The sequence below is a fragment of the Pinus tabuliformis genome, chromosome 8 (assembly GCF_031772625.1).
Source record: "Pinus tabuliformis cultivar Carrire ecotype Pingquan chromosome 8, CPIR1, whole genome shotgun sequence".
In the NCBI taxonomy this organism is placed as follows: domain Eukaryota; kingdom Viridiplantae; phylum Streptophyta; class Pinopsida; order Pinales; family Pinaceae; genus Pinus; species Pinus tabuliformis.
The window spans coordinates 676,617,580-676,689,668 of NC_142294.1; the positions used below are offsets into that span (position 1 = coordinate 676,617,580).

The following is a 72,089-nucleotide window of genomic DNA, read 5'->3' on the forward strand; positions in this document are numbered from 1 at the left end:
TTTCTAAACTTTTAAATTATGAATCAAAATTCAATATTCTGATTTATGATGGTTTGGGTTTTGAGCTAACTTGGTTTTGCTATGATATGAATTAAAGTAGAATTCCATTTTCACCCCAAGAATAAACTATAGCACGGTTTGACCTACCCACGAGAAGGGTACTTCTATGACATTATCGAGCAAAGGGAGGCAACTAGTAGTGGAGGAGAAACTAGAGGTTATTCAACCCATGGATACATGTGCTCTCAGGGGGGAATCAAAGAGGAATACACACACAGAATACACAGAGGGAGGAAATAACTTCCTAGCACATAGAAGCTACAAAAGATACAGAGACATTGGCATTTTATAATTTTCGTAGAAGAAGCGAAAATGTAGCAACTTGAGTTGAATTATTGAGCTCTGAAGAGACCTATAAACCAACTAACATGCCTATTGAAACTTGTTGGGCAGAAAATTAAAAAAGAGAAATGGCTTGACTTGGGGATCAAGGCAGGGTGGCCTCGTGGTGTTCTAATTTAGTTATCCATTCATTGAAGGCTTCTCTCTGAAAGAACTCCACCTTAAGCTCTGGAATATGGCTTGGGGGTGATAGATACGAGTAATAGTTGTTGTAGCTTGTTTACGGTATTGAAAAATGAAATTAACTCAAACAGATTACAGAAAACACACATAAAAACTAGACACAAAATATTGGCAGAAAAGGCTTCAGCCTTATGGCTTCCTCAGGTATTCTCTCTCACATTCATTCATTAAAATAATTGAATATAGTGTTACAAATAAATAGATGAGAGATAGTGTTCTCAATATAGTGTGTGTTATCTTAGACACCTTTGGTTGAGATAATTTCTCCTTTGGTTGAGATCATTTCTCACCAGACACACACCAATATAGGAGTTACCTAAACTAACTCCTATCTTAGAGGAACAACCCAAGAGTTAGGCACAAATTCCTAAATTGGAATATTTAATTTATTTATTTATTTTTGGATTTATTATTGTTTTATGAGAAAGGATAACATTCCCTCCTTCAATGATAAATCCAAAATAAGAACGAGGAACCATCTTCCAAGTTCTCATGTTGATCCTCAAAAACATTGCCTGAAAAAACTGCCAAATATGGATGCTGAAGAAACTGCAATATGAAGAGACTGAGTCAGCTGCATGACTGATTCATCTCAGAAGGACGCTTGACAACTCCATCATGTGCCAAGCCGCAAAAGGATCCAACTGTCCTTTGCTTGAAAACAGCATCCGGTGTCCATTGACAAAATTTGATGAATGCCAACTAGCGTATTTGCTAATGATGATCGCCCTCTGGCTGAAGATGTCAAAAAACAACTCAATGTTGCTTTTTCTATGATGAAAGCTATGCACTGCTGCTTTGGTTGTCGATTGCTCATTGGTGAATTTGTTGATGCTCACTGCTGATGAAAAATGCCCACTGGCTGATGAAGAAGACCATTGGCTGTTTCGCTAATGTTGTCGAGACTTTCAATTTGACAACCACTTGTCAATTTCATTGACATTTCCCCCTTTTGTCAGCTGAAAGGAGAGACAATCTTCTTCAAATTATATCTGAATTCTGATCTCCCCCCCTTCAGGTGTAGGAGAGTTTCATTGTTGTACTCCCTCATTCAACTGCATGAGAGTACCATCATCGGTTCACTACTGGCTGCACTATGTGTGATTGTAGTCAGTTGTAGAACTGAGACAATCTTTTGACTGTGGATGACCATTCCCAAGGATCGATCCATTCATAATGTATCTTCAATTTGGTTGATTTTTGTTGGTTGCGACATTTTTCTGAGGAATGATTAGGCTTGCCACAATGGTAACAAGGATGGAGATCAAAACACTGATCTTCCATATGATCGGTTCTTTGACAATGAGAACACTTCGGTTGGACTTCAACTTTAGGTTGCGTGCAATTCTGTTTGTCTGCAACTTTCTCAGAACTTGCTAAGGGGAGTTGTGCAAGAAATCCTGCACTGACGAACTTAATTGGCTTGGAATAATCTAGGATATGTAAGTTGGTGTCATTAGTGACATATCCTAAGTCTCGTCAATTCTTGTTACTTTGAATTTCTTCCCAAGGCTTGATGATGGGTTTGGAAGAAATTTTAACTAGAACAACTTCGACACTTGAAGTTGTTGGGATGAATGACTTATCATCTAGATGGTTCAAAGACTGGAAAGTATCACTCTTTTCTTGCAATTCATTCCTTTGAAGTTGCAATTCGAGTTGAAGAAACTCAATGGTTTCATGTGTTTGTCGTAGATGCCGTGAAAGATCAGAAAGAGTTTCTTTGCTGATGTGCACCATGTCTTCATCATTGGAGATGATCAAACTGCGAAGAATTTTTAGCAACTGAATATGTTGCGCCATCTGAACTTGCTCACTTGAAATCAGCATCCCTTGTCGTAGATGTTGTGCTTTGAACTGTTTCACTTGATTTTGTTACTTGAATGATAGGCTCGCTTGCTATGGGACTTGAATGGCACGCTCGCTTGATTTTTTGCTTATTGCACTTGCTGGGAACACTTGCTAGAGTTGTAGAACTTTCTTGCTTAAACTCCGGAATTCATGCTCGCTTGATGACGATCGTGTTTGCATGAATGTTGACTTGCCTTACTTGATGATTTTACGCTCATTTGAAGGAATAGCCACGCTCGCTTGATGACGATCTCAACTTGCTTGATTGGTGTTAGAGTTGAACTTGTTTGGTTGCTTTGATGGTTTCTGCAATGAACTTCACTCTGGCTCACTTGAAGATTTTAACTTTGTACTGTTTTGATGCAAATTTCTTGAATGAATACTCACGCTCGCTTGTAGGAGATGTGAACTTGTTGCTTGTTTTCTTTAGAGTTAAAATTCATGCATTCACTTGATTCTGCTTAAAGGAACAGTGTCGAACACTGTCGAAAATGCAGCCAAAAAAAGCTTAATGATTTAATGACTCGCTACAATGAATTCAATTTGACTCAATTCAGGACTTGGGTGTCGGTTTCAACCGAGAATGCACCCTTACAATTCAATGTAATTTGAGTTTGATTACAAGTTCAATAATGCTGATGTAGACTATGCTCTGAAACGTTGAATTTTACAGATTCATTAACTTGATTATAGTGATGTAGACTTTGCTTTGAAATGCTGGAGTTTGCAGATTCATGAACTTGATTGTATTGAGTGAATTTGTTTGTTGAGGTAGAATGTCGATGTTGAAAACTTTGATTATTTGTTGTAGTGACGCAAATGCATGTGTTGAGCTTAATTATCCTTCCTTGCAGCTATTTCATTACAGGTGTTGTGCTTGCTGGCATTGTATTTTATGTGTGCATGAAATGAGATCATTTACGTGTCAAAAATAGACACAAATCATAAGCAAAAACATGAAGCAATAGAAATACTCGCCATCACAAACATACACATGTTGTACCTAAGATCCCCTTATTCAATTTCGGGTGGATCTAGGACACATCAACACCGCAAATAATATGTCTTTATTAAGTATTAAGGTCATCAATCTTATATCATTTACAACATTTCCACTGAAGCTTTCTCAAACAATGAGAATCTGACGCTCACAAATTTCGGAAGCAAATGCATTAAAAAACTGACTCAACCTCCTACAACAATGAGCTTTCTTTTGAAAAACCAATCACTTCAAACTTATAGAGAAAGAAAAATCAATCCTTATCACTCCACAAAATCACTTATCACTCCACACTCAAAAAATGCACACTTATTGCTCCAAAATTACAAAATAAATTTACCTTATCTCTCCATTACAAATAAATGATTTTATCCGCTCCTTATCTCTCCTAAAATTCACACTTTATAACCTTATTACTCCATTACATAAATAATACTCATCTTAAAATTACAAAATTTAAAATAAAGAACACATCTTCTTACGTAGCTTTTAAATCCTTTTCATTTTAAAACACTTTATGAAATCACTTGAAAAGTGATATAAAGTTAAGTTGAAATAGGTGAATAAATTTTAGATTTTGATTTAAAACATGCACCATTCCCTTTATAAAAAATATACGTACCATAGCCATACTTATTTTTTCCAAAGCTTGTTCACCGTAAACTTCAATTTGAACTTTCTTCATGTGCTTTCTGAGTTCCACATTCTGTATATTATATTTCCAGGGACGAGATCATCGTGTTGTAGAATAGATGCTTCGCCTTGCTCAAATCACACGCAATTAGGCATGAGATTCTTCACTACACTGTTCCAACTTCACCACGTATCCGCATATTATGATGGATTGCTACAGCCTTACAGGGGATTTAAAGTCTACCCGTGCATTGATGTCCATAATGCTGCAGGATGGATTCACATTTCATACTTGTACTTACTCAATACCGATGAAGATAGTGTTGGCAAATGAGGATTTTGAAGCAGCAATTAATTTTTTCAATGAAATGAAAGATGAGAGAGTTCATTCGGATGTTCAATCCTATAACACCGTTCTTAGGCTAGCTTCTGTAAGAGGACATATTGACATAATTGATTTACTAGTCGAGCATATGCATCGTGAAAATATTCAACCAGTTCAGAGTCCATAGGCCATTCAACTTTGCTTACAGTCGGATCAAATAGTCAGCTAGGAAAATGCATAAGCTTGCAAAGGATTCACAGAATATTTTTGAAGCATTGGAAAGTAAATACCGTATTTTTTAGCTTCAAATTGTTTTTCATCATAGTTCAAGGTCGAATTGTCCACAGGTTGATTGACTGCGCTCAATGAGCTGCAACGATTCATCAAAAACCTCCACAACACATTGACATTATGGGAGGAGACATTGTTGACAGTATTCGCAGATGGAGGTTGTAGCTGAGTCTTTTGTCAAAACTAGCTCTAATGGAGAAGAACAGATGGAGCATAGAGAGATCCAAGATGAAGCTCTGAGTCATTCTGAATAAACACTATAGCTGTTAAGTACTCGCAGGACGGAGCTTCATCAGTTGTGGAGCTTGCTGAAGCATTCTCTAGATCAACATTTCAATTTATATGTAATGGTGAAATTAAAAAATCCATTATATAAATGAAGCATTGGATTTAAAAATCCATTTAATATCAAATGCACAGACGAAAGTAATCAACATAACTCTGCATTATGTTTGACTGATTCACCATAAGACTTCTGCGTTATATAAAACAAGAAAACTTTAAGAATCGATTGATATCAATCTCAAACTCAACGCAGACTTAACTTGGTTTGATAGACTGTAATTTCATTGAATATACGGGTTGAATGCAGATCGAATCTGCGCTATTGCTCCACCTCTATGCTACTTGAACTCATGTTGCGTTGATTCTCATGGAAGGCTATCACCACTGCTGCTCTGCGCTCAACCTTTGTGCTCTCTTCGTCCGTTGAACCAACTCTCACAGATACAATACTCACGTTGCACTCTGGATCACAACCCACGAACTATACTCTTCTGCACTTGCACCAGTCGGCAGGGTCGGTCTCCACATAGACAGGATTTAACCTAGAACAGCGCCGATACCACATATTGAAAAATGAAATTAACTCAAACAGATTACAGAAAACACACATAAAAACCAAACACAAAATATTGGCGGAAAAGGCTTCAGCCTCATGGCATCCTCACATATTATCTCTCACATTCATTCCTTAAAATAATTGAATATAGTGTTACAAATAAATAGATGAGAGATAGTGTTCTCAAGATAGTGTGTGCTATCTTAGACACCTTTGGTTGAGATAATTTCTCACCAGACACACACCAATATAGGAGTTACCTAAACTAACTCCTATCTTAGAGGAACAACCCAAGAGTTAGGCACAAATTCCTAACTTGGAATATTTAATTAATTTATTTATTTTTGGATTTATTATTTTTTTATGAGAGAGGCTAACATACAGTTGGATGGAGAGTTAGATTTCCACTCTAAGTTAAAACACTTCTGCATTTTTTAAGATAAGTGTTCTTATGTTCTTTATTCATAATAAAATATGTTTGCATTCCTCGTTGAGATGGCGATATCACTACGAGAGGCATGTCTACATTATTACTATTTATAAAATTGACTGATGTGATGTGTTAATGTTTGAAGGCACTGGAATAACGTGCAATAATATTAACTATATTACATATAGAAATGTTTATTATGGGATTCCTTCTTATTGTAGAATGTTGGCTTCGCTAGTAACAAGCTTTCATTAGTGTTTCTTATGTTGGGATGTGATGACATTGAGGATTTCCTCCTCTTCTATCCTTATCAAACTGTAACTTTATATGGTGGTCTCCTCCATGTCTTCAGTAATGTATACCTTGTTTTTTGGATTATATTTCCATGCTAACAAAGAGCTCAATATAGGGTGAATATTTCATTCAGTGTTATGGGTGGCATTGCTTCAGGAGCTTGGATGATGTGACTTATGTTCCTAAACTTCACAAAAAGTTGCATCTCTACTATGCATATGACGATGTTGAATTCCTCCATGCTGGGGGTCACCATCTATGTGTTTTCATGGTGATGGAGAAATGTGATAAACCCCCATTTTAATGGCTAGTCATGGTCATGGTGTTCAATTAGATTCATACTCTATTATCATGAATATATATCTATATATATATATATATATATATATATATATATATATATATAGATAAGCTCCTTCCTGAGTGGTAGAAACTGAACATGTTTTGATAATAAGGTTGATCTTCGCTACATATAGTTTGGGGTAGTGTATTAGAGATCCCTCTATCCTCGCTGGCCTGTTAACTTGTTCATTTTATATATATGTTTCTCTAGAACTTATCCTAATGTAGACCTCTGATTTTGGATTAGTGTATTCACTCTTTTCAAGCATAGGGATGAAAGAGCCTTGTTCTCCTTGTTGACGATAATATTACCTCAAGAGTTGGAGGATTTGGTTTTGTATTTCTTGGATGGGCATGAAACTACCTTCAAGCCACGGGCATTACTGAGATTTGTTCCTCATGGGTTTGTATACCTTTGCATGATTCTAATCACATGCAAAGGTTTTGGTATGTTGATTTGATCATTTGGGAGGTGTCCTCTGGTTTCCTTAGCAATTAAGAACATGAAAAAATATTAAAGTAGCATGGGTTGCCTTGCCCACGAGAAGCGTACTTATATGACAATATCAAGCAGAGGGGGGCAACTAGTCGTGGAGGACGAACTAGAGGTTATTCAACCCATGGATACATGTGCTCTCAGGGGGGAATTAGAGAGCAATATACACACATAATACACAGAGGGAGGAAATAACTTCCTAGCATGTAGAAGGTACAAAATATACAAAGACAGTGGCATTTTATAACTTTCGTAGAAGAAGCAAAAAGGTAGCAACTTGAGTTGTATTGTTGGGCTCTGAAGAGACCTACAAACCAACTAACGTTCCTTATTGAAACTTGTTGGGCACAAAATTACAAAAGATAAATGGCTTGACTTGGGGATGAAGGTAGGGTGGCCTTGTGGTGTTTTAATTTAGTTATCCATTCATCGAAGGCTTCTCTCTGAAAGCACTCCACCTCAAGCTCTAGAATCTAGCTTGGGGGTGATAGATACAAGTAATAGTGGTTGTAGCTTGTTTACGGTTGGATGGAGAGTTAGAGTCCCACTCTAAGTTAAAACACTTCTGCATTGTTTAAGATAAGTGTTCTTATGTTCTTTATTCATAATAAAATATGTTTACATTCCTGGTTGAGATGGTGATATCACTACCAAAGGCATGTCCACATTATTATTATTTATAAAATTGACTGATGTGATGTGTTAATGTTTGAAGGCACTGGGATAACGTGCAATAATATTAACTATATTACATATAGCAATGTTTAGTATGGGATTCCTTCTTATTGTAGAATGTTGATTTCGCTAGTAACAAGCTTTCATTAGTGTTTCTTATTGCGATGTGATGACATTGAGGATTTCCTCCTCTTCTATCCTTATCAACCTATAACTTTATATGGTGGTCTCCTCCATGTCTTCAGTAATGTATACCTTCGTTTTTGGATTATATTTCCATGCTAACAAAGAACTCGATATAGAGTGAATCTTGCATTCAGTGTTATGGGTGGCATTGCTTTAGGAGCTTGGATGATTTGACTTAAGCTCCTACACTTCACAAAAATTTGCACCTCTACTATGCACATGGCAATGTTGAATTCCTCCATGCTGGGGGTCACATTCTATGTGTTGTCATGGTGATGGAGAAATGTGATAAACCCCTGCTTTAATGGCTAGTCATGGTCATGGTGTTCAATTAGATTCATACTCTATTAGCATGAATATATGTATATATATATATATATAGATAACCCCTGCTTTAATGGCTAGTCATGGTCATGGTGTTCAATTAGATTCATACTCTATTAGCGTGAATATATGTATATATATATATATAGAGATATATATATATATAAGCTCCTTCCTTATTGGTAGAACATGAACGTGTTTTGATAATAAGGTCGATCTTCGCTGCATACAATTTGGGTTAGCGTATTAGAGATCCCTCTATCCTCGCTAGCTTGTTAACCTATTCATTTTATAATTATGTTTCTCTAGATATTCTCCTAATGCAGACCCTTGGTTTTGGATTAGTGTATTCACTCTTTTCAAGCATATGGCTGAAAGAGCCTTGTTCTCCTTGTTGACGATAAGATTACCTCAAGAGTTGGAGGATTTGGTTTTATATTTCTTGGATGGGCATGAAACTACCTTCAAACCACAGGCATTACTGAGATTTTTTCCTCATGGGTTTGTATACCTTTTCATGATTCTAATCACGTACAAAGGTTTTGGTATGTAGATTTGATCATTTGGGAGGTCATATACCTCTGCAAGTCTAAATGGAAAAAGTTTATGGCCTGGAGGGATAGCACCTATGCGTGCTCCATAAAACCCTAACAGTAGGAGTCACACTTTGGTGCAGGCCAAGCTCCCAAAGAACCACCATGATTGAGCCATGGTTGAACCCTACGCAAAGGGCCTTAAGAGGCTTATATGACCCAATCGTTGGGAAAAACCACCATGGCTTTGACCAGGAATATTCACTTGCGTGAATGGGATGGTTTCCCTTATCCTATTGACAACTAAGCTCATCATATTACTGTGAATATCTAGCTCCTTGTCATTAGTGATCCCTTCCTCTAGTCCCCGTGACCAAGTGCATATTTGTGGTTTATGCCCAAGGTTAAGTGGGGAAATCGACGACTCAGAAGAGATCCAAGGTGACATAAGCCCATAGGGTTTCTTCCCGGAAGCCACAAAAGGTCACATAAGGGGGGAACTTGGGCTAACGAGGACTCGTGTAATGTATTTAGTGAAAGACTCTAGAAACTTTATGATTTAAGACTGGAATCTTAAATAGACCTAGATAAATTAAATGGTAGGAGATACATACATATTTTGATTGACTAATTTAGAATATTTGAATGAATATGTTTGTTTACTGTATATAGAAATTATTATACAAGTAAAATATGTATAAATATTTTATGTCAACAAAGATAAAATATTTTATTTTCGAAAATGTGAAAAAGGCCACTCAGGGAGTTAAGAATTCCCTTTTTAGTTAGGAAAAAGGTTACGAAGAGTTAGTTATGTCCCAAATAAGAGAAAAGGGGTAGTTCCTCATTTTCCCGAGGGTTTGTTTTTGGGGAACCTGATAAAAAAAGGGGTGGGGAGATAGAAGGGCACCAAAGAGATGGCTGGAGAGAAATTCCATTGATTGGTTAAGCAAGAATTACCTCAAAGAGTCTAAAAGATTAAATTGGATGGAGATAAATATCGTTATTCCAACTCCTGATTGGGATTATTGTGGGAGAGAAATACATTGATCGCCAATACACCATTTGGAGATAGGGACTGATGAAATCCCTTGGCTGAGCAGAGTACTACTCGGGGGTGGAAGTATAAACTTCTTTGATCTATGAAAGTACTTCTATTTGATTGAAAAGGAAACACTGCTTGGGGGTAGTCAGATAAGCATATAACTTAAAGTTGGGAGGCCCAAGAAGGTATTTGAAATTTAACATAAAATTTAAGATAAGTTTATAAACCTTATAACTGAAAGGAAGAGAAGTATGAGTTCTTGTGTATGTTTTATCTAGATATTGTAGTTTATGTGTAAGATTATCAGTTGATGAATTGTGAAGATATATGCATTGTATGTCTTGTATTTTTTTTGGTGAAGTAAATTGCAGATACTATACAAGTACCAAAAATAAAGGTAAAAGATTAAAACAAGGGCACCAATGAAAAATGCCCAGAGAAGTTGTAATAGATAGTTTATATGACATTTTAAAAGGAAATTGTGGTTAAACTAAAGGTTGTTTTTACAGACCTTTTATAATTTTAAATGCTCATGGGTGACTTGTTACCCTATATTCTTTAGTTTTTCTTCTTTTAAAAAAAATTCTCAAGGAAAATTATATGTGCAATACATAATTGGTTAGAAAGGAAAGGGTTTGCACCTCGCTATCATACCACAAGTCCAAATGCTTGCCATAGTCCCTAGAATAAGGGTACAAAGAAAAGAAAATATCTAGCTATTGACTAAAAGAAAATAATTTATTTCATCATTTTATAACTACAGATAACCAAAGAGAATGTGTTACTAACAAAATGTTTTGTTGGATAGAAACTACATCAAAGTAGAAATATCCCTTCTTGATATTATTAGCATAGCAAAACATAGAATAAAATATAACATTTCTTACTATAAGAGAAGGAAAGATTGTACAAAATATTTTTTTCCTCGTAAGAGAAAACATTAACCAAATTATAATATTGCATAACCAACTCATGTTACAATCCATAGAATAGTCTCATCTTCTAAAATAAAAAATCAAGAACTCATAGTCAATATTTAATATAACAGTCAAACATTTTTTTTCCTTTTAACAAAAATTATCAATTGCAAGTCTTGGCTGAAAGGGCCATAATGTCATTTCTAAATGAAAATGGAATTCAAACAAAAATAAAGAGGAAACCCTAGATGGTTTATCATGGTTCTAGTAAAACAACTAACAATAGAATTTGTGCCCAGAGAGGCTATAAATTTCTTTAAGTAAATTTATAACAGGACTGGTAAAAAACCCTAAAGGAAATTTTCCTACCAAAATATTCAAATAAAAAAAGTGAAAAATATATTGCTTGGTAACAAAGTTATATTCACTTAAATTTCCATTTGAACCTGAATAGAGAAAATAACGTGTATGTTAAAATATAACCCGAGAACCTAGATGGATCCATCGACAAGCTAAGGGAACCAAACCCTGGTCTTATGGGTGAAAACGCTCAGGCAATCTTGTGGGTTAAGTAAGTAATAGAATAACTTTGTGATGATCAATCAATAGGAAGAAAATGAAACCCTATGAAATGATATTGCAAGCAAAGGGATTTAAAAAAAAAATATAGGTCTGTTGAAAAACTCACTGTAAAATAGAATTTATAGATGTACTTATGAGGGACATGAGGAAATCACTTCTATTGTAGGAGAAACCCGTGGCACTCATAGAAAAGTTAAAATAATAGTTAATTCTCTGTATAAAATGAAACCCCTTTGCCAAAATAATAATAGTGTACAGCAGGAGAGATGGTGGTAATACTTGTAACCTTGTTGATCAAATATGCCCTCGCCATGGAAGTGCAACATTTGACACTATAGAGGGAAAGACATTTCCTATTAGATGCAATGATGGTAAAGCCCTGCAAAACAACCAAAAAATTGTTAAGAGAGTTAAGGGTAAAACAACTTTGAATAAGGGGTAATGTTAAATAATGGTAGAGGCTTACCTTGCCATAGTGAGTGGCAATTGCAAACCATATTCTTCAATAAGACTATTGTGGTGTAACTATTAACCTTACCCTGGAAATGTTGAGGAGGGGAAACCTTAGCGGGAGTCAAGAGTAGAGCTCCTCTCCTCGAGTAAATGATTCACAATGAGAGAATCTCACCAAAAACCCCTGAAGTGGTTACCCTAGTAGCGAGTTGGTGGAATCCAACTGTAGATATGGCCACGATCAAACCAAAATAGAATAATGTTAAATGGCATTTCGAGAATCCAAATTAGTGTGCACTGAAATTTTCTAGAGAATTTGATTGAAGGTGGCATATCAAACCTTAGCCCAAGTGGCATAACCTTGTAGTGATATAGACATTACCATGGTTGCAATATATTTAAAGCAATTCGATGAGCATCAGGGTAAACATAAGGAAAATAGAAATAAGTCCCACATGTAGTCACTAGTGTGAGGACCTTGAGCTGCGATGCGTTTGGGTGAGGTCGCACGACAAAGAGCGCGGGCGAGTCGGGTAGGACAAACGCAACCACAGACGAAAACATGAGTCCATGGGAGAAAATGGTTAAGTGTTGGGTTGGACGACAGTATATAGGATGAGGCGGTCCCGGGTGGGGGCGCCCAACCAAAAGGCCGACGTGCAGGAATGTTAAACGAAAGGACGAATGGGTGGGTCAGTCAGGCAAGCCGACGTGTTAAACCATGGCAGTGAATGCATATAAATAAGGCAAATGGGAGAGCTCATTCATCAATCATTCGAACTCAAGCAAACAAGCCAACGAGCGAGCTAAGGCGAGGTGCGAGGTTGAGTGGTCTGAAATCCAGGTGGACGTGCAGGCGAACATTGGGGCCGAAGAACCCGAGCCGCAGGTCGAGCTGTGGGTGTCGTAGAGGTGCATGCAAGCCACAGGGCACGGGGCGAACAATGGACAATTTTGCAGGCACGGGTCGGGTAACATGAGGGCAGGCACACACAATGGGTGTTCGACTGAATGGTTCGGCAGTTCAACGGGTGCAATGCACAGCGAAGGGCGAGTTGGGCAAGGTGAGCTCGTGTGCGAGCGCTCAGTGGAAGGAATATCGAGTGAGGCTGAACGGTGACCTAGCAAGTGTAAACGAGAGCATGTGGAAGTGCTAACGGGCGAGTCATGTGGGGGCGCCAGGCACGATGGCATGACGACACGGTGAAATGTTGGGCGGTAGGTGAACAAGTCGGAGGGTGAGTTGGTGAACGAACCCGGGTGAGTTTGAACGTGCGATGGTGCACGGGTGAATGATGGAACATTGGGTGAACATGGCGGGCTCACCCAAACCTTGGAACGAAGACAAACTTTCTGTGACAGTGGAACGACAAGTCGTGCATGGTGAAATGGCGACAGGTGGCACAAATGACATGAAGGTGCGACAAGCACACGAGCTGAACGGCAGCTCTAGTGAATTTGCTCGGTGGCTGGGCAAGGCTACATGGCGAGTGCAAGAAGGTGAATTATATAAGTGTGAAGGTGAAACTTGGGGTCTCCCTCCATTGTAAGCTTATATGTAAATTCTGAATATTATCATTATTAATACGAGGAGACTCATAATTACAGGGAGTTTCCCCTCCCATGATATTCCGTTGTGCACTTGAATGTTAATGGTGATAATATGTTAATGTGAAAGTTTCCGCTATGTATGTTTAATGAAAGATATGCTTAGCTGTTGAAAAATAAACTAAGTATAGACGTAAGGTGTAGTCCATGATCATTAGTATTGTTAGAAAGAAAAGGGTCGGTGGTGCCGCACCTCCTATAGTGTGGTTGGAATATTACCGCCAATGTAGGGACGTGACAGGTGGTATCATAGCTCTGTATTCCACGGGCTTTGGTCGTTCAAGATTGAAAAATCTAATGCCACTATCACTTCATGACAGTTGGTATCGAAGGTTTGCAGAATCCACGACGAGGAGCTGATCCCACTACATTTCGTGAAAGGTGGTATTGAAGGTCTATATTTTGCAGGCCTTGGTGATTCAGAAAGGCTAATGATAGTTGGTGTCGAGGCATGATTCAGTTAAAGTTTCAGGGTTGGAGGTCGATGACTGTTAAAGGTGAAGCAGGTAACGAATACTTGCCAAACAAGATGAGGGCGATCAAAGGAGCACTTCAATGGCTGAAAATCATGGGTGTTTATTAGAAAGATGAATCACAGAAACGCTATGAACCTATAATTCAAGTGTGTGAAACCTTGATGCAGAAAAGGAGCAACATGGCAGATTTGCGGGAAGACTTGAATAACCTTCATGTGGAAGCTGATGAGCTCAAAGAGCTTGATGAGGAGATCCAGCGGAATGGTCTTAGTCTTTAAGAACTCTTGGAAGAGAGAGTTCAACTAAGGTATAAAAGTGCCATGGTGGAGATTGAAGTCAAGCAGCTTGAAGATGCGATGAAGAGGGACTTTCTTGATAGAAAGACTGTTGTGATAGAGCAGGATGAGCTCAATTACATTGACAGACTTGGGGACTACCACGAAAACAATCAAATGGATGTTGGGAGGCTTAGTTCAATGTAGATAGAAGGAGTCAATGGACACTTGGTTGGCACTTGAGCAGCTCACAATGGAGGGCAAGCTTGAAGGAAGTCAAGCCGAACCAGGGTCGAGTTGCTTAAAGGAGCCAAGTAAGGAAGTGAAGTACCTTAAGAAGGAAGTCAGGTTGAAGCATAAGCCGAAAGACTCTTCTGAGTTCAAGTTGCTGAAAAAGGTTGCTGATGTAAGGTGCAAGATCAAGCCAAAGGAAGATGGTAATTCCTTGAAGTTGAGTTTTCTGCAGGTGACCATATGTGGCAAGAGATTTGTGGCTTTGGTGGACACGCGAACTACTCATAGTTTCCTGAGTAAGAAAGCAGCAAAGTTTTTTGGAAAGAAATTTAAAATGAGAAGAGAGTGGAGTGCTTTCAAAGTACTCAACTCTACCATGAAAGTTGTTACTGGTGTGATGGAGAACACTCAGGTGAGAGTGGGCTCATGGTTTGGAAAGTTGGACTTGAGGATCGTGGACTTGGATGATCATTCTATGGTGCTGGGGCAGGATTTTCTAAGGCTTGCACAAGCCATACCAGTGGTGGATGAGACATTCTCTTGATCATAGCTGAAGGGAGAACCATGTTGGTTCCAATGAATAGAAGAAGTTGCTTGGGATATAGACCAAGGATGGCTTCTATGACTTTGTATCCCAAAGACCCGAATGTGAAGCATGAGGATGTGGAGCAAAGAGGACTTGGGAGTATGACTCAAACAACGAAGGAAGAGAAGTTAGTTGACTTCATTACGAGAGTAAAAAAGAAAGAAGGAAGTGGGAGATCAATCTCCTGAATCTTGGATGCTTGGCAGGAGCATCTTCTACCAAAGATCTTCACGATGGAGTTGCAGATAAAGGAAGTTCGAATACTTCTTCAGTTGCAGTGGTTGGGAAGGATTATGCGGGTAGGGATCCAACTGGCATAGTGGAATTTTGCAGGTATGCCATGGGCATATATGACTTTCAGTTGACGAAAGACAAGCTTGAGAAGCTTGGGTGTACATGTGAGGAGGTTGAGGTTGTGCATAGATACTTGAGGACACAACATCAATCTGATACATGGGTGGATGAGAGTCAGGGAGGAAACTTCCTAGCCCTCCTTTCTTGATAGACAACATTGGAGATGCGTTGGTGCAGGGACCTTGTTTGGAAGGGGCTGCACCACCTTGACAAGGGGCCTTGGAGGAGGCTTCTTTATGTTGACAGATGAATGATGCAAGAATGAATGCAACTGCGTGGCAGCACATTGGCATTAGCATCATGAACAACATGTTGCAGATGGGATGGACACACCATGGACCTGAGCATGGCTTTTGAACGGATTCTTGATTGAGTTTGAGATTGTGACAGGATGTTGAAGAAACAACCAATGGTGGCATGGAGAAGGTACATTCTCATGGGTTGAGCGTTATGGTTGGATTAGCTACCCAACTAGTTCGATGACATGGGGACATGTAGTGCACTGATTTTGTGTCAGTTAGATGTCTTGGTTTCAACTGAGATGTTGTGTTGGCTGGAGTATTATGCAGAAGTTCACATGATGAAACGACACATGATGGAGACTGTCGTACTATATATGTTTCAGGGATGTTTGCAATATATGGACTAGTTGAAGTTATGGATCGAGAAGGTTGTTGTTCATGGAGGACACATACCGGTGGATATGTGGCATTGGTATTTATATCTTGGTGACAGGTGGTCGTTGGGATGAAACATTGTCGAGGACGATAATGAATTCCAGTGGAGGAGGATGTGATGACCTTGATCTGCGATGCGTTTGGGTGAGGTCACACGACGAAGAGCGCAGGCGAGCCGGGTAGGAAAAACGCGACCGTAGACGAAAATGCAAGCCCATGGGAGAAAATGGCTAAGTGTTGGACTAGACGACGATATATAGGATGAGGCAGTCCTGGTGGGGGTACCCAACCAAAAGGCTGACATTCAAGAATGTTAAACGAAAGGTTGAATGGGTGGGTTGGTCGGGCGAGCCGACGTGTTAAACCATGGCGGTGAATGCATATAAATAAGGTGAATGGGAGAGCTCATTCATCAATCATTCAAAGTCAAGCAAACAAGCTAGCGAGTGAGTTAAGGCGAGGTGTGAAGTTGAGTGGTCTGAAATTCAAGCGGAGGTGCAGGCGGACATCGGGGCCGATGCACCTGAGCCGCAGGTCGAGCTGTGGGTGCCGCAAAGGTGCGTGCAGGCCGCAGGGCGCAAGGCGAAAGGTAGAAAGTTCGGTGGGTGCGGGTCAGGTAGCACGACGACGGGTGCACATGGTGGGCGTTCCGGTGAACGGTTCGGCGGGTGCGACGCACGAAGAAGGGCGAGTCGGGCGAGGTGAGCTCATGTGCGAGTGCTCGGTGGAAGGAATGTTGGGTGAGACTGAACAATGAGCCGGTGAGTGTGAACGAAGGTGTGCCGAAGTGCCGACGGGCAAATCGTGCGGGCGCGCCCAGCATGACAACACGACGACACAGTGAAGTGTTGGGCGATCGGTGAACGAGTCAGAGGGCAAGTTGGTGAACGCGCCTAGGTGAGTTTGAATGTGCGACGGTGCACGGGCAAACGACAGAACGTTGGGTGAAAGCGATGGGCATGCCCAAACGTTGGAACGAAGACAGGTTTTGTGCGACGATGGAAGGCGCTGGTGGAATGACAAGTCATGCACGGTGAAACGATGACAGGTGGCACAAACGACACGAAGGTGCGACGAGTGCACGAGCTGAACGACAACTCAGGTGACTTTGCCCGGTGGCTCGGTAAGGCTGCACGACGAGTGCAGGAAAGTGAATTATATATGTGTGAAGGTGAAACTTGGGGTTTCCCTCCATTGTAAGCTTATATGTAAATTCTGAATAGTATCATTATTAATATGGGCAGACTCATAATTACAGGGATTTTCCCCTCCCAGGATATTTTGTTGTGCACTTGAATGTTAATGGTGATAATATGTTAATGTGAAAGTTTCCACTATGTATGTTTAATGAAAGATATGCTTAGCTGTTGAAAAATAAACTAAGTATAGACATAAGGTGTAGTCCACGATCGTTAGTATTGTTAAAAAGAAAAGGGTTGGTGGTGTCGCACCTCCTATAGTGCGGTTGGAAGATTACCGCCAGTGTAGGGGCGTGACAACTAGTGTGATGCTTGCAACATTCAAAATAGGATAAAATCGTGTCCATTACAAACATTACCCCTTGAGAAAGGAACATAGAATAATAGCATGGTCAGAGCTTCAAGGGTTCAAACTTATAAGGAACAAGAGCTTATACAATACATAAAGGTGCAAACTAAATTTCTTATACATACTTTAGTCAATAACATAGTCAAAACAAAATAGAGTCTTGTTAGACTTCAAGTTTAGGAACATTATTAGTTATAGAAAAAACCAATAGCCAAAAGGGTAGATATTGTTTACAAGTACTAGTGCTATTACAATTATGCAAACACAATTATTGAATGATGCTTGAATTATAACCCTTACAAAAACAAAAAGTTACAAATGAACATAGAGAAATATTGATGTTATGTGTACATGGATGCGGGTGCTTACCAAATTAGACATGTGTTTGCTAGATGTTGAATAACCCACAAATAATTGAAAAACTAATCTATATTTTGGCTCAACCTTCCTTGTGATGGTCTTTAAAATTGGGATGAAACTTCTCTCCTATAAAACCTATATTCCATGAAGTAGGCTAAATTTTACCATAAAAAATTACATGTAAACAAATTTGGGGCATGAAAAATTAGAATAGAGTGAAAATGGATTCTATAATGTAAAATAACTCTAAATAATTTATATTATTGTAAAATTAGGGTGAAGTATTCGCTAAATTTTACCATAAATAACTACATTTAAACAAATCTAGGGCATGAAAAAATAGAATAGAGTGAAATTGAATTATATAATGGGAAATAACTCTAAATAATCAATATTCTAGTAAAATCTTGGCTAAATTTACCATAAATAACTACATTCAATTCTATAATGTGAATTAATTTTAAATAATTTATATTCTCTTAAAATTATGGTGAAGTCTTGGCAAAATTTTACCATAAATAACTACATTTAAATAAATCTTAGGCATGAGAAAGAAGAATAGAGTGAAAATGATTTCCATAATGTGAAATAAATCTAAATAATCTATATTCTCATAAAATTAGGGCAAAATATATCATGATAATTACCATTACCAAAACAATAGGGCAAATGGGGGCGTCTCCTTTGAATTTTACAAGGCGAATTAAAATTTCCAACTCTCCCATATCAAATTTCCATGGGCTATTGGTTTTAAAACTAATTTTTTTAAATAAATATTGGGTGATCCATAGTCAAACCTCTCTTTATAAAATATTCACCTAACCAAAATAAATAAATAAAACCCTTAATTTTTCCCATGGGCGAAATTTTGCCCCTAAAATTTTCTATGGTTGGTGCCTCGATGAGGTTGGAGCCTACAACAAGGTGAAGCTTGCATATCTTTGATGTTGGTGCCTCAATCAAGTTGTAGTCGATAGTGATTATCTACTTGCACATTTTCAAGGTTGGTGCCTCAATTAGGTTGTATCCTTTCCACAGGTAGTTGCTTTAATATCTTGGGGGTGGGTGCCTCCATCAGGTCTATGCCTGAAAATCTATGTAATGAATTGAAGAAGAAGAAGAATTTGTGATTTTCTCTTGTAAAAATTTCCACATAAAAACTCTTGTCCTTCAATGTTAATGGGATGACTTGTTGATACATTGTGATATTTATTTATATTGCAAATAATTATAGTACATTGTTATATAAATACTTATTGATAAAATGTATCTAAATAATAAAATTGCCACACCACTAGTTCACCCCCTTTCAGTGTAATGTAATGTTTGTTCTAACGCAATCCAATTTCGAGCCTCGGAGTCATTATTTGCATATGAGGTAATAAATTTGGTCTCTCTATGTTTCCATTTTTTCATCATCAAAGAAGCACAATATTTGTTTATTCCATCACCAAAGAAGCACAATATAGTTAAACAAGGCCAAATTGGTTTAAGAAAAAGTTAATAAGATATTTTGTCTTTTTACTAATTCCAACCCTACGCATGACCAATAGGAATTGTTCCTAAGATACTCAATCATTCAATGTGATAATTCATATTAATGCTTAAGTTATACTTAATTATACATGTGCTATGTTGGGCAGTTGGTTATTAACATTATTAAATTAAATCATATATTTGTTTTTCAAGTTCTCCTATTTGTTTTAAAATTATCTAAGTAACTTGTTTACATAATTTAATGATATCTTTTTTTTTTTTTTTTTGTATAAAATGTCATGTGTATATTTTGATCAATTTAATAGTAAAAAAATGTATTTTTCTAATGATGGTACCTTATTGAAAATTAACATTACATTGAATCAAAAACATCATTCAATTCAATCATATCCCACTTTAAACTCTTTGAATAAGAATACTTATTTTACTAAAATTATCATTTCCTCACTCTAGAAGGTAAATCAACATTACATTGAATCAAAAACATCATTCAATTCAATCATATCCCACTTTAAACTTTTTGAATAAGAATACTTATTTTACTAAAATTATCATTTCCTCACTCTAGAAGGTAAATCACTTTCTAGGCACCAAGAAGACCTAAAGCATATCTAACACATTCTCATTAACAAAATGAGCTTCATTGGCCCGACACATTTTAAAGACATGGACGAGATAAATATATCAAATGTTGAGTGATGCAACACCATGTTACCTTTATGTTTGATGAGACCTTGTGATTTCTATTAGGATCAAGGCATTACATTTTCAACATGTCGATGATAAGGAGGCATGTAGAAAAACCATGAGAGAATGGTTTCAATGACAAAACAACCATGCATTTTGACTTAATGTAAAATGGTTTTGTGTTTGTTACCAAACCAGGTGCACCTTAAAATAGCTTAGGTTAATGGGTTTGTGTTTGTTACCAAACTAGGTGCACTTTAAAATAGGTTAGGTTATGTTTTCCATATAAAAGATTGTTACCCAAGTTAATTTGTTGAAATTATGATTATAGAGTATAAAAGTTAAAATCTCATTTGAGTTCCCTTTACATCATGCAATCAAGTTGTAATAGATAAAACTTTTTAGTGTACATCATTGCATTGCACAGAACACAGACAATTCCATCAAAATTATAGCTTCACACTATTTTATATTTCACTGAATTTTCACCAAACATAATAAATCATTGCATTGCACAGAACACAGACAATTCCATCAAAATTATAGCTTCACACTATTTTATATTTCACTGAATTTTCACCAAACATAATAAAAAAGATTAAAATATTTTTATTGTCACTTTAAAACAATTGCTTATTTATCTTCTTAAGAAAACCTTTTATGTAATTCTTGTTTTACGACTAGGGTTCTATTTTTAACCAAGTATTACTGCAACTCAACCATTTTAAAATTTATGTGTAGGCCTTCTAATCTCTTTTAACAACTCATTCTTATAATTCTATCAAAAGTGTGTTGAATTTTTCTAATAATTTCAATTGAAAGTATTTTGACATCACACATGATTGCTAAGTTGCATACTACTGCACTCAAAGTAATTTGCTTCGACAAACAAATTGTTTGCTCCATTATAAAAACAATTCCTTCTCTAGGAGGAAGAAATAGAACAGTTTACATGCCTTCGAGGACCAATCCCTTTAGTTCACCCTAGCCACCCGTAAGTCACAGATGGTATGATATGGAACAAACATTTAAAATCTGAGAAATGAAAAATTTCTACCGTCAGCGACTTTTTACTGTGGGGATTTTTTTTGTAGTTACTTTGTTCCCAGCGTGTCAGTGATCAAAACAGATTCACTGGGCTGCCCAGGATATTGAGAACATGCAACAATTTCCAGATTTGACGTTGCTACAGGATTTGAAATGGGATTTTTGTTTGTAGATTGTAAATTATCCAGGGCATCCATTTCTACATGTGATGCTTCATATTGTGAGTAGTAACATCCTGCTGAGATTTCTGGAGTTTCAATGTCTTCTGTATTATCGTCTCTTTGAAGCAAATACAATGGAGGAGATCCATGGCTTGCAGTTGTTGACCCCCTTTGAAATGCAGAATATGAATTTCTCCGTATTTTCTGGTTTTTCTTGGCTTTTTGTTGCCATCTCTTCAATGCATCCGCTATCTGTTGTTGAGATTTGGCCTTTTTCATGTGAGACCCCATCTGCATAGTTCATCCAATCAGTTTTGACAGAACAATTCTCTGTACTTCCGGTTTAATAATAGTATCATTAATTTCACCAAAAAGAACTAGCTTAATTTAAATTTCGGTGTATATAAAGTAGAAAATATTATACCAAAAGTAACCACGTTTCAAGGTATCTATTGTCTCCCCAATTAAGCTAGGGTGACAACAGAGTGATCATAATTGCTGTCTATTGCAAAATCTTACCGAATAATCCAAACAAATAAGTACCGTAGGCACGAAATTTAGCATAAAAAGTGATATGGATTATTTAGATATATTTTTTTGGAGAAAGAAAGAAAGTATTACAGCCGTAGAATATATTTCAGTAATATCACTGGGCCATTAGGTATAGTTTTTAGCATGTTTCAGTTTTAATTTGTATTCTGGAACAGCTAAATTTGACTTTATTTTAAATTTAGGATGGAAAAACTTGCCTGTGTCACAAGTGCATAAAGTGGCAGGGTGACATAACTACATACCAACTGCACAACAATCCTGAACATAAAACACAACTAACCCATGTAATCATTGCTCAATTCAAAATAGGACTGACATCAATATTCTCCTTACCTAATAGTCATAGCACTATGCCAAATCAAAATGAAAACAGGATTGGATCATCTGCTCTTAAGTAATAGTCCACGGACTTACCCAATGACGATTCTGATTATGATGCCATAAAACCTCTCGTGGAAACATGTTCCAAAGCCAAACTGCCACTGCAAGCATAAAGTGTGCTGATTGATACCATTGTAAACGTAATGATTCTACACAGTAGATTTTATTATTTGCTAGCATAATGCTTACCCATATCCACAATAAGAAAGCAAGCTGAAAAGCGTTCTGCAATAACCATCAAGTCATCGTTAAGATAATGAATACTCATTCTCCCAGATTCCAGAAGTACAAATTGACAATGAAAAACCGCCTGATACCTGAAACAAAGTGAAATGGATCAAGGAAAGGACAAGTTGAGGGCGATCGAACCAAAACAACTTATTCGTTGGCTGCACTATTGGAGTTCCTTTGACTACAATTTGACTTCCTTCAATTTCTGAAGCCATATCTGATATAATAAGTTGCAGCTTCATTCCAACGATCAAAACTATCTGCAGAATGAAGCATGTAAACGCTGTAAGTCTCAAGAAGTCAACCAGACAACTTTCCAAGATATTTCAGATTAGTTTAAGATTTTCACACACTTACAATCAAGGGAACAAAAGAGAGCCATAAGTATGCATGCCACTCTGCTCACACAACACATTCCATCAAACCAGAAACGTTAGGGGCAGAAACAAAATCAAACTTTGGGAAGACATCAAGTTGTGAAGACTTACTATGTACATTGATAAGCAAAAAGATCATAACAAAAACCCACATAGGAGCGCTGCAGATAATGCAATAAACAAAGTGTATTAGGTAAAAAAGCGATGTTTGGTTGGCAACGACAACCAAGAGAGAAAAAACCACATTATCGTGGGGAAGACCAGAGGTTTTCTGCAGACCAACCTGATTCCAATAACCCTCTTGAAGTCATTAGCCATTGACCTCTTGATATATTTATGAAAGTCAAATTTGTCCTTGTCTGACAAATGAGCCTGTGTACAGTTCAACCAAAGAAAATTTGCAAGCCTTAATCAGATGAATGAAATTGGTGCTCACATAACCAAGATGAGTTACAAAAAGATAATTTGAAGATATCCAGACATACAATAATGAAGCCGTGGCGCAAGGTCTGGTAATCAACTTTCCTTATTGACCGAAAGAATTGTCTAAAGAAGCAAATCTGCAAATCCAAGAAAATTCAAATACTAAACCGGAAATAGATATCCATCAGATTGCATCCAAAAGGGAAACTAAGTTATATTCCTGTAAGATCTGGTCATCACTTACCACCCATTTAAGAATTGGTGTTCTGCTCCAGAAATTCATATGACGCTTTACAAATGGAGTTTCATGGGCAAATTTGAACCTTGCAGGATCTGCTTGCACCAAAAAACAAAAAGGTAGCTGCTTGCAATTAGAAACAATTTTCTTAACACTGCTCAAAGCGTTTCCCAATTCCCAATTATTCTTGATGTGCGCTCTAATATTTCAACCCTAAATCGTTTTCCAGAATGCCCCAGTTAAGATTTGTAAATTACTCAAACTACTCAACCTGGTTTGAGTAATCACTTTTCAACATAGCATACGTAAGGAAGATTGGAAACAACTTACCATGTGAAAACTGATAATCCAATGTTTCTATCTCCCTCTCCCATGCTTTCCAACGCCTCATCTGGAGACGAGAACGACTTGAATGTTTCAGCAAAACATGATTCGAGTACATGAAGATACCCAAGCCATAATTGAAACTGAATCATATTGGAGAAAATCATGACTTACTTTTGCTCTTGCTAGGGCGATTGTTAGGATACTAAATAACACATGGAGAACCGCCAATGTAAAGATGAAGATGTGGAGCTGGGTCATACCGGTTAGGGAGACCAGAGGATACTTACCCTTGAATTAAGAGGGCAAGGAAAAATTTATCAATGTAACATAAATATCTGGAATTCATATCAAATGGACAACACGATCCCTAATTGCAGCGTTTACCTTTTTGGAACAATTATCGCTACCACTAGAACCTGAGACATTCTTCTCACAGGGAAGCATCGTATAGGCTATTTCTTCTGGTACACAAATCTTAGAAATGGGACTCTGTCCAGCTGTCAGTAGAAGCGAGATGACGCCCATAAGCATCAGTTCTGTCGTACAAAAATGTAAATTTCAGATGCATAATGTCAGCCAATGTGCCGAGATGGAATCTCATAAAAATGGTAAAAGGTAAACTTGCTACATCTTTTTATAAATTCAACATTTCAATGCTCTGCGAGCCCCAGTACAATCAATACAAATTAATGTGAGACTTATTTTATGAACCCAACGTATTGCATGAAGCTTAGACTTGAACAATCTACCTTAAATATCCAGACAAACGACAACAAGCATACCTGCTTTCAGCTTTTCAAGTGCTTCATATAGGGCATTCTTGTGTCTTGTATATAGCCACTGAAATTATAGTCACAGAAAACTTTGTTATTGCGGAACAAAATTTCAATTCAAAACTTGAAGTCCTGCCAGAATATCAAATCCAAAATCGAGGTAGGATAATGAATCGAAGTGTGTGTTGGAAAAAGCTTACAGTTCCAACACGATGAATAGCGTGCTCAATAATTAGGGAGATGAGCACAAAGGCAGAACAAACAACGACTACTGCCCAAGTAGGAGTTTGCTCGAGAGAACGCTCATTACTACCTCCACCTACTGCTATATTCTTCTCCCACACTTCTCAGAGATTTCAGTGTTTTAAAACGAATCCATTAATGATAGATCTCGAATATCGTCTTCCTAAGTACGGAAATCTCCTATGTCAATATTTTCGTTGCATATGAAATTAAATAAAAACGGTAGATGGAAGGCAGAATACTTGGTCAAGATCGTACGAAATTTGCATCTAGGTTAATCAAAATCGTACGAAACTTGCATCCAGCATAATCACTAAACGACACACAAGTTGCTGGACATCTATTAATTTTTGAAGAGAGGAACGCTCGTCACCACGGACCACGGTATATTAAATTGATCGATAAATTGACTTGCAAGCACAATAGCCATCACACAACCATACCAGAATGGAAATGCGCACCTGGACCTCAAAATGAAAACGTTGACCTCCGTAGGAGATGGAATTGTAACACAAGTTATATGAATGAACTCTATCTCACAATGAATTTGGAATTTCATACATAAATTGTAAACAAACATTCTTCGAAGAAATTTCGTTTTGTCGCCCATGGAACGGTGGGTGTCCGGGTTTCACGCCCCTACACCTGCGGTAGTCTTTGAACCGCTTATAGCGAGGTGTGGCACTACCAATCGTTTTCTTTTCACCAATACTTACGATTGTAGACTATGCCTAATATTTCACTTTTCCTACTTAATGTGTGTTTCGCAACCAAGTATTATTAATGTGTTCCTTTATACCAATGAATACCCATACACATTCATTATCAACAGCATTATACAAGAGAAATTCACAACAGTATAAAGGGAGGGGCAACTCCTTGCAATATGAGTCTGCCCGAATCAATATATTATACAATCTTCACTTTTACAATGTACAAATTAAATCTTGGGAAACCCCAAATTTACACTTAGTTAATTTTCACAATTTCGGCAAACTCGGTTGCCCAGCCCGTCGACACCTCCGCACGGTCGCCACATGGCTCACCAACCCTTCGTTCACGTCGTCGCACAATCGTGTTGTTTTCCCAACTTGGGTGCGTCTCCAAGTCGCCACACACGGGCGCCTCCAACCGAGACACACTTCCATTCACAACCCAACACACCAACAAGTCTTCGTGCGCACTTGCACGATGGGCGGGCGCTCACCCGATTCACCAAGACACCCACGCCAAGCCTTCGCACAAACCAGGCGCCACACATCCACCGTGGATGCCTCACCCAACCACCGGGCGCACCTTCACCCACAACCAAGTTCAACGCCTTCTTTCGTGCGACTAGCCCAAGAATGGGCACATGTGTACACTGCGCCTTGCCTCCTTGAATCTGCGCACTTAGATCTGCGCTCAACTCCCCTTAGCGAAGATGTATGAGTGATCGAATGATTGATCCAAATGCCTTAACGCATCTGCAACTTATACCCATGGCAGGGCGTGTTGGCTTGCCCAGCCGACTCGTCCTCCATGCCAAACGAGCCCCTACTTCACCATGAATGCACCGTCGGCCTTTCATCCAAGCAAGGGTCGGCTCCATGTGTTTTGTCCCACGCTCCATGCGTATATATACTCGCTCTCTCCTCCATATATGCGCATTATATTGTCGCACCTCCAAGAGAACTCGCATAATACTCCAACCGCAGCTTCGCACTTCAACCGAACGTTCGCACTTCGTCTAAAACGCGCGCTCACCCACGGTCGCACTTCGGGTGGACGCGCCTAGGACAGCAGGTCCTTACATCCTCCTCCACCTAAAGTCGTTGTCGTCCTCGACAACATACCATCCTAGTAGCCATCCACAAGATCATCAATATCCATGATGTCAACTCCTCCACATACTGCAAACATATCTGCAACATATGTAGAACCACCGTTTCCATCATGCCTCATCCCGGCAACCCTATGTCACCAAGATCACCATACCAAGGTATACACCCTATCGGTATGTCATACATCAGAGATCATCTCAATCCATGATCATCGATCACCCTGTCACAATCTCCACATGTTGCTCCCCATCGTGGAAGGCTGATCCTCCCATCTCAAGCTACATGCTTCCTGCGACATCTCGTGTCGACCTCATCATGTGTCATCATGTGAACTGCTGCCATGATACTCCAACCCAATGCTAACACATCTCTGCACATGCCAGCCCCCATGTCTGAACTAGTCGGATGGCCAGTCCAACTGTCACGCTCAATCATGAGAATGCACATCCTCATGCCACCATCAGCTGTTTCTCAAAACATCCCGTCACATCCTCAACTCGATCAAGAATCCATCTCCATACAAGTGTAAGCCATGCTCAGGTCCATTAAGTAGTCCTCATCTCATCTGCAATGTGTCATCTCTAAAGTCTGCCATAGAAACAAGTATACACCTGTCTCATTTATCCATGTGCCGCCCATGATCATAGATCAATCAGCTCCCATGTGTCAAAAGTGGTTGAGTCTCGGCTCAACCCATGCCCAAGTGTTGCCACCAAGGCATCATCATCGTTGTAACTCCATCACTCCAAAGTGTCTCATATCGATCCTCCACATCAAGTCACTCTTCCAAGCCATTCCCATACATGTACTTGAAAGTATAAACCCCATCTTGCATCAAAGTCTCTGACCTCAGTTCCTCAATGCATCAGATCCTCCAAGTCCACCATATATGAAGTCCCCAAAAGTCACAACAATCTCATGTCATCATGAGCTCCATGAGTCATCTCCAACCAACATTTCAGCAAGCATACAAGTCTCGGCCCAAAGGTCTCTGCAAGATGCCTGAGCTCCCCATGTAGTAGGAATGCTCCATAGCCTGCTCACAACTCCATCCAAGTCCACGGCCTTGTTGTACAAGAGTGCACAACCTCTCCATTGGCTCATAAGTAAAACATCTTCATGTTACATCAGCAAAATCATCTGAACAACATCCCTGCCTTGGCACTCCTCATTGGATGCCCATAAATGGCACCTCTACAAGTGCTCCTACATAATGTCCCTGCATAACACTGCCATGCTCCATGTCTCCAACCTGATGTCCATGACTAAGTTGCCCATGTAGTCCAACCAAGTAGACCCATCACAACAATTGGTCATCCTCATCCAAGCTGCAATCTTCGGTCTAGTGAACTCGGTCACCCAACCATAGCATCATCATATCATGAGTCCCTTTCATCATAGCTCCCTCACTAAAGGTTCCACCAAGACTTGCTCTTGGTCTCGACCATGAGAAGTCCACCCAAATATCATCGTACCTCAAGTGTGTGCCCTTCAATCTGTCCATGAGTCATGCCGGGCACTTAGCCAATGTGGCTAAAGCATGACCCATTCATCCACAACGATCATCATGTTCCTCCCTTGTCACGGGCCTTTGTACCTTCTACCATAAGGTCACAAACAACCCCAACAAGTCCTGCAACAGTCAACAATCCTTGCTTCTCCATACAAGGTCTCAGCATAGACATCCATGGTAAGATGCTCCCCAACATTGACAAACTTAATTTTCCCTTCCCTGCATACGGTCCATCTACCAAATGCCTAAGTGAAACACAAGTATCAATAGTACTTACATCATCCACATGAGGTTCCTCCATGAGAGTATCCTCATCCATCCATGTCTGCAAACTGCATGATCTTGGTCCAACTTGATCGATCTCAAGTTCATCCTCCATTGTTGTCACATCTGCAACATCCTCAATCATCACGGCTTCCTCTTCCTTGTTCATCTTGCTCCATTGTCCAACCAAGTTAAAGAAGTTTGTCTTCAACATTCATTTCCAAGACTTCAAGTTCCTTTCGAATCCGGGGATTCTCTTCTTTCATCCGCTTCAACCTGTATAAGGTAAGCAAGAGCTTCCCTTCGCAATCTTCCAAACCTGCCATGCCTTGTCGTTTAACTTGGCCCAAGCACTAAGCTTCACTACTGCCAAACCTGTTTCACCATTCACTAGCTTCACCAAGTTCCCTGCAACCATGAATCGGCCCTTGTTCCACTTGTATGTGAAACTAGCTTCCTTCACCTACAAGTACCTACTTCCACTATCATCAGCTATCAAGCTTCCAAGTGTACCCACACCTCCACTTTGTCACGAGCAACCCTGCTCTAACACCAGCTCCAACCGAGCTCTCATACCAACTGTCAAGATAGTGCAGTGGGATCAGCACTTCATCGTCAACCCGGTCATCAGCCTGCTCTGATACCAACTGTCACGATAGTGTAGTGGGATCAGCACTTCATCGTCAACCCGGTCATCAGCCAGCTCTGATACCAACTGTCACGCCCCTACACCTGCGGTAGTCTTTCAACCGCTTATAGCGAGGTGTGGCACTACCAATCGTTTTCTTTTCACCAATACTTACGATTGTAGACTACGCCTAACATTCCACTTTTCCTACTTAATTTGTGTTTCGCAACCAAGTATTATTAATGTGTTCCTTTATACCAATTAATACCCATACACATTCATTATCAACAGCATTATACAAGAGAAATGCACAACAGTATAAAGGGAGGGGCAACTCCCTGCAATATGAGTCTGCCCGAATCAATATATTATACAATCTTCACTTTTACAATGTACAAGTTAAATCTTGGGAAACCCCAAATTTACACTTAGTCAATTTTCACAATTTCGGCAAACTCGATTGCCCAACTCGTCGGCACCTCTGCACGGTCGCCGCACGGCTCACCAACCCTTCGTTCACCTCGTCGCACAATCGTGTTGTTTTCCCAAATTGGGCGCGCCTCCAAGTCGCCACACATGGGCGCCTCCAACTGAGACACACTTCTGTTCACAACCCAACACACCAACAAGTCTTCGTGCACACTTGCATGATGGGCGGGCGCTCACCTGATTTGCCAAGACACCCACGCCAAGCCTTCGCACAAACCGGGCGCCACACATCCACCGTGCATGCCTCACCCAACCACCGGGCGCACCTTCACCCACAACCAAGTTCAACGCCTTCTTCCGTGCGACTAGCCCAAGAATGGGCGCATGTGTAAACTGCGCCTTACCTCCTTGAATCTGCGCACTTAGATCTGCACTCAACTCCCCTTAGCGAAGATGTATGAGTGATCGAATGATTGATCCAAATTCCTTAACACATCTGCAACTTATACCCATGGCAGGGTGTGTTGGCTTGCCTAGCTGACTCGTCCTCCATGCCAAACGAGCCCCTACTTCACCATGAATGCACCGTCGACCTTTCATCCAAGTAAGGGTCAGCTCCATGTGTTTTGTACCATGCTCCATGTGTATATATACTCGTTCTCTCCTCCATATATGCGCATTATATTGTCGCACCTCCAAGAGAACTCGCATAATACTCCAACCGCAGCTTCGCACTTCAACCGAACGTTCGCACTTCGTCTAAAACGCGTGCTCACCCACGGTCACACTTCGAGCGGACGTGCCTAGGACAATAGCTCCTTACATCGGGCCTTGAGTTCGCGAGCGCTTTCGTGAGTTGAAAAACTGACAACCACAGTTAAAGACATCCGGACGCCCCCAAGATGTGCAATGGGTGCCCATGTTTGGTTAAAAGCGACTCAAATTGGAGCGTTTGGTTAAAGGCGACTCGGAGGTAGATGCTCGATTATGTGCGACAAGTCGTGAGTTAAAGGTGACCGGGAGGAGCACACGTTGTATTGGGCACAGTGGACAAGTGCAGGCGAGTCACCGTAGATGCACGTCGAGCGACCCAAGTTGGGCACCCAGGTGGGTGAGTGGTCGGGCAAGCGAATCGCCCAAGTGTGCGACGTGCTAGGCAAGTCGAGTTGCGATGTTGGACGATGGGCGAGTCGTGTGGTAGTGCGATGGGAAAAAGCGGCGGACAACACGGCATGGGCGCAAGCAACTCAGCGGGTAGCACGGGCGAGCTAACCCACGACCCACCCAAGCGACACGACAGAAACATACGACAAACATTGATGGAGAAATTACAATGGCAATTCAACTGCAGTCATACAGAAGAGCCGAACCATGGAGACAAATGAAGGGACGCGTCGGTTCGTATGTAGGGACCACACATTAGCGTATAAGTAAGGGTGGCCGAGTTGTGAAGAAAGCAAAGAAACACAAGATTTCAAAGCAAGGACGAGCGAGCAAGCGCCCGAGGCATACATGTGGGGTGCACGAAGCAAGACCGGAAGTATTGCTGGTGCCAAAGTTTGGGGTTTCATTGGGCGCACATATTGCAGGTCGAGGGGACAGAAACTTGGGCACGGGTCGCTATAAAAGACCCGCGGGTCACCCAAACCCAAGACTACTACAAAAGTGGTGCGGTTGGACTGGCAGACCCGAAGTGAGTGTGAAGGGCACTACAGCCAACTGAGTGTTGTTTTGTTATTCGACACACGGTGGTGAAGCGGTCGAGTAGTAGGTGGGCACAGGTGACCCGAGGGGCATTGCGACCCAACCGAAGAGCATGGGCGGTGTGACACAACGATGTGTGCAAGTCGACACAGTAGGCTGGGTGGTGCAACACAACAGTTAGGCAAAAGTGTGAAAAACGCTACATGACAACGGTGGCAGTTCAGATAAGGTGTGTCAGGATGCACAATAAGCTGGCAGGTGTGCAAGGTGGGTGCACAGTTCGGGGTAGAAGTGTGCAGGTCAAGATTTTGAAGGTTGCACGACTTGTAAAATTATTTGTACAATTGAATTACAGGATTTATTTATATTGGGAAGACTCAAGTTATATGGGAGTTTCCCGTCCAACATATGGTACATGTGTTTATGATTGTTATGTTTTATTTCCGCTGAATATAAACTGATGAAAGACAATTGAATATTTTCCGCTGCATAATAAATATTTGTGATAAAATTGGTTAAGTGTTGAATTAGGCATAGTTCGAGTACTTGAGTATTGATGAAAAGAAAAAGTACGGTGGTGCTACACCCACCTATGCGTGGTTGAAAGACTACCACAAGGGTAGGGGCGTAACAGTTGGTATCATAACCCGTTTTACAGAAAGTGGGCTTTGGTTGGAACAGAAGTAGGAATAGGACAGGTAGTGGTTGCAATTGGTATTGAAGCTTAGGCACTGTGTAGTTGGTCACAGTGCGACATTAAGGAATTTGTAATGGGTAAGGCTATAGTTCAGGGATGAAAATGAGCAAGGAAGTGTATGGTCTTAACAAGTTCTAAGGCAAAGTTGATGGCGGACAACATAGAGGAACCACAAGTTGCAGGTGAGTCAAGCATGAGTCTCGAGACAATTTTCATGAACAAGATATTGGATCATTTGGATGAGATAACTTCAAAGATGAGTGCATTGGAAGCCGAGAATGTTGAACTTAGAGATAAGTTCACGAAGCAGGAAGAGGCTCATGAGAACCTTAAGGTACGATATGAGTATCTTGAGTGGGAGTATGGGAAAACTGCGAGTGAAGTCAAGAACTTTGAAGCAGCGAAGGATCAAGGATTAGAAAAGATCACGAAGCTGCGGGAGAGTCTTGATTAGGCTTTCAATAAGATAGCCATTTTGAAGAAAGTAATTGGGCAGGGACTAGTTGGAGGAGCTTCCCACATCAAAGTCAAGGAACTCGACTCATATAATGGGGTAAGGAGCGCAAAGACACTTAGTAATTTCTTATGGGATATGGAGCAATACTTGGAACGCTTGGGACTTACTAATGAGGAGGCCAAGGTGAAGGTTGCTGCTTAATTCCTTACAAAGGATGCCAAGATGTGGTGGAGAAGGAAAGTAGACCAAATTGCACATGGTGAAGCTGAGGACATATCTACTTAGGAAGAAATGAAGGAAGATTTGCAAACTCACCTTAGTCCACAAAATGAGACTTGGGATGCAAGGACGAAGATTAAATACATTAAGCAAACAGGGAGTATGTAAGCATATCAACGGGAATTTGCGTGTGTGGTCTTGGAACTACCTGATATGGTAGAGAAAGACAAGGTGTTCAATTTCATCAATGGATTGAAACCTTGGGCACACAATGAGGTGAAGAGGCAAAAGATCAAGACACTTGAGGAGGCATTTGTTTCGGTTGATAAGCTGGGGGACCATTATGATGAAGGGACTAAAGAAAATAAGAATAAGTATGATAAACCGAAGGAGAAAACCACAAAGAAGTATCATTCAAAAGTAGGTGGAAAACTGAAGATGAAGAAACCTCTGAAGTGTTGGTTGTGCAGAGAAGAGTATACGGTGAAAAATTTTCCTTGAAGATGAACTATGGAAGCTTTAGCACAATCCGATGGAAATAATAAGGAGGAACCGATGGCTGGGATGATGCAGATATTGGGTGTTGCAGCAACAACAGATGTTATCCCAGGGAGCGATCCTGAGAGGAACAAATTGGAGTATGTGGACATGAAGGTTGGGTAAGGCACTTTACTCACTATGGTGGACAGTGGTGTGAACCATAACTTTATCAGGGAGGAAGCTACGAGGAAATTTGGGTTGAAGTTTACACCAACCTAAGCTCGTTGCAATGAACTCTCCACTGGACAAGGTCATTAGCATAGTAGAGAATGTGGATGTGCGCATTGGTGAGTGGTTTGGGAATATCAACTTCACGATAGTGCAAATGGATGACTACGAGGATGTTTTAGAGATGGAATTTATGAATAAATATGAGGTTATGATGGTGCCACATATGAAGAAGCTATATACTTACGATGGACGGGAGGATGAACCATTGGGGTACCTACCGTGGCAACTGTGACAGCTGGGTGTAAATTGAAAGCAATGAATGTGGAAGACATCAAGCAAGATGAGGAGGTCTATGAGAGGTTGAACCGTGAGGAGGAAAAACTCATGGAATAGGGACAAATTATGACATTGTCTAATAGTATTCTGGATTTGACAGGCTGGCTAGAGGCAATGGAGGATAGAAGAGATGCGAAACTGGAGGCTCGGGAGGAGAGTCGGGAAGTATACATGAAAATATTGGAAGAGGAAGATCCTGACAGATGGATTGAGTTGTTAGAGAAGGAGGATGGAGATCATTCGGCCTTCCCATCCCCTCCCTCTTTCTAGACTAGCATGGGGATAAGGCTCATTGTCTTCTTCTCATGGCAGTGAGTCCTCTCTTTAACATGATGAGCAAACACTTTGAGGCAAGATGGATGTGATTGACAGTAGGATGCGATGATAGTCATGATGATGTGAGATGAATGCATTTTTGTGAAGGAGATGTTATGGTTGGATTAGCTACCCAACTAATCACCATCACAGGGGGATCCATCACATGATGTTCTTGCAGAGTTGGACAAGATTTGAGCATGGAGTAGGTCAGGGACAAAGCTATCTAGGTGTCGATATATGGATATATGTCTTAGAGATGGAGGTTGTTGAGATGGTGTTGTTGAGGACGACAACATTTTTAGAGTGGTCGAGGATATCAGGGCTTCGAGTTGGCGATCGTCCAAGAGAATCGAAAAATCAATGACCACAGTTAGAGGTGTGCGACAAGAGCCCGTTTTTGGTTCAAGGCGACTCGGGTTGGATCATTTAGTTAAAGGTGACTCGGAGGTGGATGTTCGATTATGTGCGACAAGTCATCAATTAAAGGCGACAAGTGGGCACGCATGTCGTAGCGGGCATGATGGGTAAGTCATTTGGTAGAGGCATGCAGGGCGACCCGAGTTGGGCGGGGCAAGCGAAGGGCCAAAGTTTGTGACGAGTTGGGCAAGTCGAGTTGTGATAGTGGACAATGGGTGAGTCGTGTGGTAGTGCGACAAAAAAATGCGATGGATGAAATGGCATGGGCGCGGGTGAGTCGACAGGAAGCATGGACGAGTCGATGTTGGACCCACCTAAGCGACACGGTGACAACATATGACGGGAAACGATGGACAAATTACAATAGCAGGTCAACTACACTCATATAGTAGAGGTGACCCATGGAGGAAAATGAAGGGACGCGTCGGTTCATATGTAGAGACTGCACGTTAGCGTATAAGTAAATATGGCCGAGTTGTGGAGAAGGCATCATCAAGAATTCGACCAAGCAAAGAAACACAATATTTCAGAGCGAGGACGAGCGAGAAAGGGTTTGAGGCATACACGCAGGGTGCAAGACGTGGGACCGGAAGTATTATTGGCGCCAAAGTTTGAGGTTTCGTTGGGTGCACGTATTGCAGGTCGGGTGGACAGAAACTTGAGCGCGAGTCATTATAATAGACCCGTCGGTCACCCAGACCCAAGGTCACTGCAGAAGTGGCGTGGTTGGACTAGAAGACACGAAGTGAGTGTGAAGGGCACAGTAGATGGCCAAGTGATGTTTTTTGTTTGGCACATGGTGGTGAAGCAGTCGTGTAGCAGGTGGGCATAGGCGACCCAAGGGGCATTGTGACCTGACCACAAAGCATGGGTGTTGTGACATGCCAGTGTGGGCAGGTCGACATGGCCGGCTGGGCAGTGTGACACGATATTGAGGCAGAAGTGTGCAGAACGTTGCACAACAATAGTGGCAGTTCAGGTAATGTGTGTCGGGATGCACGATAAGCTGGAAAGTGTGCACGGTGGGTGCACGATTCGGGGAAGAAGTGTGCAGGCCGATATTTTGAAGGTTGCATGGCTTGTAAAATTACTTGTAAAATTGAATTACAGGACTTATTTATATTCGGAAGACTCAAGTTATATGGGAGTTTCCCCTTCCACATATGGTATATGTGTTTATGATTGTTATGTTTTATTTCCGCTGAAGATAAACTGATGGAAAATAATTGAATGTTTCTGCATAATAAACACTTGTGATAAAATTGGTTGAGTGCTAAAGTAGGCATAGCTCGAGTACTTGAGTATTGATGAAAATAAAAAGTATGGCGGTGTTGCACCCGCCTATGTGTGGTTGAAAGACTACCATAACGGTAGGGGCGTGACAGTGGGGGTGCCATATGAACAAGTGGAAGTCGACATGGAAGCCCAAGACATGGGCGTTAATGTTAATTCCACACATCATTAATGACTACGAAGCATGTTAGGCAAGCCTCATTAGGCACGTCATGGGTGAACGTTCTGGAGAAGGTCTTGTGTATAACCGAGTTGGTCTTGGCAGTAGAGCGCATTTGAAAGTGCTGTGAGATGGGGGATAGGAGTGAAGGGGGTGTATTTTGTTCAGGTGAGCATGGAGGATTTCCACTCAAGCCACTCTTGTTTTGTGGTCGATCATTGTGTAAAGCAAGCAATGGATGGGGGAAGATTGGTGTGGTGTTGGCTCCTAAAATAATGTAGATCGTTATATGGGACCCTGGTTTACGACGGCTTATGGGGCACAGAACCAATTTCATATTGGTTAAGTGGTTTGCGAAGCACGAAGTTGGGTTCTTATTCTGCTTGGGTACTAGGCTATCAACCCTCGCCTTCTCGCAGGTATATCTGTTTTGTTTGCTCTTTGTTGGTTTCAGTTGTCAATATGTTCTGTATGTTATGTTTGGATTGGGCCCTATTGTATTTTTTGGTGTGGATAAGAGGGTCTATGTAACTCGGTCACCTTGGCAGCATTGTTCAAGTAGTAGTTTCTTTCACTTGATTTTGTTGGTTTTGATTTTCTGGTGTTTTATTTTTATAGTGTGGTTTATGTCATTTTGGGGCCTTAGAGAGGAGGGTGGGCAGATAAAGGAGCCATGTGAGAAGGTCAAGGTGGTCAATTGTATCATTCAACGTTATTAAGAAGAGAATGCGTTATTAGGTGGTGTTTTTTTGTTCATGGAGGGGCATTGTTTTGACAGCTTGGAGGGAGGAGATACTTGTGCCCGTGAGGTGATAGACAACAATGTTTGGCTTTGTCAGAGAGCCTATGGTGGAAAAATAAAGTGGGGGATGGGTGTTGCAGGGGTTGTATATTTCTGGACCAGAGGGCACATTTGTGCAGTTAGTCCAGATTTTGGTTGGAAGAGGAGGTGGGGGCCCAAGGATATCCTCAACAGGAAGGCCATGCTTCGTCAAAGAGGATGACCCTAGAGAGGGGCGGGCCCAAGGGGACAGGGAGTTGTGCATCATGTTGCACCGCAAGATGATGGGGAGGAGTTGGAGTAGTGACAATATGCCTCCCTTGGGCATGTGGACCTCCCTCCACCCTTTGATTCCTTGGAGGCCCAAATTCATCAAGTGATAGTAGAAGTTGTAAAAATGGCTAGAGATAGACACAATGACCATAATGAGGTCATTAGTTTCATGAACGATATGCAACATAATTAGTGGCATATTCTAAATCGCCTTGTCTCCCTTCATAGAGGTCATAAGTGGCTCCAAGAGTGGCTGGACAACTTTGAAGGGAGAATGGCACATATGGAGTCCCATGTACATGAATCATTTCACCACCCTGGCGATGGTGAGCCTGATAACCTAGCTCTGGGTACTATGGACATCAAAACAAATAGGAGTATGGCATATTTTGATTTGAAGTTGTGAGTCACCACAATGTAAATTTTCCATGAATTAATAGAAGTGGTCTATCTATAAAAGCAAAACAAAACAAAAACACTTTTTGAAATTATTACCTTGGAAATTCCTATTCTAAACTCAGTGTTCCAATTTTGAAATTTCTACATTGAACTCCAGTATTGCGTAAATATTGCTTCCATTTTCAAATAATATTAAATCCTAATTTTTATAATTTAATAAGGTTTCATATAAATGTTTAATTTGATAATTTACTTGTGTTGAATTCTTTACTATGCATTGTTTCTTAGAATAATATTTAAAGGCTTTCCTAACTATTTTATGTTTTTGGAGATGTTTTAAAATTTTTAGTTGAAATTTTGTGAAATAATTTTCAATTAGATTGTATTTTTTTTAATACATAAATGGATATAGTCTACTAAGAAAAGAAAATAGAACATTTGGATTGTACAGAGTTCACTAATCAAACTTGTGATTTCAATGCATTCCCCTCTCAAATTTTAGGCAAATTTAACCAAAAAATATGTTGGGAAAACCTCCAAAACATAGAACAATTAGACTGTAGAAATATGTAATCTAAATTTTAGTTATTTAATAATCTATGGATACTGTATAGGTTTTAACAATTTTTTAAAAATAATTACACCATGTAATGTTGAGTGACAACAACGCCTAATAACTAACACATCCATGTAAATTAAATAGTCGGTAGATGTGCTTAGACATTATAAAATTGACCTCATAATACATCTCACATTGCCAAAATTTAACTAAATTATAAATTTATTTAAATTATTATTATTATTGTGAATTGAACATATATACATTTTAAAAAACATGTAACAAGAATTTTAAGAAAATTCTTAAATTTCATACAATATTTTAAACTAATACTTTAGATTACTAATACCACATACCCAAATAATCATACCTTATATTCATATGACATTTTTTTAATTAATAATTTATTTAATTTAAAAAACCAAAAAAAACACTATTTTCAAAATAATTCTCAATATTTAATTTATAATTATTATTAAAAAAATATGAAAATTAATTTTTTTCATTCAATAAAAATTATTAATAATTAAATTTAAAATTTAAAAACTTTATTTAAAAACATAATTTAAAAAAAAATACCTTTATTTTATAAATTAAATAACAATCTCGTCTCCTATATAAAAACAACATCATAGAAAAAAAGAAATATTAACATTGCCTACAGATAAATTTAAATTTGTAAATAATATTAATTTATAATAATAAATGCAAAGATAATTTTGCAAACCCTAGAGTATCAGCATAAGAAGCGAGATTCCCGTTTAAATTACATCACATATAATATGATTGAGATCTCCGTTTAAAGTCATCATAATGCAAGTGGACATTATAAAACTAATATTCCTATTATATTGATATCTTTTGTAGGGATAAATTAAAATTTAAACTTAATTCCTACAAATTTATTTTTAACATGCCATAATAAAGTTTGATGTTATCTCTTCTGTATAATAAAATATATTATTAACCACTACACTAAATAAAAAACAAACATGAAAAATAATTAATATACGAGAGTACAATACTCTATTTTCACCACCAAACCCCATGCTTGAAAGGAAAATTGAAGATACATGTGTTCCGTCAAGTTCCTGTATTCTAACATTTGGAATAAGGAAAAAGAAAATTTAAAAAATGCATGGCCCTTGCGTACACTTTGCCCTGTACATTGAATCGCTACACAGAAGATGACATTTGAGAATAAGAAAAAAAATTGAGAAATTCAATGTCCACGCAAAGAAGTTAAGAGCTGGTGGATTGCTGACGACGAGCAGTGGGAATAGGTCGTCGGGATTGGGATGCCTACACAATGCCTCTAATGGCGTTTTGCTGGACAATGACTTGCCAACGTGATTTGGAAGGCGTCTAACTGAGACGGCGGCAAATCCGAAGGATAGTTTATTTACAACGTCATCAATATTCTAAAACATGTCATCATTATAATATAAGAATGAACTATTTTCATCCTGTTTGCGACTTCTAAAACTAAGTGAATTGTGATTCCTTGTTATTTAAACTGGGTTTTTAATTATATAAATTAAGGAGTTGTTTTTAATGGGATTTTTGGAGTTTTAGGTGCTGGAATCCAGCGGAAAAATTTGAGGTGAAATCTTAATTTGTGTTATTTAAACTAGTTTTTTGACTGTATATATGGATTTAGCACCCTGAAAATCCCCTAAGACACTTCGATTGTGCAGGGCTTACCCATCAACCTTGTGATTTCAATGAATTCTGGCCGGATTTCAGAGAAATTACACCGGAAAAATCCACCAAAAAAACTTCCAAAATGTGCCACTAAAGACAACTCATATAAACTAATGACATAAAAAATAAAACTCTGTTTCTACGGATTACATAGTCTAAACTTCTTACATTTGTTAGTTATTATAAAATGATGTGAGAAAAAAAAATTAATATATAATTATAAAGTATTTAATTATTTAATTTATAATTTTTTCATACATTATGATAAAATATTGGCAAACTTGTAATTTAAAATAGATTTTTAACTATATAAACTAATTACCTAAAAACAACACTATGTTTCTACAAATTACATAATCTAAACTTCTTACTTTTAAAAAAAACATACAAAATTTTAAACAAAATTAACTAAATATATATAGATATATAAAACAATATTTACACCAAATATCTTTATTCAAATTACAAATTCTAAACATCCCATAAATATAAAACAAAGTGAACTGTTAATTTACTTACCCAAATTTACCATCGACTTAAACTCTGACACAGTTTCTCAGATCATGCTCACTATATAGAATGTACAAGATGTATCATATCCTTTTCAAAGATAAGAATCGATAAGCTGTATCATATCCTTTTCACAGAAAAGTAAACAGTATGGTATGGACAATATATCTCATATCAACCTCACTGTATAATATCGACCAGATGTGTCATATAGTGTAGACAAGATGTGTCATATCTTTTTCACATGTAAGATTGATTAGCATGTAGTCTAGCTTTTATTTCATTATTATATATATATTAAATGAATTCTAGTTTTTATTTCATTATTTTTTTAATGAATTCTGCAGAAAATTCAACGATCCTAAGATCAATCACAGGTTAAAATAAAAAAATCTAAATATATTTAATTTAATATATTTAAGTGTTTTTAAAACTTTATAGTAACATATATCATGGCTATTTATGAGAATTTGCTTATAGATATGTTCATGATAATTAATATTTATAAGGTTGTATATATTTATTATTAAATTTAAGCATATGCATATACAACCGGACACATTAATGAATCAATATCACTATGGGTGGCCCATGTTCATTGTCACAGCCAGCAGCAATATTCCACGGAAATTTATTAAACAATATGAACATGTGAGACAACTCGTGCTCGTACGAATAAAGTACCATGGAGGTGTAATAACGGTTTTTTGGAAGACAAGTAGGACCTCACGCTATCTTTTTATCATACACTTTTCCTGCCTTATTATTTTTGGCAGTATTCTTATTTTCAGGAGTTTTTCGAAGTATTTGAATTGTTACACGCTGGTTTCAAAGTAAGCTCTAATTACCATAAATATGGCATGCTTAATAATTTAAGAATATATTTATAAATTAAGTTCAAACCATAAAAGTAGAGTAAAAACTCAAAAAAGGAAAATTCCCAATATTTAGGAATAGGGAAGTTATTATTAAGGATAGAGACAAAAAAAAAATAATAATAAATAAGAATTTGGGACATTATATATTTCTCTTGCAAGTAGTGTCGCTTTTCATGGACAAAAAGGTCTATCTTAAGTTGCATCCCCATTATTCTCATTGAAACTTGGGAGCATGAAGAATCTAAGGTCCCTAACATAAAAATATTTGTATATTTGTCAACATGGAACAAAAAATCCTCCCATACTGCTTGTTGCATAAACAAAAAAGTCTATCTTAAGTTACATCCCCGTTATTGTCATTGAAACTTGGGAGCATGAAGAATCTAAGGTCCCTAACATAAAAATATTTGTATTTTCGTCAACATGGAAAAAGAAAGCCTTCCATACTGCTTGTTGCATAAAAATGAATATTTCTCCTCGCATTCGACTTCATAAGAAAGACCCTCTCAATCAATACATATGTGTGGACATTTCAAATATAAATGCTAAAAAGGGTTATGTAACAATCTATTATTTTGCACCTATTAATTCTACCTTATGTAAAAAAAACAATCAAAATAAAAAATTGTCCCTATAATAGCTTAGAACAAGATATTTACGGTATGAGAAATGAAGGTAGTATCCTCTTGCTAGGAGACTCTAATGCTAGAATTGTAACTAATGATTGTATTCTTTTAAGCAATGATTCCAACCATAATCCTCTATGGCTAGATCAAGACCTTCTTTTATATAATAAATACAAAGTAACTCCAAAGACTTGATCAAGAATTTGTTTGGTACCAAGCTAATCATGCTCTATAGTCTTCAAGGTCTAATAATATACAATGGTCTAATGAAGTAGCCAAAATCTAACTAGATGAATTGCATCCATGAGTTATGCAATAACGTTATGGATTAAGTGATATCAAATATCCATGTATGCAACCAAATAGTGAATTTTGATCTTATTGGAATAGAACACATATTTCATTAAATATGGAAGTATTCAGTGGATCTAGAATTTAGAACTTTAACTAAATTAAGTTTTTTCAAAATGAGGAATTAGAAAGTCACTTAATTCACTAGTTTTAATGTAGATATTCACCATTTTTGTGTAAAAATTATCATGATAAACTTTATAAAACGAATTTATATAAACTTGCTAAAAAAAATATTTCACATTTTAATCTTGGATTCCTTACATTATCTATTTTAATATTTTTTATGGTTTATAGTAAAAAATAAGTTTGTTAAGGTTATTTTATGAAAATAATGATGCATATGTTACTATTATTAATCCATTTAATTATAATCTGATATAGTAAATATCATGTATGTGTTAAGTCATGATTATTACTAAGGGAGCGTTGGCACAATTTAAAAGTCTATCACCTTTGCAACACTAGTTATATTATGGTTGAAGATTAAAAAACCCTCAAAGATCATCGAGGTTATACTCGTATTAGAATTAAATTTCAAAATATTTGTGACGCTACCAACCTTTTTGATTGTTTAACTAAACAAAATTATGATGATATTGAAACACTTCTTTTAATGCTTTTTCAACATAACAATAAAATTCGAAATAACTTTTAATAATATCTTTTTATCTCCTTATTTACCATAGTTGGTCTTAGTGGATGATAATCATCATTATCACCATCATAATTACATACTATTGTAGAAAGTTTGCACCATTTTAGAGTTGAGGAGAAAAATAAATTTAGGATCAAATTAAATGTTGAATGTGAGTAGTAGCATAATTTATTTGTATTTATTAGTTGTACGCTTATGTTAATAAAGAAGTTGATTGAGTCTCACTTTATGAATAATAGATTAATATGCAAGATATATATTAAGTATAAAGTTATTTAATGACAGATGAAATTTTTGGTAATGTGTCCAATATATACCATTATTTAGAACTTTAACTAGATTATATTTTTTCGAAATGAGGAATTAGAAAGTCACTTAGTTCACTAATTTTTATATAGATATTCACCATTTTTTGTGTAAAAATTATCATGATAAACTTTATAAAACAAATTTATATAAACTTGAAAAAGAAAAAATTTCACATATTAATCTTGGATTCCTTACATTATCTATTTTAATATTTTTATGGTTTATATTAAAAAGATAAGTTTGTTAAGGTTATTTTATGAAAATAGCGATGTGTGTGTAACTATTATTAACCAATAATCCGATATAGTAAATATCATGTATATGTTAAGTTACGATTATTACTAAAACAATGTTGGCACAATTTAAAATTCAAAATAACTTTTAGTAATATCTTTTTACCTTCTTATATACCATATTTGGTCTTAGTGGATGATAATCATTATTATCACCATCATCATTACATACTATTGTAGGAAGTTTGCACCAGTTTAGAGTTAAGGAGAAAATATTTTTTTAGGATCAAATTAAATGTTGAATATAATTTATTTTTATTTATTATTTGTACTTTTATGTAAGAAACGAAATTGGTTGAGGTTTACTTAATGAATAATATATTAATATGCAAGCTATATATTAAGTATAAAGTTATTCAATGACAAATGATCATAGTAATGTGTCCAATATATACCATCATAGATCCATTTTAAGTGCAGATGTAGGGATCAAATTTCTTCAAGTGCAAACACTTTTAGACTGAAAGATACAATGTGTTATTTTTAATTGTTGAAACTATATTTTTGAATGCTAAATAGAGTATATATACGAACAAATAATAATTTTAACCATAAGAAACTTATATATATATATATATATATATATATATATATATATATATATATATATGAAGTTGATATTGACATAAATTAGTTAAAATAAATCTTCAAATAGTTACTTTTGAAAAGTATAAGATTTAAACCTCTGATTCACACATTTTTTTTTACTTCTAATTACTTTACAAAATATTCTTTTTTTTTATATTTTTCTATTTAGAACATAACTTTTATTTTAAACGGGCACAGACGGATAGACAAACTTATACATCCCCCCCATATTGGGCTGTAAAATGAGCCTCTCGTCTCAATTACTAATCATTTTAATGATCAAAATCAATCATGAATTAGAATAGTAACAAAGTAGTACAATTTGATTATTTTCAAATACAACAAGAAAGAGAGAAAAATGATTAAGATATTTATTACACATGTTTAGTTTTTATCCCTGTAATGTTTAAGGATACTATATTGAAAAGAACATATTAACATTCATCTAAAACTTAAATTCCTTACATTATTTCTATTACCATTAACATTTATATTTATGTATTAAATTTGACCGTGAATACTAGATTGTGTAAAAAAAATCTTACCTATAAAGTTATTTAACAATATATTAATATTGTTTTTCTTACTATTATTGACCATTTTAAATTGACACTAACTACTTTTCCTAAGTTGAGTACAAATTAATTATACTAGTATAATGTTGGCACCACATCAAAATCTATAAGTAGAAATATTTTATAATTCTAGTTGTGTTGTTCAATGATCAAAATATTTTTTTTATAAATTAAAGTGCAACAAAATAGGGAATTTGATTATATCAATTATAATAAGGAAAATTAAGGAAAACTCACCTCAAACATTATATCAAGCGTCTAGCATTTATTCATTAAGTGTTTAAATGGTTTATATTAAATAGAATACTAATTAGGTACTCCATTGTTGTTTTAATATAACAAGTTTAGAAGATGTTTTTAGGTGCATTATTGAATTTTATTATGCATATTTGATATGGTGAGAAGTCATGCTAGTCAAATAAAGCTTTGAAAACTTAAATATTTTATGGCATTGTCATGTAATTTGTATAACACATGATGACATTGAAATATTAAATAATATAAAACTCCTTCAAAAAAAATATGAAGAGAATATTTATACAACAAATATGGGAAAGTGTGTCTGAATGTACATTAATAGATCCTCCAAAAAAAAATTACATTTATGTATCATATAAACCTACTCTTAAGATATTCGCTCAAGTAGATCAAGAATGGCTTCTACACCATATTTATTTATCTTGGTCTTCTTGCAATGTTCTTTCTTTGGCATCCATGCCCACACTATGGTATTAGTTGGAATAGAGCCAAGTTCTTTGTCATCAGGATTTGCTACCCAATATTGCTCTAAAAATTTTCCATTGTATTTCCCTGACATAGGCTTCCACCAGTCAACCTTTACATGAAGATTCTCACTTTCATTATCCCTAAAGATATTTGAGATGGATTTTGCCATCCAAATCATCTCACCTACATCCTCATTTCCTGATCTAACTAGCAACATCTTTCCTTTCTCAACATCAATCATCGGATTGAATGTTGGCTTTGGCTTGTTGCATTTGGGTCCAACATATATTGGTTCATCTATCGCATTATCAAAATATCCATCCATAATACTTGAGATTACTTGGAGTGCATTACGATCAACATCAACAATGTGCCTTGTCTTGGGCCAGAAATCCTCAGAATATGAATCATTTCCATCTATTATTCTATGATCATTATAGATTCCATCTAATGTACCAAGAACTTTTTCCCAATACACCACTTTATTTTTCCATTCCTCTGTAACAATTGGTGAATCCTCATTCCCAATAGTGTCTTTCCACATTTTTATGTATGATGTTATCCCTTCCTTTAGTTCTTTTAAATAGACATCATTTTGTTTGGAAGCTAAGAAAGATGGCTTCCCTATGGGAATTATAGGTCAACCTTCATCATCTATATTCCATAACTCAACTGGTTCTGACCACTCAGTATCTCTAATTGTTTCTTTATACCTTAGTACTGGAACATCATTGAGTATAAGAAATTGGAAGTATTGAACATTAGATGTCCAACTAGTGAATTTTTTCCCTCCTTAATGTATCCATTAAGGAAACTTTTGAAGTCATAGACCTTGTCAATAAGTGCAGGTGGAAACACTCTATTTTCTTCAATTATGCGATATGTATCCATCATTTCAGGTAAAGAATAAATATCTTTACTTTTTAGGTTGGAAGACATTCTTCCATAGGTTCCATCTATGTCTTCATGGGTGTGCCCCACAGGCAAGAACCCAACCTCAATAGTGATGAAGACACCAAGTGCAGTTAAAAGTGATAGAAACATGAAAAGATAGTGATTCTTATTATCACTTGCTGCATTGTCCAACTGTAACAACAAATGTGGAGGAAGAGGTTTAAAATCAACATTTTGACTTTTTGAACTTCCATGAGATATAAAATCATCCTTGTACCCTTGACATTTTGGGCAAATAGAGGTGTCAAGTAATGCATTTGTAAGTGGGTTTCTTGAAATTCCACTTTCATAAAGTAGATCACCATACATATCCATTTGTGGGTCTTCAAAGTCCCTTAAGCACTTTGCAAGGGATGTAATAGTAAATTGTGATCCCATATGGACAAATGGTAAGGAGAAATGACCAAAACCTCCCGCCTTATGCCCATGTGTAAGCATACCTGTCAATGACAAACCCAAATTTGTTCCTACAACAGATTTTGATTTGACACGTACCCTTAGGATTGACGTCTTTGTTTTGTCCATTTTATCATGGATAATGCACGAATACTCCTTTGGAAACCTCTCTGACATAATTCTATGGGCATAGTAGCAATATCTTCCACACATAACAATCTTGTTATGTTTCGTCAACCTACCTCGTGCCTTTTCTTCCAACTCTTTTGTAGTTGCTGACTTCATTTGTGCTTTCAACATAATACATTCACTGCATTTACTGAAGTTGGAGTTCTTTGAAAATGCCACATCTTGAAACTTAGTATTCCAGATCTTGCTCATTGTTGGTTGTGATATTGATGGGTAATTGAGCTTTTGAAGAGCCTCATTGATCTCTTTTAACAAAGAATTTTGTGTGTAAGTCGAAGGAAGCAGTCTTAAAGGAGCAGATGTTCCATCTTCTTCAACTTGACATGTTTGATTTGGTGAAAAATCTGAATTATCCATTACAATTTTGTGCAATATTTCTATAGCTGCCACTGTGTGAGCTCGTGCTTTGCATGTGTTGGTGTTACCATGAATAGCTTTGATCTGTCCATGTTGGAAATAATGCTGGTAGTTATAGAATGTGCTTTGAGGAATTTTATGTATCTTATACCATGCTTTCTTACAAATAATATTCCCATTAAATCTCATGTCCTTTACATTTCTAGCAATAGGTGGTAGGCCATGGCCGCTTGACATCACTATGTTTGACATGAGTGAATTCAAGACAAATTCTCTAATACCATTTGTATTATTTTGTCTCATACCCCTTCTAGCACCTGCAATGGCCTTCCTATCGACATTTTGAAGACAATCTTTTCTACAACATACATCTGCTGCCAAAACTCGAATTTCTTTCTCTTCATCTATTTTTGTTTGACATTTTGCAGTTTTTTTTGAAGCCATAACTTGTTTAATCCTTTTATATGGCCTTCTTACATTCATATCAATTGAGTTTCTATATTTTTCATTACAAAGGTACCCATCCCATTTGTTTAAGGGATCTGCATCCTCTATAACATCCCATTTCACCATTTCTTTGGGTGGTTCCTTGAACTTTTCCTTGACCCTTAATATCACACCTTTGTTGTCCACCAACTTATTTATTGGCCATCTAACCAAACAATGTATAGACTTATCACCAATTCTGCATATCTTACAATTTCCATCTATCTCTTCTAGAAAAACACCAAAATCCATTTCACCTAGTGTTTCACCCTCAACAATGTCATCCTCGCGGACATGAACTAGCATTCCTTTGGCAATGCACATGCTTGTTTCCATGCATTCATGTGTAAGAGAAACCTTTGAACATATGAATTTAACCCTATCTTGGGGAATATTTATGGCATGATCATGACAGTGAGGCTCCAAATCTAATTCTGGCCAAATTTCATAAGATTCTAATGCACCCCCAAGTGTATGCTCAAACCCTGTTGGATGTGGTAGAGGAGCATTATGTTTTAACACCTTTTCAATTTTAACCACTATGCATCCTTTCTTTACCATCTTTCCATGCACTTTATGCCCAAGCTCTGTATTGAATATGGAGCCCTCGCCCACCTTCACTCCATGTTGCAGAAGATTTACCTTGTCTCCAAAAGAAAATGTAGAAGAAACATTTGTACCTATAAACAAATGTAAATAATGTTAGTATTTACTCAAAACAAGAACATTTATTATAGTATCAATAATATATAACACATGCTTCAATATTTTGATTTACCTATGTGGTGTCTCAAATCCACAATCTTCCATGGATGTATGTCCCCTTCATTAACATCATCATCAATCAAATGTGGTTGAATGAGATCAATTATCAAAATTGCAACATAACCAACATTAACCCTTTTTCCAACATAATAAGTTCCAGACTCTGCAGATTCAACCCTTGCTAGCCCAATGACTTGATCATTAATAAGGAGATCAACATAGTCCCCCTTTGCCAAAATTATATTTTCCATTGTAGCTTGCATCAATTTTGTAACAACAATTACATCGTAACTTGTAATTAAAAGAATGAACCATGTAAAGTGTGACTTTATATTTCCCCAAAAACACACAACTTCCCAAAAAGTAATATAAACGCAAAAATAAAAATATTATGGTAGTCATGTTGTATGTAATGAAACATTGTTTCCTCAAATGAAAGCTAACAATCAATATCATTCCTTCTACTACAAACATAAGCATATTGCTAGAAGCAACATTACATGGTCAAATAAATCTAGCACATGCTAGATTTCCTTCTAGCACAAACACAAACACATTGCCAATAACAATATTCTAAGGCGAAGGAAATCCACCACATGCTAAATTTTCTTCTAACGTAAATAGAAGCATATTACTCACAAAAAAATTTCAAAGTAAAAGAAATCTTACACATTCTAGAGTTTATTGTAGCACAAACACAATCACATTGCCAAAAATAACATTGCAGTGTAGAATATATCTAGCATACGCTTGATTTACTTCTAGCACAAACAAAAGTACATTGACAACAATAACATTGTAGGGAAAACAAAAGCCAACAAAATCCAACAACTTCTATCACAAACACAATCACATTTCCAACAACAATGTCGCAAGGTAAAATAAATTTAATGCATGCTAGCTTTACATGTAGCATAAATACAAGCATACTACCAATAACAACATTTTATGTCAGAAGAAATCTAGTGCATGTTATATTTCCTTCTAACACAAACAAAAGCACATTACCAAGGTGAAAGAGATCTAACACGTGTTATATTTCCTGCTATAATAAACAACCAAATTGAAAACAACAACATTGCATAGCAAAAGAAATCTAACACAACTTCTAGCCCAAACACAAGCACAACATTTCCAATAACATTGCCAAAGTGATGGAAATCTAACACTTGCTAGATTTCCTTTTATCATAAACAACCAAATTGACAACAACACTATTGCAAAGCAAAAGAAATATAGCATAGTTTCTAGCCCAAACACAAGCACATTTCCAATAAAAATATTGCAAGGTGAAAGAAATTTAATGCATATTAGCTTTACATGTGGCACAAATACAATCATACTACCAGCAACAACATTGCATCCCAAAAGAAATCTATTGCGTGTTATGTTTATTTTTAAAACAAATCAATAAAGTGTAATGGTGATTATTTGTTGTGGAGACCCATATGAAAAGTGGCGTAATGCTAATAAGACCAATGGAGCTACTGCAGGATACCCACTCACCTTTCCCTTTATCCTACAAAAAAACTCTGAGGTGTGAAATCCTTTTTTTGCTGAGTGTTTTCTTGTAAGAGGGGAAAGTAATGAATAATTCTTCCTGCTAAAATATATTTATTTGGGGAAAACAGGGTGAAAAACATGAAGCCTCATCACTTCAAAATTTGTGTTTCCTTGGGGGGGTGGTTGTTCCTCTAATGGTTGATTTCCCATACTAATTAATGTTTCCTTTAGCTGACACATTTTTCCTTCCACTAGGTTGTCAACAAGGAGCTTATTATAAGAGAATATTCGTCTATTGTGCTCCTTCCAAATTTCCCAAAGGATGAAACCTCGAATGAAATTTCACGTAAGGTTCACCACCTTGTTTTTTGTATAATGCACCCGCCATTTCTTTATTGTTTCTTGTATGCTCTCTCGACTTTGGTTTCTTTATCTAAATATTGAGGCTAATTAGCCCCATAGTGCCTCCATATAGTTACAGGTGTTGAGTAAATGATTAAGCCTCTCTTTTGTGTTTTCGGAGAGGAAACACGAAGAGGAACCTACAAATCCTCCCTTTATAAGTTTGTCCCGAGTTAGGACCTTCCGGTGTAAAATCAATGACATGAAAATTTCAATTTATGGCCAATGTGGCACCATCCATAGTTTTCTCCACGATGGATCATTTGCACCAGTATATCCCTCACTAAGATAAGCTTTGACTTCCTTGAGATTGAACTCCACATCTTCTTTTTTCCCCCATTTAAGTTGGTCTTGGTCATTATTGAACATAATTCTTCATTTTCGTAGTTCCTTTGTTAGATACTGAATAGCTAAGTCATTCTGGGTTGGTCGTCGAAAGATATTAAAATTCCATTGCCTCCATTTGTTATTTTCTAGTCCTTGATCCTAGAATTGGTGGAATTCTCTATACTCTCATATTTTTGTGCTTAGTTTGAAGGGATGCCATTCCTCCCTGCATAACTTAGCTTGTTTCTACCATGCATCATCCCAAAATAGGGCCTCCTTTCCATTTCTGATTTCCTAGAATAGTGTTTTTGCATGATACCTCTTTTATTCCATGCTAAATTCCAAATTGCCAACCCCTGAGTGGAACTTGATAACCAAACTAACTTTTTTGTATGGAAATTAGGTGCATATTTTGATTTCCAAAGCCTTTCCCAAGGTGATGACCCCCCTTTCAACCATCTCCACCATAATTTTGCTCCATTTTCTTTGTTGGTTACCTCTGGATCTTGAAGACCTAGCCCACCTGCATCTTTTGGTTTGCACTCTATTTAAGGCCACTAGTGCCCATTTTCGTTTCACTCTACCCCTCGCCACAAGAAGTTCCTTTGGATGTCCCATATCTTTTGTAGTACTCATTTGGGAGAAGGGAGGATAGATAACATATACCTTGGAATAGCCTGTAGCACTGTGTTTGTTAGAATCAGATGACCAACCAGGTTTAGGGCTTTGACATTCCATTGTTTCACCCTATCCTCAAGGTTTGATACAATTTTTTCCTAATTGGAGTTCTTCTAGGCTTGCACCACTAGAGGGACCTCAAGGTACTTTGATGGGAGAGATTTAAACATATATGCCCTGGTTTTTTACCTCTGCATGGTGTAAATATCTTGAAAATATGCTTTTAGATACTCTTTCGGAGATATTACTACATGGCAGTAATCCATTTGTATCTATTTTGCAAAATATTAAGCATTATATTCTGCTTAAACGAAATATATTGTGGGAACTTTCTCTACAAATTGATGAGCATTTTGCACAACACGGCTGAAAGATAAGACCTTATGATCCTAACCTCTACTGCAAAGATCAAGGGGGGATATTGTGATCATCATTGTGTATGTCGATGACTTAGTAATCACAGGTATTTATGAGAAGAGAATTTTGGCAGGATTTGAAAAGGTCCTTTGACATGACCGATCTTGGTCTATTGCATTACTGTCTTGGTTTGGAGGTGTGACAAACACATCACCGGATATTTGTATATAAAATAAAATATGCCAAGACACTTATTGAGAAATCCCATATGAATGGTTGTAAGCCCATGCAAACTCCCATGGAACCAGACCTAGTAGGAACCGCACCTCTTATCATTCAAGTGACACGTAAGTTACAATGTGGCACACAAATAAGTAAAGTAACTTGGAGCTGGCACTTTCCCCCATTAATCCAACGCATTCAAAAACATCTGGAGGTGTTGAAAACCATGGAATTCACCTTAGTTCAGTGGTTTTCGAATGTGTTGGTGGATAGGGTGGAAAATAAAGGGGCAGATAATGTCCATTTGCTCACCGACGTGATGTGCAAGTTTTCAAAGGGCTAGCTAAAGGAGGAAAGCCAAAGGTTGGCAGAGAGAGATCACTCCACACCATTAAGGCAGGTTGATAGAGAAGGGGTGGGCCCGAATTGAGACAATGATCTACTAGTTCATACGAACAAATAATCCTTCATTATGGACATACTTAGGAAACAAGAAGGGGTATGTGTCTGCAATACAAGGATAGAGTGATGGTTAATCATGGGAAGGAGAGGATTTCCCCCATAATATATTGTTAGTGTGATCGTCTCATTAATAGGAGATGTGGAAAGAGGAGTGGGAAGGTACGAAATCAAGAGGGGAAACATACAAGAGCAAGGTCGGGGTGATTATGATTTTGAACAAACCATTCGGAGGGGAAAATGAGAGGAAGGACGTCCACAAGTACACACGAATGAAAAACAACATCGCTAGCAGGTCAGAGTTACTGAAAATGGAGAGGGAAAGAACTCAAATATCGGCGAGGCAAGTCTCATCTGGGGTGTCATCTTTAAATCATAGCTAGGGAGCAGGCTTCATCGACATAAGCCAAAATACTGAAAGGTGGTGTAATTGTGAGTTGGTGATAGTAATTTCTATGAGGGAAATTCAGTTATCAGGGAGTGCAATGAGTAAGAGCTAGAGTGATGCTAGTAGGCCAAGAGGTAGTTCCCGAGCGGATGCTTAGGGCTTTGAGCTTTGCAAACAGACATGCATGGAGGAAGCAGCGGAGGTTGTTGATAAAAAGTCACACAAAAGGGAAGGATATAGTGGAAATCTGGGAGAGTGAGGTTTGAAGACATTGTAGGGCTATCTTTGATGGTAGAATAGAGGAGGAAGGAGATTGGATCATCAACACAGGGAAATCCAAAACATAGATGACTGTGTACCAAAAGACCTTGGAGACCGCTTGGCATGTCAAGACTCTAGTGGAAAAGCTGCAAGCAGAGGCAGTAGAGTAGAGGAAAAAGAGGCAACTCGAGACAGAAATCCAGTTAAAATCTATAGACCAACGCCTAAAAGGAATTGAAGAGGCTCTCAAGGGTTTGGTTAACATAGAGAAATTGCATGTTGGCAGAATTGGGGATCTTAACAAAATGTTCTCAATCTATCTAAATTATATAGATAATGTGGATATATCGATGGGTGTAGAGATAGGAGATTTGGCCCGCTTGAGGAAGTATCGAGTTCGAGAGGCTTGCGGTGCAGGCGGTTGTCCACTGGCAACCGTAGAGGCTCTAGAGACAAGCCTTGTGGAGGACCCAACAATGGGGCCAACGACGATAACGACTCCAAGCAAATAATATTGTGTTAGTTGATCATGGCATCAACCAATCTTTTGTTTAGTTTTGTGTTATGTTTATATAGGTAGTATTGTAGTTATTTTGTCAAGTTTAGGTCTGAAGATCAAAGCTATATAGCTATTCAGATAGGCAAACCTACATATAGTAATAGTGGGAAGGGGAACTTTTTTGAACTATATAAGGGAAGGTAAAGACAAAAAAATATAATGGCATGCCTGGTTAAATGTGTGACAAAGAGAATCTTCTTCCACAACTGGTTTGGTAAACTAGCTACTATTTTTGTATTGTATGTTTATTTAGTAATATATTGAAACTTTACTAACTTACAAAAAAGTTATCTTATTATCTATCCCTTTAATATATTGTCTATTAAAAAATATGCTACATATTAAAAGATATTAAACTCTTAGAAACTTAATCTTTCTTATAAATATGAAATATTTGATATGATAAACATAAAATTTTATGTAAAAAAATTAAAAAATATATATTGTGTATTAAAGTATATTGAATTCTTCGATATATTTTTTACCACTGGATGATGTGGAAAGAAATTTGATGAGGAATTTGATACCATATAAACTTAAAATTTTAATTACTAAGTCAACTATATGGGGTTATCGGGTTATCTTCCTTTTCAGTATGTTCTGTTCAAGGAGACATGTTTTGTATGAAAAAAATCAAATTTAAAAATAACTAAATTTTATTACTGAGTCAACTATATGGGGCCTATCTTACCTTTCAGCTATTTTTTATTAAAAAATATAAAGAATTTACAAGAATATTTGTTTACGAGGTGTTTGGAGAATTTTGATCTCTCTTTCAAGGCCCAACAAGGTTCAAATGGATTTGCTCTAATGCAAGTGAGGACTAGCTTCATTTCGAGATAAGGTTTCCAAGGTGTGAATATGCGAGGAGTGTTCACCATTCCACCATAGCTGTTGTTATTGCAGAGGAAGATGTTTCTCTACTCCTTTACTGTTTCCATTCTCATCCTCTTTTTAAGTGTTAGAAGTAAAACCAGATAAACAGAACAATAAAACTAGCTGGGTACAGTGGCACATAGAGTGAATTCCAAACAAATGCCCATATTTCAGCACTCTTTTCACTTGTAATAGAAGATTGTCTCAGTATTGAAATGTTGTTAACTCAAACTATTTAGTAATTCAGTTTTCATCTCCAATTTAATAAGTGCATTGTATTTGTAATTCCTCATACAAGTCAATACAAGTGAATTTAGATTGTGGATACCTTATTAACCAACTTTGGAATTCAAAAGTCATAGGCAGTAGATATGTTGTGGCTCTTAAAACAAAAATTTAAATAGTAAAAATATATAAAGTTTCAGGAAAAAATAATAAGCATTCTATCCAAATAATTATCCCTGGAAACAATAAGCTCAATTGTTTTGAACATCGTTGGCAACAATAAACTCTTCAAACCCCCTTTATTTGGGTAAAGAAAACGTGCAATTGAGACCACACATGTAATTAACCATTTAACTATGATTAATTGGTATTTCCTGATCAACATTTATAAACATTTATCAAATACCATCACACAAATGGCATGGTTAATATCAGCAAAAGGCATAGCTATTGGTGCAGCAACGATGAAGCATTTGGCACACGAAGAATACAGCAATGCAACAACTAGATATAGTATTTGAAAATGAAAAATTGGAGATACTAGAATGCCATAGTTAACATTGTAACATAGTGCTTGGAACAGTTAGGAAATAAAACAAACATAGTTAGAAAAGGCTATTCATTACAACAAAGTAGGCACTTGGACATAGCGAATTTAGATGTCCCATTTGTGGTTTGATATTCCTTTTTTTGCTCTGCATAATGAATTTCCGGAGGAAACCCACTGGGTACTTTCCCTCATTTTGAGAATGGTAGCCAGGGTAAACTGGATTCTTCAGGGCTTAAGGCCAGCTCAACTGTCAGCAATTAGCTCATGAAGAGAGCAAGCATGTCACAAAGTGGAATATGAACCCAGATATAGGAGGATAACTACTTTCCTCTCAACAACTGGAGCTACACCCAATTGACCTATGGTTTGATAATTGGCTAAATTTGATATATTTTTGTAAGACAGTTCTCTCATGGGGAGTGGGTACAACAGATGGAGAATTACGTTAGATCAAGTCAGAAATGTGAGAGTAAATAGCCATGAGAGAAAAATCTATGGGAGACAACTTTTTCGTGTATGTAGAAAAGGATACTAAGAGCAAGGCTTAATGTGTAAAGGTGGTGGTACGCAAAACAAAGAAAGGAAAAAAAGATCGAGGGGATAAACAGAAATGTCTCCTCTCGTTTTTATATTTTGCTGATTTCAAAAAAAGCTTACTCATTTTCATTCTTCTTCCTTGTCTGTTTGTTGTCCCATTTTCCGCTGCTGTTGACTTCTTTCTCTTTGAAACCAGCCCATTTCTTTATCTCTTTATGTCCTCATCCATTCTCTTTCAAAATGTTTCGATTAAAGGTTTGCTCCATGAATTTCACATAAACTCATCATCGATATCTATTGATCTTCACCATTTGAGTCTCAGTAGGACCATTTTTGTCTCTGATACCTAATGCCATGGTTCTTTCATACCTTCAAAGGAGAAGCAGCTTCAACATGCACAACCATGAGAAAAGCACTGGGAAAAGATGAAGAAGACAATGGAGATGTAGGACAGCAAAAATCTCTCTATTTCTAATTTAATAATTGCAAATAAATGATAGTCTCAAAGTGTGGTAATTGAGAGGACAACTGCCTCCAGAGTAAGTTCATTTCTTCCTTTTTTGAATGTAACAGGCATATTAAGGTTTAGGAATCCCCTCATAGGAAAGTATCTTTGAATTTAACACAACATATTAAGGTTTAGGAATTCCCTGATTGGAAAGTACTACTAACGAACACTTAAAAATGGAATTACCATACGCTGCGATATCCATGATGGTTGGATCACCAAGAAACTAGTACTGTTATGTAGCATGGATGGACTGTTAAATTTGAAGACAGAGTATGGTTGGATCACCAAGAAACTAGTACTGTTATGCAGCATGGATGGACTGTTAAATTTGAAGACAGAGTATAGTAAGAAACATGAAATCTCATTACGCACTAGTTTAAATCAATGTTCACTGCAAATGAGATAAGGTGTCCTTCAAATCACATTATACACTTGTCTGAATCATCATTGCATTGAGCCATTGCTAATAGACAGTTTGATAATAGAGGTAGTTTTCTAACAGGGACAGTTTGATCATATGTTCCAAGTACAAACTCAAAATACTAATGGAAGACAAGTGATCCTCATGCATTGGAGACATAACATATACGTTTTCATAGACGTTATCTGTTCACAACTAAAACTTCATTCCCTATGGGTTGTTCCACTATACGTGATTAATTAGATTTACAAAAAACCCCTTTTCCAATCTATCTACTACCTGAGGTTATATAACCTTATCTTCTTCAAAAAAATCCTTACTTTATAACATAAGGGACATGATAGGAAGACTTCAAAAAGAAATATGTAGTATCTTTCATCACACCGTCAAGAACTTGTAAACATTTATGGCAACAGGGGACAAAGTCAAAGTCCCCTTTGATAACTCATTCATTGAAGTATTGAGTTCATGAAGAATGTCCCTAAAAGAATATTTGTCAAAGTCTGTTGAAGTGTTGAGTTCATGAAGAATGTTCATGAAAGAATTTCATTTAAAAGATATAATTGAGTTATAAAAGTCCACCAACAAATGACATAGATTTATATTTATTAATTGATGCTTTCCTATTGGCCTAATCAATACAAGGTTGGAATCACTCATGATTTGCAACTTCTTAACACCTCTAAGCATAACAACCTCAATAAGTTTTCTTAGGGAAGTAAACTATGCTTGGTTAGTTGATCCTCTATCAAGAGAATATTGAATATGGAAATAATGATCAGGAATGAGAAAAAGAACAATACATACCCCACAAATGTAGGGATGGTCTTAACTAATACCATAAATAAATAAACTCAAAATCCAAAGCTATCATTACTGATATCAGTATATATCAAACAAAAAATAAAATTCAGACCACTTCAGTCCAATCCTAAAAAAACTTATTGTAGGCAAACAAATTTGCAACTAACCAACCAATGTGAAATGAATTTTCAATGAAAATATCAAATATACTACACAAATTGATGAGATATATACGAAAAACAGAGCATTTATCAACCAATTTTAAGACATCACGTCTGTAAAATGCTAGTCATTGTACAATTGTTCTCTGCTTAAAAAAGTACCATACGAGTATTCGAAACAAAAACTGTGGGGATTTTTGTTCTATATCAATAACATCGTCTAGTCCAATTGCCGAAAATACTAGTTGGTTTTGTCTTAAGCTATGTGGCCTCAACTAAACAGGTCATCAAGAACAAAATGTTGGACTTATGGTTTAATCATCCTTCACAAAAAAGACACAGTGAATTATTTCATTCCAGACTTATGTCTCGATTTGTAGATGGAAATGCAGTTTGTGTGGAGAACTAGTGTAGTAAGGGTATCTCAGATGCCGAGCTTTGTCTATCTCATGATAGCTACAATGGTCATAGAGACAAACTATGAACAGTGGAACTGACAAAGACACTGTTTGAAAGAAACCAGGGGATGGGGCCTGAAATTTCTTGACAAAAGCCTTCATAATTCAAAATCAATACATTCACATGATCAAGACGACTTTTGCAAGTTAGAATGCAACAATAATTTTTCAGTGAGACCTACCCCAATTTCAACATGACGTCGATAAAAATGCTATTATGATGGCCCTCCCAAGAATGATTGGACTGAATTTCAACTTACAATTCAGTCTTTCCACTACTTGTAAACATGGATATTTTCAATTTTGAGGGTTGGAAAATGTGTTTTTTAATGCTCCAGATGTTATTAACAAACAGGGTTTATGTTTTGCAGGTCATGCATTGTGCTATTGAACAAAATCTATGGCCATTTTGATGACTTATGATGGGACTTACAGTTCAGTCTTTCCACTACTTGTAAGCATGGATATTTTCAATTTTGAGGGTTTATATGTTGCTTAATTATGAAGGAAAATGTGTTTTTTAATGCTCCAGATGTTATTAACAAATGGGGTTTATGTTTTGCATGTCAGGCATTGTGCTATTGAACAAAATCTATGACCATTTTGACGACTTATGATGGGACTTACAGTTCAGTCTTTCCACTACTTGTAAGCATGGATATTTTCAATTCTGAGGGTTTTTATGTTGCTTCATTGTGAAGGAAAATGTGTTTTTTAATGCTCCAGATGTTATTAACAAATGGGGTTTATGTTTTGCAGGTCAGGCATTGTGCTATTGAACAAAATATATGACCATTTTGACGACTTATGTTGGGACTTGTTACAACAGATAGTCCATGCCCAATGATATCAAAATCTTCTATTCATGAAAAAGAAAGAGGGTGGTTTCGTATAAAGATGGAAGCCTCTCAAATTAGTCTTCCTGAGAAAAAGGTGAAAGTTATTGTTGAGAAACTGGCTAGGGATAGGTCACTGAAAGAACCACCAATTTGTATCTTTTCTGGACGTAATCTGGGCATCTCTCATCTCAAGCGTTCTTGTGGTAATATGCTATTGAAAATAAGAAGACATGTGGTAATATGCCATTGAAAATACACCAATTTGTATCTGTTCTGGATGTAATCTGGGTATCCCTCATCTCAAGCGTTCTTGTGGTAATATGCCATTGAAAATAATAAGACGTCCTAACATTTCTACCCAGAAAGTGCATGGTGAAGATGTTTCGGAAGCGATAAAGGTTTTTCTGCTTATCAATGTACTTAACACAAAGAAACAAGTAATCAAATTCCATTAACATGCACTTAACTTTACATATGCCCAAAAGCAGAGGAAATAACTAAGCTAGAATCCGATCCAAGAAAATGCAACGTATTATAATCCTATGCTTAGTAGAGCTTACAAGGAAATGGGTTGGATATGTGTTTAAAGTCTGCAAAATCAAAAAGATATAATCTGAAGGTAGCCCCAACAATCTGAAAAGGCAATAGGATATGATAATAATTTATTCAAAGAGATATTTTTTAATAAAACAAAAAGAAAGCCTAAACACATATTGTTTTAGGCAAAAACTATGGAAGGTCGGCCTCACAGAAAAAAATGGAATTAAATTCAGAGCTTATAAAACTGTCTTGGCCGTCCGAAAGGGTTGTTGATAGATGTGTCTCACCTGTTAATGCTACATGATACCCCCGACCATATTGGATATAATGTGTGCATCCGCTCCTCAAAGCACATAGATCACGGATTATCAAAGCACACAGATCACTGATTATCTGTCTGTTCAAAAGTTTCCCAAATCGTTGAATCACGGATTATCTTATGTTTTGTGTGAATTTGGGCAAGCTTGGAAGTCGGGTTGCAAACTGCTACAGGTGTCCTTATTTTTCTACAAGAAACAATCTAATGTGAAGGTGAATATGCTAAATGTGGTATTGGATGGCAATGATGCTAATGAGAAGTTGGAAAATTGGAAAGTGAACATATCCAATGCATTAAAACAATTTGTGGTAGGGTTAATCTACCAAAATGCAAGGTTGAGGTTGTAGTGTTTTTTGTAGTTGCAAAATAGAATAGAGTGTAAGTAAAAATGAATAACACATAATGAAAAAAAAATTAAAAATAGTAATGGAAATGAACTAAATTCAAAGTAAAAATTCTATCTAACTAATGTAAGAGTGCTACAACTATCATCAACAAATGTTAAGATAAGCTGTAAGAAAAAATTGCTCATAAACAAATATGTGAACATAAATGATACAATAGGGATATTGACCACCTAGGTCAATGGGCCAAGTTAACACAAGGAAACTTAAAAACTTTAGATGAAAGCTAAACTAAGCGCTGAAATCAAATATCACTTCAATTAACAAACATGTTGTTTGTAACTTTGTAGATGACAAAGTTACAAAAAAATCTTGGAATCTAAACCTCTCGTATTATTCACATGTTTTCCTATGATTTTCTTCTAATCCTATTATCCTACTCAAGACTATTGTTTGTACAAGTGGATAGGAGGAAAACTCCTTGAGTGGAGGAATGTTTTCCCTCCGATAAGCAATAAAAACCCAGATCTTGTTTCCTGGATCACCACGCAACAGTAGTAAGGAGGATTTACTATTCTTAGGAAGTCGTGTTGGGTTACTAAACCAACCAAAACCACTCGTACGCCTTGGGATGATAATGGTGTTTCTCCTTAGATGATGTCCAAGGCCCCAAACAAATCCATCCTTGTGGGGCAAAATTATCCTAATATTAACAACCATACAACATCTATATACCTATGGTTTATAATGATGGCAAATAGTGCTCCCCATCACCTAATTGTGCAAAAAGCCCCAACTAACCTGCATGCCATGTCAAACTTGTCCTCGATATTAGCATATCATCCTACATTATTCATTAGCTCATCATGATAGAGGGATCAAGGACTCTCACTCCATAGTTGGGGACTATAGTCCATCAAGTCTAGGTCAAATTTCGGGCTAATTGTATCAAGGACACCTCAAGGTCAACCAACACTAATGCAATGTATTAGTTGTTGGTACATCGACCTATCAAAATGTCATAATATTAGGTAGTAGACATTAGTAAGTAGGACACTAGCCACCAACAAGAAACCTTGATGTTGGCAATGAGCACCACTAGGCCAACCATTCACCTTAGAGGCACTCGAAGGTGGTTTTGTACCATGTGCATAGTCTGTATTATTACTGAACCAACCAAAACCACTCGTACACCTTGGGATGATAATGGTGTTTCTCCTTAGATGAAGTCCAAGGCCCCAAACAAAGACATCCTTGTGGGGCAAAATTATCCTCACATTAACACCCATACAACATCTATATACCTATGGTTTATAATGATGGAAAATAGTGCTCCCCATCACCTAATTGTGAAAAAATCCCCAACTAACCTACATGCCATGTCAAACTTGTCCTCGATATTAGCATATCATCCTACATTATCCATTAGCTCATCAACATAGAGGGATCAAGGACTCTCACTCCATGGTTGGGGACTATAGTCCATCAAGTCTAGGTCCAATTTCGGGCTAATTGTATCATGGACACGTCAAGGTCAATCAACACTAATGCAATGTATTAGTTGTTGGTACATCGACCTATCAAAATGTCACAATATTGGGTAGCTGACATTAGTAAGTAGGACACTAGCCACCAACAAGAAACCTTGATGTTGCCGATGAGCACCACTAGGCCAACCATTCCTCTTAGAGGCACTGGGAGGTGGTTTTGTACCATGTGCACTGTCTGTATTATTACTAAACCAACCAAAACCACTCATACGCCTTGGGATGATAATGGTGTTTCTCCCTAGATGATGTCCAAGGCCCCAAACAAATCCATCCTTGTCCAGGGGCAAAATTATCCTCACATTAATACCCATACAACATCTATATTCCTTTGGTTTATAATGATGGAAAATAGTGCTCCCCATCACCTAAATGTGCAAAAAGCCCCAACTAACCTACATGCCATGTCAAGCTTGTCCTCGATATTAGCATATCATCCTACATTATCCATTAGCTCATCTAGATAGGGGGTTCAAGGACTCTCACTCCATGGTTGGGGACTATAGTCCATCAAGTCTAGGTCAAATTTCGGGCTAACTGTATCAAGGACACCTCAAGGTCAACCAACACTAATGCAATGTATTAGTTGTTGGTACATCGATCTATAAAAATGTCACAATATTGGGTAGTAGACATTAATAAGTAGGACACTAGCCACCAAAAAGAAACCTTGATGTTGGCGATGAGCACCACTAGGCTAACCGTTCACCTTAGGGGCATTGGGAGGTGGTTTTGTACCATGTGCACAATCTTTATTATTACTTAACCAACCAAAACCACTCGTATGCCCAGGGATGATAATGGTGTTTCTCCTTAGATGATGTCCAAGGCCCCAAACAAAGCCATCCTTGTCCAGGGAAAAATTATCCTCACATTAACACCCATACAACATCTATATTCCTTTGGTTTATAATGATGGCAAATAGTGCTCCCCATCACCTAAATGTGCAAAAAGCCCCAACTAACCTACATGCCATGTCAAGCTTGTCCTCCATATTAGCATATCATCCTACATTATCCATTAGCTCATCTAGATAGGGGGTTCAAGGACTCTCACTCCATGGTTGGGGACTATAGTCCATCAAGTCTAGGTCAAATTTCGAGCTAACTGTATCAAGGACACCTCAAGGTCAACCAACACTAATGCAATGTAATAGTTGTTGGTACATCGACCTATCAAAATGTCACAATATTGGGTAGTAGACATTAGTAAGTAGGACACTAGCCACCAACAAGAAACCTTGATGTTGGCGATGAGCACCACTAGGCCAACCGTTCACCCTAGGGGCACTGGGAGGTGGTTTTGTACCATGTGCACAGTCTATACAATTACTTAACCAACCAAAACCACTCGTATGCCTTGGGATGATAATGGTGTTTCTTCTTAGATGATGTCCAAGGCCCCAAACAAAGCCATCCTTGTCCAGGGGCAAAATTATCCTCACATTAACACCCATACAACATCTATATTACTTTGGTTTATAATGATGGCAAATAGTGCTCACCATCACCTAAATGTGCAAAAAGCCCCAACTAACCTACATGCCATGTCAAGCTTGTCCTTGATATTAGCATATCATCCTACATTATCCATTAGCTCATCTAGATAGGGGGTTCAAGGACTCTCACTCCATGGTTGGGGACTATAGTCCATCAAGTCTAGGTCAAAGTTCGAGCTAACTATATCAAGGACACCTCAAGGTCAACCAACACTAATGCAATGTATTACTTGTTGGTACATCGACCTATCAAAATATCAAACATGTCCTCGATATTAGCATATCATCCTACATTATCCATAATTTAGCTCATGGAGATAGAGGGTTCAAGGACTCTCACTCGATGGTTGGGGACTATAGTCCATCGAGAGGTCAAATTTTAGGCTAACTGTATGAAGTTGACCTTAACAAGGTCAACCTACACTAATGCAATGTATTAGTTATTGGTACATCAACCTATCAAAATGTCACAATATTCGGTAGTAGACATTAGTAAGTAGGACACTAGCCACCAACAAGAAAACTTGATCTTGGCGATGAGCACCACTAGGCCAACCATTCACCTTAGAGGCACTCGGAGGTGGTTTTGTACCACGTGCATAGTCTATATTATTACTAAACCAACCAAAACCAGTCGTAGGCCCTAGGATGATAATAAGATATTATTACATGCCATGTCAAGCTTGTCCTCGATATTAGCATATCATCCTACATTATCCATTAGCTCATCTAGATAGGGGGTTCAAGGAATCTCACTCCATGGCTGGGGACTATAGTCCATCAAGTCTAGGTCAAAGTTCGAGCTAACTGTATTAAAGACACCTCAAGGTCAACCAACACTAATGCAATGTATTAGTTGTTGGTACATCGACCTATCAAAATGTCAAACATGTCCTCGATATTAGCATATCATCCTACATTCTCCATAATTTAGCTCATGGAGATAGAGGGTTCAAGGACTCTCACTTCATGGTTGGGGACTATAGTCCATCGAGAGGTCAAATTTCAAGCTAACTGTATGAAGGAAACCTTAACAAGGTCAACCTACACTAATGCAATGTATTAGTTGTTGGTACATCGACCTATCAAAATGTCACAATATTGGGTAGTAGACATTAGTAAGTAGGACACTAGCCACCAACAAGAAACCTTGATGTTGGCGATGAGCACCACTAGGCCAACCGTTCACCTTAGAGGCACTGGGAGGTGGTTTTGTACCATGTGCACAGTCGATATTATTATTAAACCAACCAAAGGCAGTCGTACGCCCTGTGATGATAATGGTGTTTCTCCTTAGATGATGTCCAAGGCACCAAACAAAGCCATCCTTGTCCAAGGGAAAAATTATCCTCAGATTAATACCCATACAACATCTATATTCCTTTGCTTTATAATGATGGCAAATAGTGCTCCCCATCACCCAAATGTGCAAAAAGCCCCAACTAACCTACATGCCATGTCAAGCTTGTCCTCGATATTACCATATCATCCTACATTATCCATTAGCTCATCTAGATAGGGGGTTCAAGGACTCTCACTCCATGGTTGGGGACTATAGTCCATCAAGTCTAGGTCAAATTTCGGGCTAACTGTATCAAGGACACCTCAAGGTCAACCAACACTAATGCAATGTATTAGTTGTTGGTACATCGACCTATCAAAATGTCACAATATTGGGTAGTAGACATTAGTAAGTAGGAAACTAGCCACCAACAAGAAACCTTGATGTTGGCGATGAGCACCACTAGGCCAACCGTTCACCTTAGAGGCACTGGGAGGTGGTTTTGTACCATGTGCACTATCTGTATTATTACTAAACCAACCAAAACCACTCGTACGTCCTGGGATGATAATGGTGTTTCTCATTAGATGATGTCCAACGCCCCAAGCAAAGCCATCCTTGTCCAGGGGAAAAATTATCCTCACATTAATACCCATACAACATCTATATTCCTTTGGTTTATAATGATGGCAAATAGTGCTCCCCATCACCTAAATGTGTAAAAATCCCCAACTAACCTACATGCCATGTCAAGCTTGTCCTCGATATTACCATATCATCCTACATTATCCATTAGCTCATCTAGATAGGGGGTTCAAGGACTCTCACTCCATGGTTGGGGACTATAGTCCATCAAGTCTAGGTCAAAATTTGGGCTAACTGTATCAAGGACACCTCAAGGTCAACCAACACTAATGCAATGTATTAGTTGTTGGTACATCGACCTATCAAAATGTCACAGTATTGGGTAGTATACATTAGTAAGTAGGACACTAGCCACCAACAAGAAACCTTGATGTTGGCGATGAGCACCACTAGGCCAACCGTTCACCTTAGGGGCATTGGGAGGTGGTTTTGTACCATGTGCACAGTCTGTACTATTACTTAACCAACCAAAACCACTCGTATGCCCTGGGATGATAATGGTGTTAATCCTTAGATGATGTCCAAGGCCCCAAACAAAGCCATCCTTGTCCAAGGGCAAAATTATCCCCACATTAACACCCATACAACATCTATATTACTTTGGTTTATAATGATGGAAAAAAGTGCTCCCCATCACCTAAATGTGCAAAAAGCCCCAACTAACCTACATGCCATGTCAAGCTTGTCCTCGATATTAGCATATCATCCTACATTATCCATTAGCTCATCTAGATAGGGGGTTCAAGGACTCTCACTCCATGGTTGGGGACTATAGTCCATCAAGTCTAGGTCAAAGTTCAAGCTAACTGTATCAAGGACACCTCAAGGTCAACCAACACTAATGAAATGTATTAGTTGTTGGTACATCGACCTATCAAAATGTCAAACATGTCCTCGATATTAGCATATCATCCTACATTATCCATAATTTAGCTCATGGAGATAGAGAGTTCAAGGACTCTCACTCCATGGTTGGGGACTATAGTCCATCGAGAGGTCAAATTTCAGGCTAACTGTATGAAGGACACCTTAACAAGGTCAACCTACACTAATGCAATGTATTAGTTGTTGGTACATTGACCTATCAAAATGTCACAATATTCGGTAGTAGACATTAGTAAGTAGGACACTAGCCACCAACAAGAAAACTTGATGTTGGCGATGAGCACCACTAGGCCAACCATTCACCTTAGAGGCACTCGGAGGTGGTTTTGTACCATGTGCATAGTCTATATTATTACTAAACCAAACAAAACCAGTCGTAGGCCCTAGGATGATAATAAGATATTATTACGTGCCATGTCAAGCTTGTCCTCGATATTAGCATATCATCCAACATTATCCATTAGCTCATCTAGATAAGGGGTTCAGGGACTCTCATTCCATGTTTGGGGACTACAGTCCATCAACTCTAGGTCAAAGTTCGAGCTAACTATATCAAGGACACCTCAAGGTCAACAAACACTAATGCAATGTATTAGTTGTTGGTACATCGACCTATCAAAATGTCAAACATGTCCTTGATATTAGCATATCATCCTACATTCTCAATAATTTAGCTCATGGAGATAGAGGGTTCAAGGACTCTCACTCCATGGTTGGGGACTATAGTCCATCGAGAGGTCAAATTTCAAGCTAACTGTATGAAGGACACCTTAACAAGGTCAACCTACACTAATGCAATGTATTAGTTGTTGGTACATCGAACTATCAAAATGTCACAATATTGGGTAGTAGACATTAGTAGGTAGGACACTAGCCACCAACAAGAAACCTTGATGTTGGCGATGAGCACCACTAAGCCAATCGTTCACATTATAGGCATTGGGAGGTGGTTTTGTACCATGTGCACAGTCTGTATTATTACTAAACCAACCAAAACCACTCGTACACCCTGGGATGATAATGGTGTTTCTCCTTAGATGATGTCCAAGGCACCAAACAAAGCCATCCTTGTCCAAGGGCAAAATTATCCTCACATTAATACCCATACAACATCTATATTCCTTCGGTTTATAATGATGGCAAATAGTGCTCCCCATCACCTAAATGTGCAAAAAGCCCCAACTAACCTACATGCCATGTCAAGCTTATCCTCGATATTAGCATATCATCCTACATTATCCATTAGCTCATCTAGATAGGGGTTCAAGGACTCTCACTCCATGGTTGGAGACTATAGTCCATCAAGTCTAGGTGAAATTTTGGGCTAACTGTATCAAGGACACCTCAAGGTCAACCAGCACTAATGCAATGTATTAGTTGTTGGTACATCGACCTATCAAAATGTCACAATATTGGGTAGTAGACATTAGTAAGTAGGACACTAGCCACCAACAAGAAACCTTGATGTTGGCGATGAGCACCACTAGGCCAACCGTTCACCTTAGAGGCATTGGGAGGTGGTTTTGTACCATGTGCACTGTCTGTATTATTACTAAACCAACCAAAACCACTCGTACACCCTGGGATGATAATGTTGTTTCTCCTTAGATGATGTCCAAGGCCCCAAACAAATCCATCCTTGTCCAAGGGAAAAATTATCCTCACATTAATACCCATACAACATCTATATTCCTTTGGTTTATAATGATGGCAAATAGTGTTCCCCATTACCTAAATGTGAAAAAATCCCCAACTAACCTACATGCCATGTCAAGCTTGTCCTCGATATTACCATCTCATCCTACATTATCCATTAGCTCATCTAGATAGGGGGTTCAAGGACTCTCACTCCATGGTTGGGGACTATAGTCCATCAATTCTAGGTCAAATTTCGGGCTAACTGTATCAAGGACACCTCAAGGTCAACCAACACTAATGCAATGTATTAGTTGTTGGTACATCGACCTATCAAAGTGTCACAATATTGGGTAGTAGACAATAGTAAGTAGGACACTAGCCACCAACAAGAAACCTTGATGTTGGCGATGAGCACCACTAGGCCAACCGTTCACCTTAGGGGCATTGGGAGGTGGTTTTGTACCATGTGCACAGTCTGTACTATTACTTAACCAACAAAAACCACTCGTATGCCCTGGGATGATATTGGTGTTTCTCCTTAGATGATGTCCAAGGCCCCAAACAAAGCCATCCTTGTCCAAGGGCAAAATTATCCCCACATTAACACCCATACAACATCTATATTACTTTGGTTTATAATGATGGCAAATAGTGCTACCCATCACCTAAATGTGCAAAAAGCCCCAACTAACCTACATGCCATGTCAAGCTTGTCCTCGATATTAGCATATCATCCTACATTATCCATTAGCTCATCTAGATAGGGGGTTCAAGGACTCTCACTCCATGGTTGGGGACTATAGTCCATGAAGTCTAGGTCAAAGTTCAAGCTAATTGTATCAAGGACACCTCAAGGTCAACCAACACTAATGCAATGTATTAGTTGTTGGTACATCGACCTATCAAAATTTCAAACATGTCCTCGATATTAGCATATCATCCTACATTATCCATAATTTAGCTCATGGAGATAGAGGGTTCAAGGACTCTCACTCCATGGTTGGGGACTATAGTCCATCGAGAGGTCAAATTTCAGTCTAACTATATGAAGGACACCTTAACAAGGTCAACCTACACTAATGCAATGTATCAGTTGTTGGTACATCGACCTATCAAAATGTCACAATATTTGGTAGTAGACATTAGTAAGTAGGACACTAGCCACCAACAAGAAAACTTGATGTTGGCGATGAGCACCACTAGGCCAACCATTCACCTTAGAGGCACTCGGAGGTGGTTTTGTACCATGTGCATAGTCTATATTATTACTAAACCAACCAAAACCAGTCGTAGGCCCTAGGATGATAATGGTGTTTCTCCTTAGATGATGTCCAAGGCCCCAAACAAAGCCATCCTTGTGGGGCAAAATTATCCTCACATTAACACCCATACAACATCTATATATCTATGGTTTATAATGATGGCAAATAGTGCTCCCCATCACCTAATTATGCAAAAAGCCCCAACTAACCTAGATGCCATGTCAAACTTGTCCTCGATATTAGCATATCATCCTACATTATCCATTAGCTCATGGAGATAGAGGGTTCAAGGACTTTCACTCCATGGTTGGGGACTATAGTCCATCAAGAGGTCAAATTTCGAGCTAACTATATCAAGGACACCTCAAGGTCAACCAACACTAATGCAATGTATTAGTTGGTACATTGACCTATCAAAATGTCACAATATTGGGTAGTAGACATTAGTAAGTAGGACACTAGCCACCAACAAGAAACCTTGATGTTGGCGATGAGCACCACTAGGCCAAACATTCACCTTAGGGGCACTGGGATGTGGTTTTGTACCATCTGCATAATCTATATTATTACTGAACCAACCAAATCCACTCGTATGCCCTGGGATGATAATGGTGTTTCTCCTTAGATGATGTCCAAGGCCCCAAACAAAGCCATCCTTTCGGGGAAAAATTATGCTCACATTAACACCCATACAACATCTATATAGCTATGGTTTATAATGATGGCAAATATTGCTCCCCATCTCCTAATTGTGCAAAAAGCCCCAACTAACCTAGATGCCATGTCAAACTTGTCCTCGATATTAGCATATTAACTAGATTTATTATTTCTTTGTGACTCAAGTTGAAAAGTGGAAATACAAAATATTTAATAAATGAGATAAAATATTATTTCAGGGGTGTTACCAAGCCTATTACTTGAGGTTTTATATAAGACAAGTATATATTGCTAGGAAAATAGAGATATGGAGTAATTAATAAATTGTTAAATTCCTTATTTGAAATAAAGAAAAAACTCTACTTTTAGCTTTTTTAATAACCACTAAATTCTTTATTTGAACCAGTTCCTTATTTGAAATAAGGAAAAATCTCTAATTTTTTTCTTTTAGTAATTTCTAAATTCCTTACTTGATATTAATAGAAGAAAATAAAAAATAAAAAAAGATTTTTTATGCATTCAAATGGAAATTTTACTTACAATTCCATTCCAAATACCAACCTGCATCTACTGCACTATTTTGTCAGCAAATACATGCACAATTTTGTGAGTAAATGTAGGCTGTTGAAGTAACTGAAAATAGTTAGTAGGAATAAAGTTGCTAATAATAAACTAACGGTTGACCCCTCCCCATCATCTGATCTAATTAGATCATCACTCAGTATAAATAGAGCAGTTCTGATCTCGGGATTGATCCTGCCACAACTGCACTGTTAAACTTACTTCCATGCACGATTTTGTCTGATTTTCAGAAGAACAACTGTTGAAATTTACAAGTAGGGTTCAGATTTTCCTCTTTTGGAAGCTAGAGTTCATGAAAAATACAGGTACTTCTCATTGTACTCACTTTTTTAAACAGAGAACAATTGTGCAATGACTGGCATTTTACAGATGTGATGTCTTAATTTTGGTTGATAAATGCTCTGTTTTTCGTATATATATATATATAATCAATTTGTGTAGAACATTTGATAATTTCATTGAAAATTCATTTCACATTGGTTGGTTAGTTGCAAATTTGTTTGCCTACAATAAGTTTTTTTTAGGATTGGACTGAAGCGGTCTGAATTTTTTTTTTTGTCAGTTACCAATCCATGACCTAGAGGTGCAGCTCCACCATTGTCACGCTTTCAAGTCAATACCTTTGCTGCTAGCTATGTCCTGTGGTCTAGCTTAGCAGCAAGTCTGGCCTCTGATATTTAGTCAACAAATACTATCAATGCAGTAGTATAAGTCGTACAAGGACTTGACTCAACCTGAGTGTACTGATTTGAACTTTGGTCTAGGACAGATTTCATTAATATAATATGACTGTAGGTTACCAACCTTATAAACAGTCCTCAGGAATAGTTTCAATCACAATGCTGTCATCATCATGTTGCCACTGAAATACTAAGACGTGCTAGGTCTCTTTACTTGAACAACACCTAAAACACATCCTTTAGGACTGTGTATTGAGTCTCTTTCTTATTGTGGATTAGGGGTTCATTTAGGCTCCCTTTGATTGTGTCTTAGCTGTGAATAGAAAACTTCAACTAGGGATCTTTTGGAGCTTCCTTTGATAGCGTATGGAAGCCTCCTTGCTGTGATGAAGAACCTTCTTTTGGGACAGCGAAGGAGCCTCTCTTCCCTGTGATTTAATCCCTGTGAGTGCACCTTTTCCAGGCCCCAAAATTGTCCCTCAGCATTGACTTCATGTGGATTTGTTAGAGGTTTGTTGTCTACATTTCCTTTTAAAAATCTAGTGCATGAATGATTGTCCACATGTTCATGGAGAAGAGAACATATTTGCATTTGATGTGGTCCAGAGAGAAATTTTTTATTTAGTCAAGCCTGTATTCTTCATCAATGATTTTCTTGACATCATTTTCATTCTCAGCACTGTAGTTGTATATGTCATTGAGGGTTTACAGGTTTAATCAATATTCTGGGGCTATCCAACTTTGTTATTGTCAACAATAGAGCTATCTATAGGTGGAAATGGATTTGTTTGACTTAAAGCTTCAATAATGGTGTGATTATAACATACTCTTTGTTTTTCTACCAAGGAATATCCATCACATATGTCAATAACTTTGTCTTCCAGATGAATATTGACAGTAAAAGGATGAGACTTCCTTATCCCATCTGGCTTGAGGAATAAATTCATATCGTAGGCATAAAAAATAGCAGGACTGTCAGATTCCATGATATAGGATCTTTTAGGATTGAACTAGCAAATCTTCTCACAATCGTATTTAGGGAGTGCTAACCAAATCCATTAGAGTAGTGAATTCCCTTTAAAGTAGTCAAGGTAGTGATTGTACCGTGATTCAAATAGTTGAAAGACATTTATTTATCATAAGATGTGAATGGAAATGCCTCAGAAATCACTGAAATAATACTAGTATTCATGCTATCATAAAGGTGAATCCAATTTACCTCATTGGCCGAGAAAATAATTGTTCTTCTGACAACTAAGTTGAGCGATCTTACCCTCAAAATTGAAAATATCCATGCTTACAAGTAGTGGAAAGACTGAACTGTAAGTCCCATCATAAGTCGTCAAAATGGCCATAGATTTTGTTCAATAGCACAATGCCTGACCTGCAAAACATAAACCCCATTTGTTAATAACATCTGGAGCATTAAAAAACACATTTTCCAACCCTCAAAATTGAAAATATCCA

General features: G+C 37.6%; 2 protein-coding genes across 2 annotated transcripts; both read right to left on the bottom strand.

Moving 5' to 3' along the window:
* Positions 1–21,199: 21,199 nt before the first annotated feature.
* Positions 21,200–21,604, bottom strand: LOC149237389 (uncharacterized). The gene has a single exon (XM_089369256.1). It carries the CDS (start codon positions 21,602–21,604, stop codon positions 21,200–21,202), a length of 405 nt encoding a protein of 134 aa, XP_089225382.1.
* Positions 21,605–21,985: 381 nt separating this feature from the next.
* Positions 21,986–26,470, bottom strand: LOC149237390 (MLO-like protein 6). The gene is made up of 16 exons (XM_089369257.1): positions 26,338–26,470; positions 26,075–26,256; positions 24,816–24,947; positions 24,625–24,682; positions 24,227–24,378; positions 24,014–24,130; positions 23,846–23,906; positions 23,522–23,610; positions 23,340–23,414; positions 23,138–23,226; positions 22,966–23,015; positions 22,835–22,875; positions 22,564–22,737; positions 22,436–22,471; positions 22,280–22,347; positions 21,986–22,123 (listed from the first exon to the last, which is right to left on the bottom strand). Exons 1-16 carry the CDS (start codon positions 26,468–26,470, stop codon positions 22,033–22,035), a joined length of 1,548 nt encoding a protein of 515 aa, XP_089225383.1. The 3' UTR covers positions 21,986–22,032.
* Between the last annotated feature and the right edge of the window lie 45,619 nt (positions 26,471–72,089).

Excerpts from the sequence above, each read along its gene's own strand:
- LOC149237389 (XM_089369256.1), bottom strand. The coding sequence starts at position 21,604 with ATGGGGTCTCACATGAAAAAGGCCAAATCTCAACAACAGATAGCGGAT.
- LOC149237390 (XM_089369257.1), bottom strand. The coding sequence starts at position 26,470 with ATGGAGCGTGGGACAAAACACATGGAGCCGACCCTTGCTTGGATGAAA. Across the intron at positions 24,683-24,815 it reads CTATTCATCGTGTTGGAACT|TGGCTATATACAAGACACAA; the intron begins GTAAGCTTTTTC and ends CTATAATTTCAG. Across the intron at positions 23,016-23,137 it reads AAGAGGGTTATTGGAATCAG|CGCTCCTATGTGGGTTTTTG; the intron begins GTTGGTCTGCAG and ends CATTATCTGCAG.